Source organism: Amblyomma mixtum, chromosome 5, assembly GCF_055824585.1.
Source record: "Amblyomma mixtum isolate Tamu chromosome 5, ASM5582458v1, whole genome shotgun sequence".
NCBI lineage: Eukaryota > Metazoa > Arthropoda > Arachnida > Ixodida > Ixodidae > Amblyomma > Amblyomma mixtum.
Genome location: NC_143016.1, coordinates 185,727,058 through 185,799,146, shown reverse-complemented (window position 1 = coordinate 185,799,146; position 72,089 = coordinate 185,727,058). Strand labels below are relative to the sequence as shown.

The 72,089-nt window shown below is 47.8% G+C and overlaps 1 protein-coding gene and 1 pseudogene across 1 annotated transcript; one reads left to right on the top strand and one right to left on the bottom strand.

Moving 5' to 3' along the window:
- Positions 1–39,687: 39,687 nt before the first annotated feature.
- Positions 39,688–40,187, bottom strand: LOC149345120 (sorting nexin-24-like; annotated as a pseudogene).
- Positions 40,188–50,497: 10,310 nt separating this feature from the next.
- LOC149345119 (small ubiquitin-related modifier-like) lies at positions 50,498–71,394 on the top strand. The gene is made up of 5 exons (XM_089546441.1): positions 50,498–50,749; positions 50,815–50,874; positions 57,356–57,433; positions 64,347–64,418; positions 71,220–71,394. Exons 1-5 carry the CDS (start codon positions 50,732–50,734, stop codon positions 71,316–71,318), a joined length of 327 nt encoding a protein of 108 aa, XP_089402567.1. The 5' UTR covers positions 50,498–50,731; the 3' UTR covers positions 71,319–71,394.
- Positions 71,395–72,089: the final 695 nt, after the last annotated feature.

Here is a 72,089-nt window from a genome sequence, read left to right as displayed (position 1 = left end):
TCTAAGGGAACAAAGGAACGACACACTGGCTGGCACAATCAAGCCATTTATTGCTAGACCAACAATAACGCCAGGTAGACAAAACACGCTAAGGAATCGAGGGCATCCGACTCACCAGCAAGGTTACGAGCGAATGCTCGCCCATGTTAGGGCAAAGGGGAAACTTCGAGGCCGGACGGGACGAGCTGACGGGAACATGTTACCACCACGAGGTCGCCCGCCGGCGGAGAGCTGAGCCTTGCGCGTGAACGTCAGCGCGCTTCCCCGGTGCCGAACAGAAGAGGACCGTCTCTCCCCCGCATGAGCCCAGCAAACACGCCATTCGTGGCGCTCGTGGCGCTGCGACGCGAGCGCCCTCCCCGGTTAGTTAACACAACTAAAGAGGGTGTATTGAGGGGAAGCGAACCACTGGGGACGAGTTGAGGGTGCACTGCGGGGAAGCGAACCACAGGGGACTAGTCGCGTCCCCACATCCCCCAAACTTAAATAGACCCACGCGCCTACAAGTACATGCTATGAAGGAATCTCCTTGTCTTCATGCACTTGAGGCAGGTCTTGCAGCGGAGGTCACGCCGACAGCATGCACGCAGTCTTCCGCGGTATTCCGAAGGCGGCGTGAAGGCCTCCGCTGGGACGACTCGCATGGGCCGTGTACTACATGTCCGTTGGCCCGCGAAGTGAGTGGGTTGACAACTGCAAGCCAGGATTCTGCACTAGTCGCCAGGCTAACAGCAGGCGGAAGTGCCTGCTGACCGGTCTCGCCACGGCTGCCCCGGATGGATGCGCCAAACAGGATACAGGCAGCTCCGTCGCAGCAGGCGGCACCGAGAACATGTGCACAGGAAAGCAAGCCTGGGTGGCTCCACTGGATCTGCAAGATTTCCGAACACACTCTGCATGCCTTTAAAGGGATACTAAAGCAAAATCTTAAAGTTGAACAAAAACGATGAAAATAGATTCTCAGAATGTGATTACACCGAAATCTAGTCGTCACTGCGCATATTTTTCAGCGGATGATTTTATTTTCGATGTTTCATGAGCGCGCGCCAAGCCCTCCCGGCCGGCGCGAGGTGAAGAGCGTGACGTCATGGCGCCCTCCCGCGGCGACAGATATGGCGGCATCCTTCGATGCACGAAGCCTCGCTTCGGACTGGTTTCATCGTTGTTACTGCCTTCTTCAGCGCGTTCAGTGGCCATAAATGGGCCACCGGTCTTTCGCTTCGTCTCCTGTCGCCCATAAGAAAACGTACGAGTAATAAATTTGCTTTATTTTTTTTATCCAGCTACGCTTCACGCCATTGAGCCCGAGTCCTTTTTGGCACAGTGCAAATTTTGTGGCCAGAAGGCAAACTTATATCATATGGTATGGGCTTGTCAGAAAAATGACAGCCTTGACATCATAAACCAGCCAACGTCGGAGGGATGGGAGGCGGCCCTGTCCAGCTCGGACATTTCATTTCATTTCATTTTATTACCTTAAAGGCCCCTTAAAAGGGGTGTTACATAAGGGGTGGCAAGAGTAAAAGCACAAATTCACAATGACAGGAAAGTTTCTACGTTATCAGTGAAAAGACTTGGGCAAGTGATGATGGCAACGTAGTTCGGAAGGCCGTTCCAGTCTGCGGCTGCACGAGGAAAGAAGGAATTAGAAAAAGTGACGGTGCGGGATCGTGGACGGGCAACTTGTAGGCGATGGCTGGTGAGGTGAGATATGCGTGCGGGTGGAAGAATATGTGCATAGGGCTGTGGAAGAATTTGTGAAATAAGGACATGCTGGCAATGCGACGGCGGAGCGATAGGGGTGATAATCCGGATGCTATTTTTAAGGACGAAACACTGATGTCATAAGAGTAGGATGAATGAATGAAACGAGCAGCGCGATTCTGAACAGATTCGAGGGCATTGATGAGATATGCTTGATGAGGATTCCAGATGGGCGACGCAAATTCTAGTTTAGACCTGACTAATGACTTGTAAGCTAATAACTTGACATGATGGGGAGCATGATGAAGATGGCGCTTTAGGAAACCTAATGTCTTGTTTGCTGACGATATTATATTAGTAACATGCAGGCTCCAAGAAAGATCGCTAGAAATAGTTATGCCTAGATACTTGTATGATTGAACTAGTTGTACGGGAACTTCAGATATTACGTAAGAGAAGGTTAAAGGATTACGGCGACGGCTAATGGACAAAAGATTACACTTACGTGGGTTAAGTTCCATTAGCCATTTATTACACCACTCCTGAACGGCATTAAGATCATTTTGAAGAGAAGATTGGTCAGTGGTGGTAAGAATAGCACGATAAAGTACACAGTCGTCAGCGAACATGCGTATGTTAGATGTTACATTTGAAGGCAGATCATTAATGTATATAAGAAACAGTAGTGGGCCAAGCACAGATCCCTGTGGGACGCCCGACATTAGTGAGAGTGAGTTAGAGTTCTTGTTCTTAATGGAGACAAACTGCGAACGATTAGTCAAAAATTCTTCGATCCACTTCAAAATATGGGGGTGCAAATTTAATCGAGAAAGTTTTATCAGCAGGCGTTTATGGGGTACTTTATCAAATGCTTTGGCAAAATCTAGAAACATGATATCAGTCTGTAGATTAGAATCAAGGTTAGCATGCAGATCATGAATGAATGTGGCAAGTTGGGTCTCGCAGGAGTAACCCCGGCGAAATCCGTGCTGAGCAGAATGGAAGAAGTTATTCGAATCAAGGAATGCCATGATGTGGGTATAGATGACGTGTTCCATGATTTTGCAGGGAATACTAGTTAGAGAGATGGGGCGGTAATTAAGCGGCGAGTTCTTGTTACCTGATTTGTAGACTGGAACGACCTTCCCATTTTTCCAGTCTATGGGCAGTTGACCTGTGAAGAGTGACTGAGCGAATAACAAGCACAACAGAGATGAACATATATCTTTGGTATTAATCAGTATTTTAGCGTTGATATTGTCAATTCCAGCAGAGGATGATATTTTAATGTTTTCTATTAGTGACAAAATTCCTGCAGAAGAAAATATAAGAGGAGGCATAGTATCTTGAATAGTTGGGGGGTTTGGAGGAAATGTCGGCTCTGTTTCATTAGTAAACACGGATGAAAAGGCTGTGTTGAACATGTTGGCGCATTGAGTTTAAGAGACATTTGCTCCTGAAGCATCAGTGAGGGAAACAGTGCATGTGTGCTGGGGGTTAATGACTTGCCAGAACCTACGGGGGTTAGTTGACAACATTTTAGGTAGATCGGAGTTAAAAAAAGTGCGTTTCGAGGAACAACGAGCCATCGTCGCCAGAGCACGGGCAGCGGCTTCTACCAACGGCGTCCCGGACTAGGGACCCGATCAGCCTTCCCTTCAACTAAGGCATTGTGGCTTTAAATAAACGTTTTCATCATTAGCATCATTTAGAGTGACGATTCTGCCCCCTTTAGGCTAAGAGGGGCGTCGGTTTGTTGATAACAATGGTTCCCCTCTTAACCACCAGATGGCGCCACTAGTCCAAACATCGTCGGGCTTCTGTTTTATTTATTTATTTATTTATTTATTTATTTATTTATTTATTTATTACAATACCCTCAGGGCCCGCAGGTCGTTATAGAGGGGGGGGGGGGTGAAAAAAGGAAAAAATACATAGTAAAAAATACAGGCAAAAGGCAAAAAGTCATGATGCAGACGCTTGTTTGATGATATGCTTGGTGATATGGTGATAAGTGCCTTGAAAGATGACGCGTCTTCAATGCAGGCGATATGGGGCGGAAGGTTGTTCCACTCAGTGCTGGTCTTTGGTAAGAAAGAATTAAAAAGCACATTCGCTTTACAAGTTGGGATGGAAACTTTATGCGATCATCAACAGGTGATGACACGTATGATGGTAGAGAAGAAAAAAATCCTGTTTTAGTGTCTCGTTATGAAAGAAAATGCTGTGGAAAAGACTGAGGCGTGAAATATTTCTGCGAACTGCGAGGTTAGTCAGACCAAGATTAATTTTCATTAAAGAAACACTAGCCGTGCGAGAATAGTTGGAAAGCATGAAGCGAGCTGACCGATTCTGAACAGATTCTATAGCATCGATTAAAGTGAGTTGTGCGGGGTCCCATATTGATTATGCGTATTCTAGCTTTGGCCGTATTAGTGTCTGATATATAAGTGTCTGAAAAGTGCCGTATTAGTGTCTGATATAAAAGTGAGAATGTTAGAAATGGCGTAACGTCCGGAAAAAATAGCTGCATTTAGCGTACGTAAGCGTGCATACGGTTAAGGTATGTAGACAGCATCGATTAACATCTTGACATATCTGTGTACACCGTGAGCAGACGACGAGAGACGACAGACAGACAGACAGACGACGAGTGGCCAACGCGATGTCAATCGTGCTTCTTTCGGGAACGGTGGGCGCGCGGGTGTAATGACATCTATAGTCGTATACATCTTAAGTCTGCAGTGAAGCTCCGCCCACATTCAGCCTCCGCGCACAAAATTCCTCCACGACAAAAAAGTAGTCTGCTGGTTTAACGTTTCTTGTTACGTAAACAAGAAGCTTATCACAAGAGAAAGAATTATGAGCTCTAGAATTTTGATACATGGATTGTTTGATATAGTCAAACATGAAAACGCTGATTTCATTTACAGTTACGATTCGCCAGCGGAGTAATACAGGACGCCGCGGACCGCGGCCCAGTGTAGGCAACTGCTGTTTTCTTAAGTTGTATCCTACTATAGGGGGCACTACATCGTTGCGGCCATGCGTTTACGCGTCTTTTTCGTCCAGGTTCTGACTCTGTCACTGCATCAGAGGATCCTGACCTACCGTGGAATGCCGCAAGGCATGAATCTACTGCTGTGTCATTCAACAAGGCGGACAGCAGTGCTCTGGAGCGACCGCATCGTGGCTTTGAAGCTCATCCGTGTATGCATCCAGGCTTGACTCCGACGCAACAGCTCATCTGGAAACACTCAAGGGGCGGTACTTCTGTGGCACTCAGTGCGAGGCTCCCGGGGCACGACGTTGCTGCGGCCATGCGTTTACGCGTCTTTTTCGCCCAGGTTAGTTATTTGTACCCTGCCTCTTGTTACCGGAGTTCGAATCGCTGTGTTATTGCGGTGTCGTGCCCCAGCGACCTGTTCCGCATCATGCGAGTGTGCCATGCCTTTATAGATTGTGTACTGTTCGGTTTAAGTCAGTTTTAGAGCGCAGCTCTTTGGCGTCCGTTCCTGGGTTTCGCATCGTCGTCGGCGTTGTCGTCGGCCTCGTAACCAGCTCCGCCCCCCTTTCATCCCCCCAGCGCTAGCAGCGACCGACTGATACCGCTGGATGCCGCTGACGCCGCTAGAGAGTCAAGATAACGTGACTGCATAGAACACCGTCGCCGCCATGCAGAAAGAGGAGGAAAGGGTCCCCCCCCCCCCCCCTGTTCTTGTGTGGCGGATAGGGTGCTCTTCAGTTGCCGACGCGCCGGTTATTTCACGTAGGCCCCGGCACGTCGACGAATACGTGACCACCTTCCCACGGCTAGACCTGGTTCTTAGCGCAGCGGAAGCGAGGGTATCATATTGTTTGTGTCGGCATCGGCGGCGTTGTCCCTGAAACCAACTCCGCAGCTGGGGTTGACTCACTATCGAAAAGGTGAAACAGCTTATTTGCTGCGCTCAAATTTCGCATTAGGAAGTAACGTAATCGTCGGTAATTTTTTTTACTGATGCTATCCGGGGACGTGGAAAGCAATCCTGGCCCTGATTCCGCAAACAGTACATCGAGTACACCGAGTGTAACCACCGATACTGCTACTATCGCTGGGATCTTTGAGGTTGTTAAGCGCTTAGAACTGGGCCAAACTTCAAGAACTACAGGCAATAAGAGAGAACCAAAATGCCATGAATACATCTCTGGATGGTCTTCTGGATAGAGTTGCAGCTCTCGAAAATGATATGGAAGTGATAAAACGTAATGAAGCTGCTTGTGTATCTGCTCAACCACAAGCCGTTGATGATCTAGCGCGGAATTTGGCCGAGCTTAAGACATCGCTTTATGACGCGAACAGATCGAGAAGTAATCACCTGGTTCTTCTGGGTTTGGCTGACTCGGCTACAGAGACATGGAGTGAATCTGAAGAGAAGGCTCGTGCATTCTGTCTAAACCAGTTGGGTGAGCCCGTTCATTCAGAAAGTATTGAACGTGCACATCGCATTGGCCAGTTCCAAGACGATAAAAACTGCCCGGTAGTCATTCGGTTCTGCAACTTACAGACAAGGAACGCATTTTGTCTTGCGGAAATAAATTGAAAGGCACAGACTTCGCGATCCGCGAAGATTTCACCCTGGCTGTGCGGGTAGCTCGAGCTAAGCTTGTAAGCTGTACTCGTGCCAAGAAAGTTACTTTAAAACTTCGTTATGACAAAATGCTTATCAACAAAAAGTGGTTCGTTTCAGTTTACTTATTTGGTGATTTTAACTTTCCGCTCATAAACTGGCGTAATCTATCATCATCTTGTCGAACATCTGTGGATTTTCTTAACTTAACTTTAGATCTTAACCTGTTCCAAGTCGTTAACAAACCAACCCGTGGTACTAACATTCTAGACCTTATACTCACCAACACCCCCGAAACCGTTGAATCCGTAGTTCATCTAAACGGCTTTAGTGATCACGATCTACTTCAGGTAACAATTAGTGTTCCACTACCCTTTTCAGGGATCTCTAAGAAAATAATACGTGATTATAACAAAGCAAACTACTCTAAAATAAACGATGAACTTGAAGTATTTTTCAACCGCACGCTACTTCCTTCTTTTTATAATCGCTCGGTGGAAGATAACTGGGTATGTTTCAAGAATAAAATGTCTGCTCTAATTAACAAATATATCCCGTTGATCTCGATAGCAAATGACAAAACAAATCCTTGGTTTACTAATGCCCCACTTAAGCTCAGGAATAAAAAGAAACGTCGGTACAATACCGCTAAACGCGTCAATAATGCTCCTTCGTGGGAAAGGTACAGCCTTTGCTTAAAAACGTACTATTCTGCCTTAGCTGCAGCCAAAAATAAATATTTCTCCACAGATTTACCTTCTCGCTTAAATTCGAATCCGAAAAAGTTTTGGCGAGTTATATCTAGAGATGTGAAGGCCTGAAAAAAACACTGCAATTTTGGAAAAAAACCGGTTTTTTTCGTTTTTTTTCAGACGAGGGAAAATGGAAAGAAACATCGAAAATTTCAATTTTCAATTTCAAAATGCAATTTGAAGATTGTAGGGTCTGCTCGCGGGCAGGTCAAATCTCGCGCCACTCACCGCGGGTAGCCTCGGACCCCTTCTTCCCGAGTGGTGGGGCGGGGGGAGCGAGGCTAGGAGAAAGCCTTTATAAAGCGAGACCGGGAAGGCTCGCGCTCTCTCGCTCTTGGACCAGCCCTGCCAAAGGACCACCTGACCCAGCTGCCGCGACGACGACCGGCCCCCCTGATGTGAGAATAAACCGTTTGTACAAAGTCCTGCCTCGAGTGACTGCCTGTGCGTCCCCGCGCAGAGGAATCGCCCACAAGGTTTTATGGCTGCTTGCTTTCAGTTTAGGTTTTTGTTTTTGCTTTGAAAACCATTACAGCATGCATCGTTAAAAGATTGGAGAGCAGTCGTCATTGCCGGTGCCAGGTAGTGCTTTTAAAACATTCGTGCTGCGATTACGCGGGTTGAAGGCCAGGTCACATATCAGCTCCAGGCTTGACTTAAAACACACTAATAGTTTGAACAAAATGGCTGCAAATTCTACAGCGCTACAAACACGGCATAAATAATATAGGCTGCTGTGCACGTAAGCGGTTTTAGCCAAATACAAGCCTAGCTTCTTGATTTCCAACGTAGCAGAGTACAGGACATCCGTAGGAATTTGGTCCAGGACAGGGGTCTTCAGCGAAGCACCTGGCCCCATTTACCTAGTGGCAAGACCTTTGCACCAACCAGCCGCTAACTCGTTTGGCTTGCTGGCTGCTGATACCTCCATCATCCGCCAGCTGCGAACTAAACTGGTCCCGTTTCGGAAACGTCCATACAAGGATTCGCAACAGGCTTTCAGGGGAACGCGTTCGAAAGCTTGTGTATGTGCAGTCGAACCTAGCTGTGGACACAGCTTCAATCCATGTTGCTGCGCGTAGTGCCGCATCCAGCGACAGTGACTCTGAGTCCGATATGGAGTGACTTATAGATCAGTTTCCATGTTCCCTTTCTCGGTGCAATAGAACAAGAAGTTCGTTCCACAGATATGATAATTATATCTCCATATTCGCCTGAAGTGCAAATCATTATTTATCTTCTCGGTGAAATAGAAAAAGAAGTTTGTTTCACAATATGACATCTATAACTACATATTCGACTGAACTTCGGAGCATTATTATTGATCGCCGTGCTGTTGCAAATAAATCTGTTTTTGTCATGTTTTGCAAAATTTCCAATTTTTCATGAAAAAAACCCTGAAAGAAACGGTTTTTTTCATGCCATTCAAAATTTCATGAAATTTTACATCTCTAGTTATATCACCTGACCGTGACTCTAACCAGATAGCCTTGCATAGCGATACAAATACTCCCCTCCCCGGCAATGAGTGCCCCTCTGCGTTTAATACGTTTTTTTCATCGATTTTCAGCCGCGAGGATCATACCAATGTACCTGATGTTGCTGATTATGACTGGCCATTCATGGAAAGTATTGAAATCTCGGTGGAGGGAATTGCATGTCTTAAGAATTTGAAGATTTCTACCTCATCTGGTATTGACAATATTAGTTCCAAGATATTAAAAAATACCATTTCTATATCCAGTAACATTCTGTACCATATATTCAAGCAGTCTTTGTCATCGGGACAGCTGCCTAATGACTGGGAAATGGCAAAAATCATACCCATATTTAAAACTGGGAATAAACACTCCCCGGAAAATTACCGTCCAATTTCATTGACCTGCATTTGCTGCAAGATGCTGGAACATATAATTGCTTCTCATATTTATAATCACCTAGAGTCCAATAATTTCTTTTTTCGCCAGCAACATGGTTTCAGGAAAGGATTATCATGTGAGACACAGTTACTCGAATTCACGACTGACCTGCACCTTAACATGAACAATAACCAGCAGACCGATTGCATTTTCCTTGACTTTTCCAAAGCCTTTGATCGTGTAGCTCATTGTCGCCTTATTGCTAAATTAACTGCACTTCGATTTGACTCCTTCACCCTAACATGGCTTCGAAATTTTCTTTCGAATCGTCAACAGTTCACAGTAGTTAATAATATTGCTTCGTCTCCTACTTACGTTACTTCTGGTGTGCCTCAGGGCAGCGTTTTGGGCCCTTTACTCTTCCTAATTTGCATAAATGATTTGCCACTTAATGTTTCTTCTCGCTTACGTATTTTCGCTGATGACTGCATTATTTACAGATCAATTAACAGTACTGACGACCACCTGGCCCTTCAAAATGACCTTAGCCTAATTCATAGTTGGTGTAACACCCGGTTAATGGCTTTAAATGTGTCAAAATGTCAGGTAATTTCTTTTAGTCGTAAGCGTGACAACTCACATTTTTTATACAACGTCAATAATAAAGAATTGTTACATACAGTATCGTATAAATATTTGGGTGTTCAACTAACCGAAAACCTCTCCTGGACAGACCATATTGCAGCCGTTTGCGCAAAAGCTTCAAGGACATTACGTTACCTACGTCGTAATCTGGGTAATTCACCTTCCAACATCCGAAAATTGGCCCATCAGACATTTGTTCGTCCACAGCTCGAGTATGCATCATCCATTTGGTCCCCACATCCTACATACTTAATCGACATGCTTGAATCAGTCCAGAACCGAGCTGCCCGTTTCATTTCACGTAATTATAGCCATCACTCCAGCGTAACGCAAATGAAACTCGATCATTCCATACAGCCTTTAGTTCTTCGCCGTAATATCGCTCTGTTATCCTTGTTTCACAAATATGTTTATAATGCCACACAATCCACACTTCATACCCAGACCGCCTCGAACACGTCTCGTCGATTAAACAACCACTTAAGTTTTGCGCGCATGTGCGGTACGACACATGCTTTTAACTTTTCCGCACTCCCTACAGCCATTCGCTTGTGGAACAATCTGCCTGATCACATTGCTTCCGAGTCAGATCAAGAAAAATTTCGTCATCTCCTACACGAGCATTTTTCACAATAGCGCTTACAAATCACTTTATCTTGTCTCTTACACTTGGCAATCTGCTTTGAACTTCTTGTGATTTCCTTTTTTCATATCTATCTCGCTCTTGTGAATTGCTATTTTATGCTGCGTCGTGTGTTCACTTGTATGCCCTGTATATATTATTGCTTTTTTGCGTCTTTTCCCCTGAATATCACTTCAAGAATTGTATTCCCTGATATGGTCATTTTTTGTGTTTTTTGTGTTTTTTGCGTTTTTTTACTTTCTAGTATTAATGCCTTACGTTAAGTTTTACTCATGTTATTTCCTTAAGTGTACCTTTGTGGCCTTTCATTACTACAGTTGTTCCTGTTTCATGTTTTAATCTTGGTACTAATGTTGGTGAGCCTTGTATTAAGGTGTATCTTTTGTTTACCAATTTAGAAGGCTGCTTACTCTGTAACCCCCCCTTACACAATGCCCCTATGGGGCCTGTAAGGTATTTTAAATAAATAAATAAATAAATAAATAAATAACCCACTTCAAGACCAGGTTATTGAGCATAAACCTTAACAAAAGGCCAGGCAGCTGCGTAATGGGTTCCAGCGCCTCATTCACTGCGGTCTTGCCAGCATTCAGTCCATATCTGATCTTACTATACTTGTGGTGAACTGCCGTAGCATAAAGAATAAAACTGATGATTTTGCCACGCTTATTTCCCCAGTCCAACCGCATGTAGTCATGGGTACTGAATCCTGGCTGGACGAATCTGTTCACAGCTCCGAAGTCTTTCCAGCAGATTTTGAAGCTTACCGTTGCGACAGACACTCACGTAGAGGTGGCGTTTTCCTGCTCATTCACTCGAGTCTTCGCAGTTCTGCTTTGCCGGAACTTAATGGCTGCGAAGAATCTGGCGGAATCTACATTTAGAGAACGGCCAGCTACTTACACTTGGCTGTTTCTATTGTTCTCCTATGCGGGCTAGTCCAGACATATTTGTATCCCTTTCTGAATTCATAAGTAAGATACACAACGATTACATCATTGGAGGTGATTTCACCTTGCCTGAAGCTACATGGGTTGACAATAAACCAATCCTTACTAACCTGTCAAAGCTGTACGTTGATTTCCGCGACCTCGTTATTGCAAACGACCTGTATCCGTTTTTTAAGGAGCCAACCAGGTCATGCCATGGTTCCTCGTCTGTTCTAGATTTGCTTTTTGCTTACCGAGATTCACTTGTGCGCGATAGTTATATTATCCCAGGTATCAGTGACCACGACTGTGTCGTTGCACACGTGCCAATGACCCAGCCTTCAGTGCCACACAGGCACCCCAGGAAAATTTTCTTCTATGATAGAGGCGATTACTCATCACTATCTAGCGAGCTTGCCAACTATTTACAAGACTTCATATTCATGAGCCAGCGTTTCGATGCTACTGTGCTGTGAGACATATTTAAGCAGAAGCTTGATGTGCTCATTGACAAATATGTTTTTTTTTTTTTCAAAAACATATCAGCTAAGCGGCGCAAGGACAAGCCGTGGGTAACTCGGGAAACTAAACTATTGATTAAGAAAAAGCGTCGCCTACTAAACACGTACAAAAAATACCGGGACGCGAAAGTACTTGAAAACGTACGTGCTCTTGGAACAGACATAAAAGTTAAAAATAAAGCTGCGAAAAAAAGGTACATGAATGAGTTAGGTGCTAAAATTCAGAGTAATCTAAAAGAACTGTGGAAATTTCTTAAAGTTAATGGCCGTGAATCAGTCGGTATTCGGGCACTGAATAACGGCGCTGAACCTATAACTGATGATTTTGATAAGGCATGCTGTTTCAATGATTATTTTAAGTCTTTTTTCGCAGCGAACTAGCATCATGAAATGCCAGTCATGGATGTCCATGTGCAAGAGACAATGCCTGAGCTAACAATTACATACAACGGTGTGTTAAACCTGCTGAATAACATAAAGGTGTCTTCGGCAAGCGGGCCCTAAGATGTTCCCGGTCATGTCTTTAAGGTCTGTGCTGAAATCATTGCTCATTACTTAGTTATTCTATACTCGAAATCGGTAGATACAGGAATAATACCCCAGCAATGGAAAAACGCTAACGTGGTGCCCATTCATAAGGGTGGTCCTAAAAACATAGTTGCTAATTACAGGCCGATTTCGCTTACAAGTATTAGCTGTAAAACGCTTGAGCACATAATATATAGCGCAATGATGAAGCATTTGGAACAAAATGAATTTTTCACTCAAGCTCAGCATGGTTTCAGATCAGGTTACTCGTGTACGACGCAGCTCTTAGAATTTAGCCATGATATTTTTTCATCATTTGACAAGGGTCTACAAACGGATTGCATTTTCTTAGATTTCAAGAAAGCGTTTGATTTGGTACCTCATGATTTGCTACTGTATAAATTATCTTTGAACAAGATTCCAACTTCCCTTGTAAACTGGCTTCAATGTTACCTGCAGAGACGTAAACAACGTGTATTGATTAATGGGTCCCAGTCTGATTATGTTCCTGTATTTTCGGGGGTACCGCAGGGGTCTGTTTTAGGACCTCTGCTGTTTCTAGTTTATATTAATGAGGTTTCTAAATATATGACTTGTAAAATGCGTTTATATGCTGACGATTGTGCTATCTACCATGTTATTGACAGTTCTTCAGATTCTTGTCATTTGCAGTGCAACTTGGACCGCATACAACAATGGTGTTTGAAGTGGCAGATGTTTCTGAACCCAGTAAAATGACAGTTTATTTCTTTCACACGCAAGCACCACCCTTTCCTGGCTGTATACAAACTAGATTCTACCCGACTTTCTAGAGTTTCTCACTATAAATAACTGGGCGTTTACTTTTCGTCCAATCTCACCTGGAACGAGCACGTCGAGCACGTTTCTGCTAAAGCTTATGGCATGCTAAATTGGCTAAGAAGAAATTTTAAAATGGCACCACTAAAAGTTAAAGAGATTCTATATTTCACCTATATTCGGCCAATATTGGAGTATGCTTGTGTTGTTTGGCACCCCCCAACTTTAAATTTTTCAGAAAGTGTTCAGAACTTCGCCGCTCGGTTTGTCTCAAGTAATTACGATTTTAACAGCAGTGTTACTAACATTAAACTAACGCTGGGATGGGAGCTGTTACGGAAACGCCGTACGAACTCCCGATTAGAAATTCTGTATAAAATCTTTCACCGAAAAATAAAAATAGATAAAGAAAATTATTTGCTTCACCGCATTTCAGGTCAAACAGACTTGACCATGGATGGAAGATTAGAGAAATTAAATGCAAAACTAACACTTATCAAGTGCATTTTTTCCATCTACCATTCATGACTGCATGGAATCGCCTGCCCCATGAAATTGTTGAGTGCCGTTCTGAACTTACGTTCCGAGCGTTGCTGTCGGATGTATGAGGGCGCAGTTGGCTTTTTTCTTTCTTTTTTTTCTTTTTCTTTTTTTGTCTTGCCTTGTTGTTCTTTCATATTTCAGATGCAGTGTATCTGTGTATGCTTGCCCAATTCTTTAATTACTAACAAAATTCATCTGTCCACAGATTAACGATGGTGACATGTCGCGCCTGTGTACGAAAACTGTGAATGATCTTGTGCTTTACTTAAGAAATTTCCGCTGTCCAGATAGCGACGACGGTAACATGTGCGCTTGTTTTTACGTTGTGCTTTGATAAGATTGTCAAGCCAGTGACTTAGTTCTATGGAAGATACCAAGAAAACATGTGTATTTCGCAGGCTGCCGGCACCGCAGACAAGCACAACAGTGCTTAAGCGGTGTGGAAAGTACGCTTTGTAAGCAGTTGGACGAAATAAACAAACCATTATTATTATTATTATTATTATTATTATTATTATTATTATTATTATTATTATTATTATTATTATTATTATTATTATTATTATTATTATTATTATTATTCATTTGGTACTTGCTGTGTCATGCCTTGTATTGCTTTTTTCTTTCTCTTTTTTTTCTGGCCTATTCTTCTGTTATGTATCCTCATCCCCCCTGCAATAATGCCTACGGGCGCTGCAGGTATTTCCAATAAATAAGTAAATAAATAATCGCAGCTTCCACAGGCGGGTCGATGCCCCAGAGATAGTTGATAGCAAACTGCTTCACATGTGGGAGGCAAAACATGGCATGGAGCGCAGACTAAAGAAGCAGAAATGGAACCGTAAGCTTAGAAAGAGGATCGCTAGACATAACAAGGAAATTGAAAATTATGTGATCAAATTATGCGAACAAAACTGGTGTAGCAGATGTGACGCGATGGAAGGGAGCATGAGCCTTTCCAAAACGTGGGGTCTGCTGAGACACCTGTTAGATCCGAATCAAAATTCAAAAACCCAATCGGGAATTACATTATCAAAAGCCAGGCACGCATTTGAGGGAACAGATGCGGAATTTGTGCACAAACTAACCAACATGCACATTGGTGATACCCATAGTACCACCCTCCCAGAATACGACGGCACTCCCAACGAGGAGCTCGACGCACCCATCACGGAGGCGGAGGTAAGGGCAGAAATATTGGGACTAAAAACGAAATCGGCCCCGGGCCCTGACGGGATAACTAACAAAATCTTAAGAAACCTAGATGACGACTCCATCAGCGCTCTGACGGAGTACATGCAAGAAATTTGGACTAAAGACCACCTGCCTCGACAGTGGAAGTCGGCGAATGTAATTCTAACCCCAAGGCCGGGTAAACCCCCGAAACTGGAAAATTTAAGACCTATTTCCCTAACCTAATGCATGGGGAAATTGATGGAGCGCGTAGTCCAGACCAGACTGACGCGTTTTATGGAGCAAAACGATCTGTGGCAGCACGAGATGGTCGGCTTCCGACCGGGCTTGTGCACGCAGTACGTTATGCTCCAACTGAAACATGACATAATCGATTCGTGTTCTAGAGACGCCGAAGTAATTCTCGGCCTAGACTTGACAAAGGCTTTTGATAATGTCAAACACGAAGCAATCCTCCGAGGTCTCCATGAAATTGGGGTAGGGGCGCGAACATACGATTACATCAAGGACTTTCTGTCAGGCAGAACTGCCTGCATGAAGTTCCAGGACATCGAGTCTCGCACACTAAAGTTAGAGAGCAGGGGCACGCCGCAGGGCTCGGTTCTCTCCCCGTTCCTCTTTAACGTGGCAATGAGGGCCCTCCCCGAAGCTCTGCGGAGCATAGAGGGGCTAAATATCAGTATGTAAGCGGATGACTTCAACCTCTGAATTAACCAGGGGAGCGATGCGAGTATCGAGGAGCGCCTGCAGGCTGCGGCGGACACTGTCGTCGACTATGCTGCCAGTAGGAGTGTCTCATGCTCTCCGCAAATATCAATAATTATTCGTCTATAACCCGAAGTCACTCCCATGCAAGCGCAACTGGAAATTTGACATTAAAGTAGAGGGGAAACCAGTTCCAAAGGTAGATCGAATCAGAATCTTAGGGCTATTTATTCAGGATAATGGGTATAATGATGTGACACTCAAAAGGCTCGAGGGATTTGCCACGCAAGCCCTTGGCATATTTAGAATGGTCGCGCTGAAAGGACGAGGCCTGAAGGAAAGAAGCTTGCTTAAACTAACCGAAGCATACGTAATAAGCCGCGTGAGTTATGCAACACCTTTCAGGATGCTTTCAGGGCCGTACCGGATGCCGAGAGAACTGCGTTCTCCGATTGGTTACATCGACCTCAAACCAGCGAGCCACTTCCGGCGCGAGCGCGAGCGAGGCGCGAATATCTGACATGGACAGATATATGCCGAGCGCCAGCGCCAGCTCGCTTCTGCGCCTCGCGCATGCGCAGACCGGCTCCGGCGTGCGCTGGTACGCGTGGGCACTGCGCTCGTGCGCCTCGGATGGGCCCATGGAGATGGGCCTTAAACGAGAAGCATGCTTTGTTCTTAACTGGCGCAAAAAAAAAGGTTGTGGGAAAGCATGAAAAAGAAGGGGGAAGGTGTCACGACGCAACTAGCGTACGTCGTGGTAAAGAGAGTGAGAAGTGCCGCCGAAGGGGAGAAGACAAAAGGGGAGAGACTCTGAAAACGGCGCCGCATGCGAGTGTCGTGCTTCTCGGCCTCAGCGAGTGACGAACGGTTTCTTCCCGGAAGTCGGTTCGAAACACGAGACGACGACAGGACGGCTCGGGTGGATTGGCGCTGTGCTTGTTTTCGCTCTTGCTAGCTAGCCAGAGCGGCTAACAGTGGCGCGTGTGTTTTAAATTATTTGTTTCTTCTCGTTGTAGTATCCTCTAGTTGACCATGGCGGCTTACAGCGAGGCATGTGTTTTATATTGTGTACTTATCTTTTGCGTTGTGACGTCTTACGTCTAAACGATGGCGGGAAAGGCACCTATTGGCCAAAGAGTAAGTTTTGGCGGGAGGACTGTCTATTGGCTGAGGATGGAGTTTTTGGCGGGAATGTAACGAGATGGGTGCGCGCGAAGCAGAGCGCCGGAGGTTGGGTGTGTGGCAGCCGGACAGATCGGTCGTGTGCGGCCGGTCGTGGTCTCGGGGCTGAGAGCGTGGCGTTGGAGACGCGAGTTACTTGAGCGGCGGCCGGACGGGTTGGCCGTGTGGTGGCCCGCGGTGGTCCGGAGTCGTGGAAGTTTGAGGTTTTATTTTTAGTTAAAGCGGAGAGGCCGAAATCTTTCGGCATAAGTAAACCAGTTGTGTAAATATTGTAATAAATAACTTCTTAAAAGAGCATTTCAAGTGATTCGCCGTCAGAAGACCTGCACACCTGTCTGAACTCACCTGTCGCGAAGTACGTCCCCAGGGTGACTCACGAGACCCGCCCTCTACCACTCCACATCAACATCAGGAGAACAACAACATCAACGAGAGAGAAGGAAAAAGAATTGGCGCTCCGCTTTTTAGAGCACGCTCGATTTTCTCCATGTTAAACTTCCTGGTGTCAGCTACCTTGTGCGTATTTATTAACTTCGACAGCTCTACTAATTCTATTTTGTCTGTGGAGTTAGACGTCCTCAATCTTTGGCGTTTCTTAGTAAGATCTTTAGTCTCTTGAGATAGCTTCCCGGTATCCTGCCGAACCATCCTACCGCCTACTTCTATCGCCGCGCAGTAAGTTGCGCCGACATGGCAGCGCCGTTCCTCGAGTTAACGATAGCGTTGCTGGATACAGGTGCAAGCGTCTGTCTGTTCGGTCACGAGGTGTTAAACCACCTGCGTGGCAATAATATAAGGTTGAGAAAGGGTGATACCACTTTTCGCCTTGCGAGCGGCACAGCACACTCATGCGGTGCCGCCAGGCTATAGTCTCTCGTTCGGAAAAACGAATGAGGCGACAACGTCTCGTTGATCTCCCCAGTTTATCTGTGCCTGTAATTCTTGGGCGAGACTTTCTGGCCAAGACTGGTATTGTGATAGACATAAGCAGCGGCGGCTACCGAGAACGCGCCACTGGTGCCTTTCGCAAAAGCGCCCGCGACAACGCAGTCACTGGCGGCTCCCAACGCGGCTCGAGTTACCGCCGACGGTTGACGCTCACTTGCGCCGGTACGAAGGCCACATTGCGCTCTGAGCGGGCGGACAACCGCCGCTGAAAGAGGAGCTATAGAGAAAGGGCCCGCGGTAGAACATATATCCGTGCTGCAAGGAAGGGCATGCATCCGTTGTCGTCAGAAGTGAGCAGCGTGTCGGAAAGTCAGAAGGCCCGTCTGTCGTCGCTGTGGTACGAATACGACGCGATGTTCACGGACCGTCCTGACTGCGCTGACGTCAGGGGTCCTGTTAGCTTGGAGGTCGAAGATGGGACGACGGCTTTATGTGCAAATTTGAATGCAGCGCATGGAATGGTTCAATTTTGTAATGACTGAAAGAGAGACAGAAAAAAATAAAAATAAATCATAAATGAACTGCTTTATAATCAGAAAAATGAAAACAAATAGAAAAATAAATAAATAAAATTAATATTAGCATGGGAGTCGCTGTGTTTCTAGAAGAAATTTTTGAACTGCACAGTGCGCACTCCTGTTGCTTCGTCCAAGCGAAGTAGCGCCAATGGAAAGAACAACCTCAGTGGACACAGGCCGACCCAGCTGGCGAAACGGAATTTCTAATAGGCGCCTCCTCAAAGAAGAGAATCGGCGGCAGAACAGCAGGTAGTGATCCACTGTCTCAGGATCGGCACAAAATGGGCACAGTGGAGAAACCGCCAGACCAGATCTGTGAAGGTAGAAATTTAGCAGAGGAACTCGGCATCGCAAACGCGTGAAAGAGACCTCCAGTCTGCGCGAGCTATAGTCTTTGCTACTCCAAGGGTGCAGAAGGTGCTAATATTCGGGAGATGAAGTAAGCGCCGAGGCTTAAAATTCCTGAAATATTGTGCAACTGCGAAACCTCACCGCAGCTATATATGCGCAGGTTGGCAGGACAGCAATTATTGGGCCACAGAGAGAGGCCCTTGCTAATGAATCAGCAACCTCATTTAACTGAATGCCCATGTGACCCGGTACCCAAAGCAACCTCACTGAATTTAGATGGAGCGGGATCAGCTGCTTAAAGAGGCGCAATACCCGAGACTCAGAGGGTGATGATAATGAAGAGCAAATAGATAGAGAGTCCGTCATAACCATGACTTGGGAAACGGCAGGATCTAATTTACGTAAGGCTAGAATTACAGCTAATAATTCGGCCAGAAAAATTGGAGTGAAGTCAGGGAGACGGAGAGAAAAGGACCATCCCAATGCAGGTGAAAAAATGCCCACACCTGCCTTTTCACGATCCTGCGAGGCATCGGTAGCAATGAGAATATGAAAAGGAAAGGACCTTAGGTGGTCCTGCAGCAAACCGTGAAGGAGAGGAAAGCTGGAGCTTGACATTCGATGGGAAAATGTCATCAAATGCAATCTCGACTGAAGGTGAGATGTTATACAGTGGATGGATATCTGTGAGCTTAATGTTTAAGGGATCGAGGAGAGACTGCACGAAACATATCTGCGGAGTATGCAAACGAGACCAGGTGTCATTTAAAAAGACTGCGGGTTGACTAAGAAATATTACATTGGATGTGTGGAGAGGAGAGTCGCACAAATTTAAAAAGGTTTGGACTGTTAAAAGGCGAAATCTGGCTAATAAAGATGGAATTCGCGCCTCAAGGTGCAGGACAACATTAGTTACATACTTTGGAAGTCCCAAACAGAGGCGCAACGCCTCACGCTCCAAGAGCACAAGCGGGCGAAGTTTATAGGCAGGAGCTCCTAAGAAAAAAACACATCCGAACTTCAAAATTGGGCGGACATACATTTTATAGATCAGCAGAAGTGTGTGCCTTCTCATCCCTGACCTAGCGCTGCAAAGCCGACGCAGGATGCCAATGCCCGAACTCCTTTTACAGAAACTTACTCAATGTGAGCCCGCCAGGAAAGAGTAGAGTCGTATGTCACTCCAAGATACTTCACTGTTTGAACCTGAGGAATTATATGATTTCTATATGCAACGCAGATATTTACAGGATGAGAAGCCAGGAAGACCAACAAGGCGCATTTGTTCACATTGAGGGACAGATGAATACTTCCTAACCAGTTGTCAAGAATATTGAGGTAATCCTGCAAGATCTGATACAGAGAGTGAATATCTTTTGCAGAAGCAAAAAAATGCGATGTCGTCAGCGTACACGTAAGTTGTCACATTATGGATGCATGGAATGGAGCTTAGAAAGATGTTAAAAAAAAAACAGGGGAAAGAACTGAGCCTTGCGGTACACCTCTTGTCTGTCAAAATTTCCTAGAAGAAACACCATTTCGGCAGCAATAAAATTCTCCGTTTTCCAGGAAAGCAAAGGTCCAGGCTACGAAATAGTTTGGGAAATTAAGGACCTGCAATCTGTGTAACAGCATCGAGTACTCGACGCTGTCGTAGGCTTTACTGATATCCAGAGTGACAAGCGCGGCAAACTGTTTAGTGCTGCGAGCTAATTTAATACGGCTCTCAAGGTCAGTATGAGCACACCAAATCGAACAGCCCGGCCTGAAACCAATTTGACAAGGATTCAAGATATCATTTGCAGAAATGAAATACATGATATGACGAAGCAGGACCCGTTCCACCAATTTCACTAAATTCGATGTTACTGAAATCGGGCGTATGTTGTCAGAAGTGAAACCCTCCCCTTGTTTTTTAAGTATTGGAACTATTTCCGCAAGACGCCACTCATGGGGTATCCATGGACCTTTAAGGGAATGGTTAACCAGAGCCAATAGGTCTTCAGGAGGTTCGGTAAACAAAATTTTTATCATAGATGTAGTGACCTTATCGGGGCCAGAAGCCGCTGGTGATAGGCGCAGAGCAATTTGCGAAAGTTCAGGCATAGTGACCTCAATGAAATCACTTGAGATGCATGTGAATGTAGGTGGAGAATGAAGTGCAGATGTGAATAGACGTTCTAGGCCAACCGCAATTCCCTCTAAGGCCTTAGCGATGTCAGCAGGGGATTGAACGAGGGATTCAATACTGACAGCTGGTGGAATCACTTTCCTTCTCCTCATAAAATTAAACAAGGCCCGTTTATTTCCTGACTGAGAAAGAAAATCATAATGACTTGTAATATGCATGGAATGCATATTACAAGTCATCCCCCTTCGCGCGGGAGATAGTGCGCTTAAATGTTGCTGCGACATACTTATAATACAACCAATTTTTTGGGCATTGATTTAGGAGGAGTTTCTTCCAGGCTGCTTTCCGCCGTCTATAGGCACGCGTGCACTCTGCATTTCATCAGATTGCATCCTTGTATCCAGTGACAATCAATTGAGACTTTTTCCTTGCGCGTTCTAACATTGTGCATATACGTGTAGCTTTGCATTCGGAACTTGTAATGGTGTTTCGGTCCGAATCGATTGTGACAGCTGATTTGAGAGTGTCTTTAAAGCACCATAATTCATGAAGGTGCGCTGTTGTCGTTCGGGAAGAGTTAATTTACACGCAACCTTGAAACTAACCGGTAGATGATCACTGTTTGTTGCGCTGTCAACAGGGGCACAAGTCGTGACAGAGACTCCTGGGGAGGAAAAAGTTAAGTCTAACACAGAGCAGCATAGACCACGTACAAATGTAGGGATTCCTGAATTGTTGCAGACTATGTTGTTGTCGCAAACCCAATCAAATAGTCTAGAGCCGAAACAATCTGTTTTAAACCCCCACGTCACGTGGTGCGAATTAAAATTCCCAACTAATAAAACCTGAGATCTGCTGCTAGACATCAGTGAGTCAAGGGAAATATGCGTTAGCTACAGTAAAGGGCTGTTGACCTGGGATATTGAGATCAACCGCAAGTATTTCGCACTGATTGTCCGCATACTGAAAAGAAATGAAGGCCCTGTGACAAAACTTTGAAGAAATCAGCAATAACAACCCTTCCCCTCGTGAAGACCTGTCTAGCTGAAACGAACGGTAATGTTTGAGACGATAATTAAGATCTGTATTAATCCATGTTTCCTGTAACTCAATTGCATCCGGTTGAAGTTGATTGCATAGGCATATTAAATCTGTTGAAGCTGAGAATATAGATCGGCAATTCCACTGGAGAACACTTAACGACCCTTTCTTGGCGGGAGTGCTGCAGCGGCAACTGCCGCTTCAGGAATCCTGGTCTTAGGATTTTGATTTCCATGACTTTTCTTGGACTTGGACTGGTGACAAGATGGATCCGGGATACTCAAAGGAGACCCACTTCGTTTTTGGGCGCGGGTATCAAATTCCATCTCAACACATTCATCAGAGGATGCATCCATAACGCTGTTCGGGAGAGATTTTTCAGGTGTCGTTTGTCGCTCATGTTGACTTTGGCCCTGTGGAGCGCTATTGATGTCCACAGATGGTGGAGGAGCAGGCGAAACCACAGAGGACAAGAGCGGAGCGGCGTGCGCTTGCAGCAGATTAGTCATCTGGGTAGCTACTACCTGTGAAATGCACGTTGATACAGTTTCCATAATACGTTCCATTGCATTCGCCACTGCTTTTTCAACCGCAACGGTAATTGCTTGTGTCCAAGAGGCGTCCATTGCAGGTGGACATTTGGCAGCCGCACTAGAATAACATGAGACTCTTTCTTTGACTGCGGCAAAGGCCTCTCGTCGCGTGCATCGACGTTTATCTATTATCTCTAGAATTTGCACTTCTTGAGCTCGTGCACGACAGTCAGGACAGTTGGCAGAGTGGGCACCACCACACAGGCAACATTTTTCTTGCTGTTCAGGGCATTCTTCTCTAGCATGGCTTTCGCCGCATGCACAGCACCGTGAGCCCGATTTGCAGGCTTTGGCGCTGTGGCCAAATCTCCAACAGTTCTGACACTGAATGGGACGAGAGTTAAATGCGTCAACTCGAAACACTAGTGGCCACACTTTGATCTCTGAAGGGCACACTACTCCTGCGAATGTGACTATGACGGACTCTGTAGGTATTTTCACCCCCTCTACCATTCTGCTGCAACGATGGACCGCAATGATGCCCGCAGACGAGAGGTTCTCCAGCGTTTCCGAAGGGCTCAATCGAGAGTCAGCACCTCGGACTAAGCCCTTGGAACATGCTAGATGAGGCGGAATAAATGCGCTCACCAGGTGGTTGGCGAAGGAGGTACACTTCAAAAGGTCGGCGACACAATCCTTGTCCGGTGACCTGCACAATATCCCACCCCTGCCGAACTGCCGCACGTCTGTGATTCGCATGTAGTGAGGCGATGTAGTCTGAAGGGCCACCTGCACTGCTTCCGGGTTGTTCAAACGAATCGCGCCTCCATCAGCAGGAACTAAAGCCACAGGAATGCTGGTTACTCCACTGCGAAAAAAGACATCGATTGGGAGCTGGTCCTGTGGAAGAGAGGCCGACCAAGGGGAAAACCCTTGGCCGGGAGAAGAGGTAGACATTAAGCCGTCGTCCCGCGCCAAATCACCCTATAACAGGAGCAGGCGCAGAAAACAAGAAGGAGAAATTGGGCAAGCTAGCACAACACCGCCAGGTACTCAGCCGCTACCCCGCAGCGGGTCAAAGGCGCGGCTCCTCCTCGTTGCTGTTGTACTTCTTCTCACCTCAGTTGACTGCCCAGCGTCAAAACAACGTTGTCTTCGCCTTGCGACTATTCACCTTAACACTACGCCCCCTCCCCCCTCCTGCGCCGCGCGGAAGGAAACACAGTCCCTGGGCGCCTTAAGGTGGTGGGTTTGAATTAATTGTAGGGCTTAAGGTGGAATAATGGTGTGTGAATTGTAGGCGATGGTGCTGAAGGTAAACTGACGTTCCAGTCACGATGGTGGTCCGAAACTGTCACAAAATTCAGCGCATTTTTGAAAAAGGAAACAAAAACAGCGCCGCGCTGACGCATCTCGCCAGCGCGGGTCGTAAAACCGGAGAGAAGAAAACCCGGGAGAGCAACTAGCCTTGGGTGTGTGGCTGTCGCTCCACCACCGCTCGCCGACGCTACGAGCGGGGAGGAGGATTGCGTCAGACATGACGTCCACCCTTCTAGAATGTCCGAGATGTGTCTACTCGAAACCAATGGAGAGGGCGTAGCCTTGCGTGTGCTAAGAGAGCCCCCCCCCCCCCCCCCCCCCCCCCTCTTCACTGGCGCGTCAGCGGCGGCGACAGGCCGGAAAGTTCTAAATGCTCCTCGAAACCCCTCCCGGCGTTTTGACCAATGGGCCGCGCGCGCCCGGCGCGAGAAGAAGGAGACTGCACAGCCGATACTGTGTGTATGTGCGCCTCTGCCTTGGCGCGAAGAACAGACAGACGTGAGCAAGGGTATATAAGCAGGTCGTTGACCGCTGTCGGTTAGTCCGAGCCGCCATTTAAGCTTCAGCGAAGCGCGTCCGCTCGACTCCCGGGGCATCATCACTCGCCCAGCCGCGGTTCAACGAGGGAGCGCTCGCCAGTCTGCGGGACGGCATCGTCGTGAACCTCTGGTGGTCGGACTGCCGCAGTGCCCGGTGAACAAACTGTTTTGTTTGTTTGCCTCTCTCTTGCCTTAGTGCACTTAGGTGCAATATACCTTTTGTATTGTAGTCTCTCTCGAGTTTAGCTTTGCACGAGTTGCATTGTTTTGTTAATCGCTTTGTATTTGCTTGTACTGGTGATTGTGAAAACTTCTGTTCGTCTCATTGCTGTATAAAGTTTGTTTTGTTTGTGAATCTTTGGCTCCGACCCATTCGCTGGCTTGCGACTGGCGAAAGCTGGGCACCAAATGACCAAAAACCTCTTGTCACTTGGTAGCAGCTCTCCGCCGAGCTTGCCACGCTGAGTCGAGAGCATCTCCTCTGAGTCCGACACCGGTACCCCCACACTACATAAGGGTGTCTGGGAACTCACGCTAAAGTGCGCGAAGTCTTGCTCGAATTCTTTGCCTCGATCTATCGAAAAGCTGCAACAGCTGATGAGCTGCGCTCAAATTTCGCATTAGGAAGTAACGTAATCGTCGGCAATTTTTTTTTCGATCCCCAGCGGTATCCTCCACTCGTGCTTGTGACTGCGACCTGCCTTGATAAGTTCTAATTATCGTCGTCCACTCTGCTGGGTTGTAGTCATCTTCACGGAGGGTAGTTCCATCGACTTGTACTCCGCCCATCATCGTGGGCTCTCGCTGTTTCACCGAGTTAGGCCTCGAGCTAGCGCGGCCTGTACGGCGGGTTGGTATTCTCAAGCTAATAAGTCGGGTTCGCTCTGCGCTAGGGTCACAAAACTTGGTGTGCGGCCTGCACTCACCTTCCAGTAGCTGTATTCCAAGATTGGTAGCGCTAGGTGATTAATTCCGAAAGGAGCAGCATCGAGTAAGACAGCGTTGTACCGCCCGCGTATGAAAATGGAAACGCGGAAGACATTCCTCAGGAGTACCCATTCCCAACAGGAGAAGCACTTTTCTAGCTGTTTTCCAGTTGGATTGACATTTCCATTAGAGATTCCGAATGGAACTAGCAGCTATAAAATTTCCAGCTCGAGCTAACATGAAATGCAAATCTTCCAGCTCGAGGTTAAAGCCGTTCCAGCTCGACTTGATTTTTGGTTCGGTAATTTAACTGGAAATGGAATATTCTAGCTGGGAATGAACGGCTTCCAGCTGGAAGGGCAAGTCTTCCGGTTTAATAATCAAGCTGGAAATGGGGACTCCCTGCGGCTCATGATTTATGTTGTAAATATGTCAAGAAGGGTACAAGAAAATGTTTATATAATGCCCCACATAAAGTAAGCTGAATTTCTATGGAGCCGCGGCACTCGGCTTTAAAGGGTCCGTGAAAAGAGTGTTTGAGGTTGGCTTTAATACGCGTGCATTATGTCGAGTGTACGCCGCTGAGCATTCGTTCCGCGTAAGAGACCACAAAAGCGAGCCGATCATTTACAATATATTGTCACCAACAAACGGTTGAAGACCGCAGCCCAGGTTTAATGAGACGAGGTCTGCGTTCCAGACAGCAGGGAGCTCGAGCGAGGAAGAAGAAGACAATGTTCGAGCACCTCGAATGCCCAAGGCATAGCAAGTTGCAGCTAAAACAATTCGGCCGCGGTACGGCGCTACTGATTGGTTCGTACGGTGGCATTGCTCCCCCTTTCTTAAGGGCACCGACACGGTTCCGCGGAAATGAGAAGCACAAAGAGAAGGGGCGCCACAAGTGTCCGGCGGCTGGTGTAGACACGCCTGAAGCGCTAACGACGCCTGAAGCGCTAACGGACGTGGTACGGCTTCATCCGTGCGACATGGACGACTTCGGAGGTCGGCCGTCTAGAGGAGCGAACTGTTCCTTGGGGAAGAACTTCGCAGTTCACCTCACTGACTTGGCGGAGTACCTCGTAGGGGCCGAAATATCGGCGCAGGAGCTTTTCGGAGCGCCCACGCATGCGGATTGGGCTCCAAACCCAGACTTGTTCGCCGGGCTGGTAACTAATAGATCTGTGGCGGAGGTTATAGCGGCGAGCGTCGTGGGCTTGCTGGTGCCGGATGCGCTGTCGTGCGAGTTGGTGGGCGCCCTCGGCGTGACGAACGAAGTGAGCAGCACCCATAACAGATGAGAGAGTACTAGTGGGAAGCAACATTGCGTCCAGCATGGTTGTGGCTTCGCGACCATGCACTAAATGAAATGGAGTGAAGCGCGTCGTTTCTTGTAGAGCAGTATAGGCGAATGTTACATAAGGAAGTATGGCGTCCCGGTTCCGGTGGTCTGCGTCAACATACATGGAAATCATGTCGGCGATCGCCTTGTTGAGCCGTTCTGTGAGTCCGTTCGTTGGAGGGTGGTAAGCGGTTGTTTTGCGATGACTTGTGCCGCTAAGGCGCATAACCTCCTGCGTAAGGGCACAGGTGAACGCCGTTCCCCTGTCAGTTACAACGATGATCGGTGCACCGTGACGAAGCACAATGTTTTGAACGAAAAAGTTCGCAATTTCGTCAGCGGTACCACGAGGGAGAGCTTTAGTTTCACAGTACCGGCTGAGATCGGTGGCGACCACAATGTAGCGGTTACCCAGCGAGGACTCTGGAAATGGGCCGAGTAAGTCTATGCCGACTTAGTGGAAGGGGACGTAGCGGATCAATAGGCTGCAGTAGTTCGGCTGGCTGATTCGGTGGCGTCTTGCGGCGTTGGCACTCGCGGCAAGTTCTGACGTAACGCTGTACAACTGCAGCAACCCTGGGCCAGTAGTACTTTTGGCGTATCCGCGCCAAAGTGCGGGAAAAACCCAGGTAACCAGAAGATGGGTTATCATGGCACGCCTGCAGGACTTCGTCGCGCAAGGCAGTAGGTACGACGAGCAGATAGACAGCTTCCGTCGGGCGGTAGTTTTTCTTGTACAGAACGTAATCGCGCAAGCAGAACGACGACAGTCCACGTGAGAAGATTCACGGTGGTGACTCAGCGTTTCCTTCAAGATACTCAATGAGAGGCCGTAGTTCACTGTCGTCTCTTTGGTGTTGAGTGAGGACGGACGTGGAGATGGCGCCGAGAAAAACAATATCGGTGTCGAGACCAGCTCGGTTGCCCTCAACAGGAGCACGAGACAGACAGTCGGCATCACTGTGCTTCTTACAGAACTTATAAACGATGGTGACGTCGAACTCTTGACGGCGAAGGCTCCAGCGTGCAATCCGTACCGAGGGATCTTTGAGGTTCGCGAGCCAGCACAGCGAATGGTGATCGCTGACGACTCTAAAAGGGCGGCCGTATAATTACGGGCGAAATTTGGTCACTGTCCATACAATTGCCAGGCATTCCTTTTCAGTGGTGGAATAGTTCACCTCCGAACGTGACAAGGTGCGGCTTGCGTATGCGATCACGCGTTCGAGACCATTCTAACACTGCACAAGGACCGCACCGAGGCCGATGTTGCTGGTGTCTGTGTGCAGTTCAGTGTCGGCTGACTCGTCGAAGTGGCCAAGGATGGGCGTACTTTGGAGACGAGTGCGGAGGTCCTAGCAGGCCTGTTGTTGCTCCTGGCCCCAGAAGAACGTTTCGGCATCTTTCGTGAGGCGGATGAGGGGCTCAGCGATCTGGGAGAAGTTACGCGCTGTGAGGACGCACTCGTTCGTCCCCTTTGGTTCGCTTTCCCGCAATGCACCCCAACTGTGGGTAGCTTCCCCGCAAGGCACTCTTCTCAGTTATGTTACTTTAACTAACAGGGGAGGGCGCTCGCGTCGCAGTGACAACAGCGCCACGAATGGCGTTTTGCTGCGCGCGCGCGGGGGAGGGACGGTTCTCTTTTTGCTCGGGACAGGGAAAGCACGCGGACGTGTCGCGGGCCGCTCCGCTCTTCGCCGGCGGGCGACGTCGTGTGGAAACATGTTCCCCTCAGCTCGTCCCGTCTGGTCTCGGAGCTTCCCTTTGCCCTAGCGTGGGCGAACGTTCGCTCGTAACCGTGCTGGTGAGTCGGACATCCTCGATTCCTTAGCGTATTTTGTTGCTAGCTGGCGTTATTGTTGTTATAGCAATAAATGCCTTGTTTGTGTCAGCCAGTGTGTCGTTCCTTTGTTCCCGTAGAGCAAGGCCCGCCGTGGTGGGCGTGCGCTCGGTAGCGCTCGCGGCCACGGGGTGGGGTCCGCGCGGTTTTGAACTGTGTCAGCCGCGGTTAAACGGGGGGAATACGTATTTATCTCCCCGATTTAAACCCCATACCTGGCGCCGAACGTGGGGCCTGCTCTTGGCACACTGGACAACTCAACTGTCTGTTCGGTTCGTGGACGCTCTTTGTCCGGACTTGACAAGTACTAGGCCTAGTGTGAATTTTGATCGCTAGGTCCTGCGGCATACTTTCCTGAGTGCGAGGGGCATTGCGCTGCAGCATGTTTGAACTTTTCGACATGCTCAGCATGTTTTTTCGTCAAGGTTTTCTTTTCTGGAGTACCTTCAGCCCGAGAACCACTTGGTCCGCATCGAGGGAGAGCGGGCGGAGTTGCCGAGCCCCAAGCGAGTGAGCACGGAAGCCGCGTGGGTGGTTCGAGTTTGCTGTATATATTTTCTCGCTGTCTCTTTTTCGACTCTGGTAGTCGCGGCTCCAGGAGCCGGGTGGCCTGGGGCCACGGGTGCCGCTACGAGCTCGCTGGTATCGCAGCGGGCGCTCCGACACCGTCCGATACGGTGGGCGCCGGCCGCTCAGAAGCTGTTTCGTGCAGTGAGCGGAGTAAGACCACCCCACAAAGCTGATGTCTCCTCGCGGCTGTGCGCACGAAACCCATTTCGGGTCTTTCTTTTGCTGGCGGTCGTCGTCACAATGGCAATGAGGCCTAAGGCTTTTCAGAGCTGCCTTCACCATGTCGGAAGAGATGCGACCACCGGACCGTGGTGTTGAGAGGGGGCGCACTTTGCTGCCCACCCGTTTTGTAACCTCGCATGAACTGAGCATTCTCATTCAACTCAAGAAAGGGCTTGGTTCACTCGAACTTTGCGTTGCACAGCCGCCCGACACGTTTTGCTAGCGAGTTGAGCATTGAGCCACGAGGCCTTTGCGGACGCCGTTTCCCCTCCCGTGACCTACGTTAAAGGCATGCGAAGTGTGTTTCGGAAATTTTGCAGATCCAGTGGAGCCACTCCGGCTTGCTGTAATGTGCACATCGTCTCGCTGCCGCCTGCTGCGACGGAGTGGCCTGTGGCCTGTTCGCCGCATCCATCCGGGGCAGCCGTGGCGAGACCAGACAGCAGGCACCTCCGCCTGCTGTTACCCTGGCGACTACTGCATAATCCTGGCCTGCAGTGGTCAACCGGCCCTCCTCTTCGTGGGCCTGCGGATACGTAGTCCGCGGGCCATGCGAGACGTCCCAGCGGAGACCTTCACGCCGCCTTCGGAATACCGCGGAAGACTGCGTGCACGCTCTCGGCGTGACCTCCGCTGCTAGACTTGCCTCAGGTGCATGAAGACGAGGAGGCTCCTCCATAGCATGTAACTTGCAGGCGCGTGGGTCCATTTAAGGTTGGGGGGATGTGGGGACGCACTCGTTCGTCCCCTGTGGTTCGCTTTCCCGCAATGCACCCCAACTGTGGTTAGCTTCCCCGCAAGGCACTCTTCTCAGATGTGTTACTTTAACTAACAGGGGAGGGCGCTCGCGTCGCAGCGACACCAGCGCCGCGGATGCCGTTTTGCTGCGCGTGCACGGGGGAGGGACGGTTCTCTTTTTGCTCGGGACAGGGAAACAGTGATGCCAACCCTAGGGATTTATCCCTAGATCTAGGGTTTTTTTTTCTTTGCTTCAGGGATCTAGCGTCTTTTTTGTGAAATCTAGGGATTTTGAGAGGCCGTAGAATTGCTACTCTAAGCGGCTCAAGGGCAGGTGTATCTGGTTATTTTGCGCTTGGAACAGAAAAAACTATGAAAAATGCTAATTACTACTCCTTTATTTTTAGTATTCTGCCCAGCCGAGAGAGGGCGAAAGCAGTTCTGCAACGCGAAATTATCGTGTGCTGCACAGGGAGGAAAAACGAAACCATGTGAATTTCAAACTGTTTAACGTGCGTGCCATCTCTGGCGCTTCGAGTGACTGCTCCTCTACAAAAGACGAAGTTGAATTTTGACTTGTAGTGCCTGGATCAACGCGCTACGTTTACGCTCACCGCTTACCTTGCCACAAATGTTCGCATTCTCCACGTATGCTAGACCACTTGATTTAAACGTGCTGTTCAACCAAAAAACACATTCAAAGTTGTAAGGAATCACTTTCTGATTTTGTAATTACCAATCTTACGTTTGTATCATTGCTGTGTAACTATAACAAGATTACATTTTTGATTATAACAGTTTCACGGGTTGTCAATCCTTAGTAGCTCCAAAGCTATTTGACGGTCTTTGATTGCGACTATGATTAATAAATAACTGTGCGGTGAGATACGCCATTTCACCGCTTCTGAATGTTCTCTATGAGGCGAGAAGGAGTCTTTCATTAATTCAAACATTTTCGTCTTTCTGCGTGCCTCTTAAAACAATCCTTAAAACAACCCTTAATGGTGTCTGAATAAAATACTTTCATGTGTTGACGGGGCTTAGCAGAAAATGCCAGCTCTTTCACCTTGGTATCAACTGCATTTATTTTTCAAAGGGCTGCATAGGTTCTTTGCGCGTAAAGATAAGCCAGCTGAAGGAGCAGCTCAAAATCCGATGCGGTGAAACGGGAGTCGACTGCTCGTGAGCGTCGTTGCTCACTATCTTTCTCACCAGTGACCACACGTCTCTGTAAAATCTGGCGCCATGTGTGGGCCCTCTATCTAAGGTAAATCTAGAAAGAAAACAAAAAAGGTGCAATTGTGGCTAACACGCTTTTATTAATGTCTGACAAAAGGTATAACCAATGGACGAAACAGTGAACTGCGCTGAGACTTTGCTAAAGCTCAAATGGTCGCATTAACAATTAAACAATTATAGGCTAGGGATTTTTCTTCAATCTAGGGGTTTTGGGGTGCTCAATCTAGGGAGAAAACGTTGACCTGAGTTGGCATCAATGAGGGAAAGCACGCGGACGTGTCGCGGGCCGCTCCGCTCTTCGCCGGCGGGCGACCTCGTGTGGAAACATGTTCCCCTCAGCTCGTCCCGTCCGGTCTCGGAGCTTCCCTTTGCCCTAGCGTGGGCGAACGTTCGCTCGTAACCGTGCTGGTGAGTCGGACATCCTCGATTCCTCAGGGTATTTTGTTGCTAGCTGGCGTTGTTGTTGTTATAGCAATCAATGCCTTGTTTGTGTCAGCCAGTGTGTCGTTCGTTTTTTCCCGTAGAGAAAGGCCCGCCGTGGTCGGCGTGCGCTCGGTAGCGCTCGAGACCACGGGGTGGGGTCCGCGCGGTTTTGAACTTTAAACCCCAGCACAAAACGCCGATAATAGGCGCAGAGACCCAGAAAGCGGCGCACACTTCGCTTATTTTATTTATTTATTCAATACTGCAGGCCTTTACGGCCCAAGCAGGAGGGGCATACAAATGACATCAGTGTACAGAATGAAGATAGCAAATAATAATTTCAAAACACTTGTTCTTTGGGCAGTAGAATATGATCAAAACACGAACTACACGAAATGCAAACCGAGCTCTTCATTTGGGAAAGTCAAACATAAACAAGCAGAAGTAAGCCAATTAATGAAGTATCCAAAGATGAAATGTCAAACTTGCAGCAAGGCAAAAACACGATCAGTTTGGGCAACCAAAAAGCAGACAAGAAAAACATTTAAGAGCAATTCAAGGTTTCAATTGAATCAATGCTGGTTAGAAGAGGCAGAGGTAAGTTGTTCCAATCTGTTATCGTGCGAGGAAAAAAAGAATATTTAAAAACATTAGTTCTGGTGCTGTATGGCGTTAGAGAGTCATCATGTCGATGTCGTGTTCGGCGTGCCGTAAGTAGTGTTATGTACGGATCAGGAGTTAGAGCAAGAAGGTTATTTTTAAGAAGGAACATAAATTTTAAGCGCTGAATTTTTCTTCTCAGTTCCAGTGTAGGTATTCTATGTTGTTTCATTAGTGCTGTCGGGGAATCAGTTGTACGGTACTTAGAAAAAATAAACCTGACTGCCTTACGCTGGATTCTTTCGAGAGCGTCAATGTTATTTTTGGTATAAGGGTCCCATACTACGCATGCATATTCAAGTTTTGGTCTTATTAATGATGTATAAGCTAAAAGTTTAGTTTCGGCGGGGGCGTGCTTCAATTTATGACGGAGAAGGCAAAGTTTCCGAAAGGCTTAGTCACATACATTAGTTATATGAGTGTTCCAGTTTAGGCTGTTTGTTAGTGTGACGCCAAGATATTTGTTCGCTTCGGTTAATCGTTCTGTCCCGAGGGAGTAGGGAAAAGAAAGGTTATTAAGTTTCTTGGTTATTTTCATATACACTGTTTTGTCAGCGTTCAATTGCATATCACAACAATGACACCAGGAAGGAATATTTTGAAGATTATTATTTAGAGTTATTTGGTCATCCTCGCTTGACACTTCCCTGAACAGCACACAGTCGTCTGCAAACAATCGTATTTGGACGGGTTCGGTAATAACGCTAACAATGTCATTAATATATATTAAAAACAACAATGGTCCTAGCACACTGCCCTGAGGGACGCCGGAAGTAACTGGAAGTTCATGGGAGTAGTAAGTATCAATATTAACAAACTGTCTACGATCAGAGACGTACGCAGCAACCCAGTTAATAATGAAAGGAGGAAGGTTAATCATTTTAAGTTTTTCAATAAGCTTAGAGTGTGAAACAAGGTCAAAGGCTTTCCTGAAGTCTAAAAAAATAACGTCCACCTGGCCGGATTTGTCTAAAATTCAAGCAAGGGAATGGATTACCGTCGTTAATTGTGTCACCGTGGAAAATCCTTTACGAAAGCCATGCTGCGCAGGTGAAAGTATATTGTTATCCTCCAGAAAATCTCTGATAAAGTTGGCTATGACGTGTTCAAGCATCTTACAACAAGATGATGTTAGTGAAATTGGTCGGTAGTTAGTAATCATTGTGGGGTCTCCCTTCTTAGGCACTGGCACTACACGTGCCGTTCGCCAGTCAGGGGGAAGGGCTGCAGTGGACAGTGACGCACAGAAAATTATTACCAGAAAGTGTGACAGCATTTCTGCGTATCGGCGCAGAAAAACATTCGGTGTGTTATCCGGTCCTGGGGTAGGTTTTGTTTTTAGATTAAGGATCATAGAAAGCACACCTTGGGCGGAAACAAATTCAGGAGATACATTTGATAAAGGTGAAAAGGGAAGTGCAAGCTCTTCTGAGTTAATAAACACACTGTGGAAGAATGCATTACAGTGTTCAGCGATACTTTGCTTTTCGACAACGAGAATGTCATCTTTTATTATTTGATCCACTGCCTTGTTCTTTTTACTCAGAAATTTCCAGAATTTTTCTGGAGCCGTACGAATAAAGTGCGGCAAAGTGTTATTAAAATAATGCCGTTTGGCATGCCCAATTGACGAGCTCAGCGTAGCTTGCAGGTTCTGTACTGTAGTTCGTGAGGCATTCCGTCGTCTTAAGCGTTTTATTTTTCTTTTCAAGTGAATGACTTCACGCGTTATCCAAGGGTTTTCATTTCCTGTTTTCTTTGTTTTCGTTGGAACAAAATTTTCAATGCAATGAGTGCAGATGTTTTTGAACTTGTCCCAAAGTTCTACTACATTGCTTCCGTGAAAGTTGCTTAGGTGTAAATCGAGGTAATCTAACACGCTTTCGTCTCTGGCACGTGTAAAGTCCTTCACTTGTACAATCTTTGCCTTCTTAGCGGTACATTTTTTTAAATGACACGAATAGTACACCATCCTATGATCAGACATTCCAGGTTCAATTGATACTGAAAAATGATCGATTGTTTTGCTCACGAAGACAAGATCAAGCATTGATGATGAAGAACCACGCACTCGCGTTGGTAAGTTGACAACTTGCTGCAAATTGTGGCATAAGATTATTTCACGCATATAATTAACATGAGTGCTAAATTCAACACTAGAAGAACAATGTTCCCAGTTAACTCCTGTTCCCAGTTAACTTTCTACTAAAAAAAAATTTTTATGTACGAATGAACTGACATGCTCACGCAAATCACATAGGAATTGGGGTGGTGAGCCAGGCGCTCGATGAACGGCAAATAGCAAGAATGAATGTCCATAGCAAGAAATCTTTAGGCTAATAGTTTCTATGCTATCAGCTCAAGAAGAACTCTAGTTTGGGCTAGTTGGTTCATGATTCAACAGGAAAATGGCGCAAAAGACGTGGACAAAAGAGACAAACACGACAGGACCAGCGCCAACTTACAACTTTATGTAGGCCAACACGCCCTAACATCCGTGTAATCACGCACAGGCAGTAGAAAAGATCACTGTAAGATATCTAACACATGAAGCGCGATAGCAACCATGTAACATACTATCATGGCTAAAAAACCCACAAAAGTATAGCAAACAACACTAAAACGATCATGGCCAAGCAACTCTTAAACACCAAAAACGATACACACTCATGAGTGATACGAGATGACCAACAAGAAACGTGGAAAAAAGGTGAAGAATGAAGCGTTAATACCAAAGCAGTGTCAAAGGTAAAAAAAAAAAAAGGTTGAAAAGGATGAAGAGTGCAAACCTTAAAATTAGAAACGAAAAACCAGCAGCCACATGAATGATAACCGATGACCAACCAGAAAAAAGATGGACGCGAAGCTGAGACCAAAGTCGGCGTCAAAGGTATAAAAACGAGAAAAAATTGGGAACGAACAACCAGCAGCCATATGAATGATAACCGATGACCAACAAGAAACATGAAAAAGGATGAATGCGGAGCTCAGACCAAGGTCAGCGTCAAAGGTGTAAAAAACGAGAACAAAAACCGCGTAAAAACCGCACATCGACAAAAAATCGTCAAAAATTTCAATCAATGCCAAAGGAAAGAGCGTGCACAACAAAACAAAACGAAGAGACTACAGAAAACTTTCTAGAAAAGTGTACTCCTCGTTGCTAAGCGTAATGGATGGCTTGCTAACGCATCTGTTCCCTTCTTTCCTGATGTAAAACGCTTCGACCACCTCTCTCTCAAATCTGTCCTTCCCACTCCTCAGAAAAATAGTTTTCTCGAACTCCGGACGGCAACCCCTGCAGGCTTTGCAGTGATCCACTAGGAAGCTTCCTTCGTTATTCCGCAGATTCCGGCAGGCCTCGCTGGCGCGCTCATTAAAACATCGACCAGTTTGGCCAATGTAGCTGAGCGCGCAGCTTAAGGGAATCTGGTAAACAACCCGCGTCCTGCACCGTGTGAACTTCTTTTGATGTTTCACAGTACAAGCCGGTTGTTTTTTCCTGTTAGTCATGGCGCAAAGCTTAGAAAGTTTGCAGGGGGCTGAGAATGCGACCTGAACATTATGTCTGCCTGCTACTTTTTTAAGGTTGTGTGAAACCTTGTGGATATACGGTATTACTGCCACACGGTTGCGTGAAACCGGATCTTTGCTTTTAGGACCTTGCTTCAGCTTCTGCAGTATGGCTTCACACACGGAAGTAACCATTTTTACCTTTGACACTGCTTTGGTATTAACGCTTCATTCTTCACCTTTTTTTCCACGTTTCTTGTTGGTCATCTCGTATCATGAGTGTGTATCGTTTTTGGTGTTTAAGAGTTGCTTGGCCATGATCGTTTTAGTGTTGTTTAATTTTTGCAGTTGCTAGCAAGCGTGTTTTCCATTTTGCAAATTTGACGGCACGGACATCATTCGTGTGGCAAGATATGTAAAGCATTTTCGCTCTGTAATGCTTTCTTCAGGCAAGAACACGTCGGAGTCCCTGCCATCAAATGCCTGTTTCAACAACTATACTTTTGTTGGGTTTTTTAGCCATGATAGTATGTTACGTGGTTGCTATCGCGCTTCATGTGTTAGATATCTTACAGTGATCTTTTCTACTGCCTGTGCGTGATTACACGGATGTTAGGGCGTGTTGGCCTACATAAAGGCGGGTTTGGTGCGAAATAAAATTCAGTTGTAAGTTGGCGCTGGTCCTGTCGTGTTTGTCTCTTTTGTCCACGTCTTTTGCGCCATTTTCCTGTTGAATGCTATCAGCCTGACACAAGAGAGTTGCTGACAAGTTTTTCTTTACCAGCACAGCCACCCCGCCTCCCCTCGTTGATCTGTCACGACGGAAAATACTGTAAGATGGTGGAAAAACGTCTTCATCATCCATGCCGCTGTGTAGCCAAGTTTCGGTCAAAACAACGATGTGCGGGTTGCAACCTAAGATAATAGCCTCTAACTGATCATTTTTGTTAACAATGCTGCGTGCATTTATATTTAATATGCGCATATCTTTCGTATCAGGCCGGAGAAGTCAGTCTTGTTTAGCAGTGTTATATTTACCAATTTTTTTCCTAGAGTTTTTAGCGTCATCCCAAATGAAAAGGTCGTTGTTGACTCGAAGTTTCTCGTTGATTAGCTGAACTTTTCTTTTGTGCTCCCTTTCCTCTGAAGTACTGTCCCACAAAAGTTTACGCTTCCTGAGCGTGTTTCGTGAGTAATCGTTTTGAACAGAAGTATTAGGACCTTTGAGTTTGAAAGCATTTTGCATGGTACTTTTTTTTCCTTCATAATCTTGAAAATATAAAATTACTGGCCGCGTTTTACCGCTCTTGCCGATCCGATGTATTCGGGCTACTGACTTGCACGTGATTTGTAACTTGGTAGAAAATATATCATATATCACTGCGCATGGGAAAAGCAGCGACGGCGGCTGTCTTATCGGGGGCAGGGCTAACTTCCTTAGCGCTGACGATGTGTCCAAGAAGCTTCAACTCCTGGAAAGCGAAGTGACACTTTTCGGGCTTGAGGGAAAGACCGGCCGAAAGAATTGCAGCGAACACGGCGCGCAGGCGCCTCAGGTGCTCTTCGAACGTGGCGGCGAAGATGACAACGTCATCCGGGTACACGAGGCAGGACTGCCATTTTGGGTCGGCAAGCACGGTGTCCATCATCCGCTGGAAGGTGGCAGGAGCCGAGCACAGTCCGAAAGGGACCACCCGGAATTCGTACAGACCATCCGGTGTAATAAAGGCGGTCTTTTCCCGGTCGCGTTCGTCCACCTCGTTTGCCAATAGCCACTGCGTAAATCCAGCGACGAGAATTACGTGGCGTGGCGTAGCCGGTCCAGGGAGTCATCAATCCGTGGCAGAGGATAAACGTCTTTTTTGGTGACTTTGTTTGGACGCCTGTAATCAACAGAGAACCATAGGGTTCCATCCTTCTTCGCTACAAAAACAACAGGCAATGCCCACGGGCTCGTCGACGGCTGTATCACGTCATCATGGAGCCTTTCTTGAACTTGTCGGCGAATGGCATCACGTTCCTTCGAAGAGATTCGATAAGGCGGCTGGAGTAACGGTCTTTGCGTCAACTATAATGCGGTACTTTGTGAACGGAGTCTGCCTAACCTTGGAGGTCGAGGCAATACAGTCGCGGAGAGATTCGATAATGTTCTCCAGGCAGCGTTTCTAATTAGACGGGAGGTTCCGGTTCACGTCGGTCTTGATGGGAGTGGTCGGCGCCTCCACTGATGCCGGGATTTCGGACAACGCGTGCTGTCCCGCGAATTCACAAAGTTCTTCGAAATACGCAATAGCTGTTTTGTTAGGCAAACACTGAGGTTCAGAACTGAAATTGGTCACCAAAAGTTCGGTTCGCCCACTGTTCAATTCAATAATTCCGCGAGCTACACACACTTGCCGACCCAGGAGCAGCGAGGTGTTGAGTGCTGGGGCTGTTATGGCACTCTACGGTAACAAACATGCTGGCTCTTGACGGGATCAACACCTGGTCGTCACAGACGCACAACTTAGCCCTGCGTGGCACGGTATTGTCGTCGACAGGGCCTTGGGTGGAAAATGACACGATTAGCTCCTGAAGGTTGATGACGGCACCGTGACCCCTGAAGGAAATCCAAACCGAGTATGAGGTCCTTGGAGCACTCGGGTAATACAGCAAAGCAAGTATGGAAAGTAACACCGCGGACCTTGATTCGCGAAGTGCAGACACCAATCGGAGTTAACATGGCCACCAGCTGTCCAGATCTGCGGCCCAGACCAAGGGGTTAGAACCTTCCTCACGGCCGTGGCTAACGGACTGCTCATTACAGAACAATCGGCGCCGGTATCCACGAGTGCGGTAACGTCATGGTTGTCGGCGGATACCGGAATTTCGGCGGAAACCAGTCGGTCGCAGCGCGTTGTTGAGGTCGTCGGGTCAGGTCGTCGTCGGTCGGAGCGTCGCAACGAATCTTCGGGTGGAGACTCTTGACACGTTACAGTAGCGGCGGCCCTACCCCCGGAGGACGCCGTCTTCAGTTTTCCCTGTGTGGGGACGCACCTCTGAACTGGCCAGAGGATGACGGGCGGCCGGGCGAAGAGAACCGCCTTGGGGATGGCGATCGGGACTGGCGTCGCTGCGAGGTCGAGGACTGCACATTATCAGCCAGGTACAGCTCGATATCCCGTGGTCTTTCACCGTAGCGCGGTCGAGGTGCGTCAGGTGAAAAACCCCTTAAACCCACTGTGCGGTAGGTGCAGTGACAGAGGATATGGCCGGGCTCTCCGCAGTGGTAGCAGAGCGGCCGATTATTTGGCGTACGCCACACGTGCGCTTTGCTCATGGAGGGCCTGGACTCCTGCGGCATGGAGGGTACTGCTGCGGTTGGGTACTGCAAAGATGGCACTGGCACAGGAGCGACGGGGGAAAAGGCTTGCGTCGCTGGGCCAGGACTCCGTAGTGCGTCGCTGTACGTCATAACGGAGGGCGCCGGGTGCGCAGCTGGGGGCGGCTGCACAGCTCGTCGGATTTCGTCACGGACCAAGTCCTTTACGGCAGCGACAGTGGCCTGTGGAGCTTCAAAGCGAAGTTTCGCCAGTTCCTCGCGCACAAGGCTTCTTACCAGCTCCCGAAGCTCCTCGGCGGGCAGCGACGTAGGCGTGTACTGTGAAGCGGCTGCTACAGTAGCCTCACGTCCGTAGTGCGCGCCCCGTTCCTGCAGAGAGCGCTCGATACCCGTGGCCTCGCTTGTGAAGTTGGCCACTGTTCTTGGCGGGTCACGGACCAGTCCTGCAAACAGCTGCTCCTTTACGCCGCGCATTAAGTGGCGTACTTTCTTGGCCTCGGGCGTAGCACGGTCGGCCCGATTGAACAGTCGCGTCATGGCCTCGATGAACATCGCGACGCTCTCGTTTGACTGCTGTGATCTTGACTGCAGGGCGACCTCAGCCCTCTCTTTTCTTTCACTGGTGGTAAATGTCGCTAGCAGCTCTCGAAGAAAAACCTCAGGTGGTAAAGGAATCTTCGTGATTCTCGAACCATGTTTTGGCCGAGTCCTGCAGCGCAAAGTAGACGTTGCGCAATTTGCGCTCGCTGTCCCACTCATTTAACCCCGACATTCCGGTTTTTCCGGCTGTCTGACCTGCGAGAAAAAAAAAACACTAGTAAAGCTAGTAAGACTAGCTGCACATCACACACGCTTATGTAACGTATCGAAAATAACTAACCGAAATTAGTGTACCTGCCGTTAGTCGTCATAGTCATAACCAGCAAAGAGGCCATTCATGACACCTTGCATGACGATGAAGGGAAGCGAGTCGCTGCCGGAAGCATCCAAACACGGGTCCTTTGGGAAACCCGGAATGGGCTAGTGCAGGGGTTTGAACTCCTGATCATCGATGTCGACGGACCCATTGCTGGCGGCAGGCGACAGCGGGGCAGGCACTTCGAGGAAAGAGAGCGGATGCGACGACAGGGCCGGAATCCGCGCGAGGCCCTGGAGGCAGCGTTCAAGCCCCGCGCGCCGCTGTTCCAGCAGTTTCGGGTTCAGGCCGCAGAGACGCTTCGGCGGGAACCCTGAAGGCGCTTGGCTCACAACAAGCGCTTTACCATCTTGTGAAGAGCGTGGAATGTGCTGTACCTGCGCTCCAGCCGCTGACAGACGCCCGAAACGGTCACTTCGACGCAGTACACGATATACCGCCCCCCATTCGGAATGTCCACTTGACGGTACGCGGGCCCGAATATTTATTTATTTATTTATTACCTCAAAGGCCCCGGTTGTGGGGCATTACATGAGGGATGGGCGGATTACATGCAGATTATATAAAGATTACAGAGTACATAAAGATCAGGATACATAAAGATTACAAGATACATAAAGATTACTGATTACATAAGGATGGCCTCAATCTTTTTCTTGAAGTTGATGCAGTTGACGATGAGTACGGCTTCCGGCGGCAGATCGTTCCAGTCCCGAGATGATATGACAAAAAAAGAACGGAAATGAGATGTAGTTCTTGCAGCGGGTGGGTATACGGTCTTGATGTGGTTGTTGCGGCTAGAAGGACGATGAGCTGTTGATATGATAGATGATCCTAAAGGTGAATGATAGAACTTGTGGAATAGGCATGGTCGAGATATTTTTCTTCTAGTTTCAACGTTAGGCAAGGATGCTCTGGATTTTAAAGAGGACACGCTAGTATAGTAAGAGTAGTCACAATAAATAAAACGGATAGCGCGGTTTTGAACTTTTTCAAGGATTATAGAAAGGTTAGATTGATGAGGATCCTATACTGCTGATGCGAATTCTAGTTTAGGTCGGACGAATGTTTTATAAGCTAATAATTTGATAGAAGGGGTAGTAAAACGAAGATTGCGACGTAGGAAGCGATCATTGCGCTTCGCGAACCACACGCTCTGTTACCACCGTCACAGCGGTGACTGACCCTCCCGAGAAGACTTGGGTGCCATTCACAGCATGTTGTCCATCGTGAAAGGAGAAGTTGACGGTGAGCGGTTTCCCTACCACGCGTGGCCTTGCACCTAGCCTTGGGAACAAGTGCTCCCACCTGCAGACACCGTGGGAACGCAAGTCATACGTGCGACCACCTGGAGACTTCGTGCATCCACCTAGAGACCCGGGGAACGCAAGTCCCATGTGCCCTCATCATGCAAGTGCGTGGTGAGTTCCCAGATGAACGATTCAGGACACGCCTTCTTCTGCAGGCCCGGCCTCCATCCAGGGATTTTAGGGGATGAAGAGCATCTAAAACTCGGCAGCGAGTGCGGCCGAGAGACCCCCGTTTTAGAAGAAGTTCGCTCTTCACCGAGATTCCCGTCTCCTCAGACGTTCTCTATAACTGAGAGGCACTAGCAGTTGCTCCTGCTTGTACATAATGTAAAAATACTTGCATAAATCTTCTCCTTGCCGTCCTCGTAACCCCGTCTCCGATCTTCCTCGTCCCTTTTCCGGCCCGACCACGCTACCCGATCCCAACAGGGGTCAAACACTATACATCTGGTAAAAGGGAAACTAAAAACCATACAAAACATCAGACACAAACTTTAAACACGCCTGTACCGTAAAGGTGAATATGTACACACTGAACAACCCATAACCGGAGAGCGAAGGAAGAAGAAAGGGAAACAACCCACAAACGCTACGACATTGCACTTGGTTTGGTTTGGTTTGTGGGGTTTAAGAAGTACTTTGATTTGGGCTAGTTGGTTCATATCTTGAAAGAAGTTCGGACGGCGCGAAAACAACAAAGACAAAGGAGACACGAACACAACAGGACGGGCGCCAACTTGCAACTGAAGTTTATTGCACCAGACCCCTACATTTTATGCATCACCCCAGCCATATCTCGCAAGCCTACCACACATCAAAACGAAATTGTCATCAAAAGTCCTAACACCGGAAGTAGGCGCAACTATTACAGACAGATATGCATTCTGCACTATACACATGATAACATTTTCCTTATTTTATAAGTCTCAAGATTAGAAGAGCGCGCAACCCACATGAAAGCAATTCATTCTGAAAAGAAATACAACCGCTTGAACAAGGCACAAGGCGAAATTGCGCTCTGGTTGCCTTGTTCAAGCGTTTGTATTTCTTTTCAGAATGAATTGCTTTCATGTGGGTTGCGCGCTCTTCTAACTTGAGACTTATAAAATAAGGAAAATGTTATCATGTGTATAGTGCAGAACGCATATCTGTCTGTAATAGTTGCGCCTACTTCCGGTGTTAGGACTTTTGATGACAATTTCGTTTTGATGTGTGGTAGGCTTGCGAGATATGGCTGGGGTGATGCATAAAATGTAGGGGTCTGGTGCAATAAACTTCAGTTGCAAGTTGGCGCCCGTCCTGTTGTGTTCGTGTCTCCTTTGTCTTTGTTGTTTTCGCGCCGTCCGAACTTCTTTCAAGTTGTGGGGTTTAACGTCCCAAAGCGACTGAGGCTATGAGAGACGCCGCAGTGAAGGGCTCCGGAAATTTCGACCACCTGGGGTTCTTTAACGTGCACTGACATCGCACAGTGCACTTGCACAGGTTACCACTGCAAACACCGGATAGTAACACTGTACATTGGGCATCACCCTCCGGAAGTTTACAAAGGAGTCATGCAATTTACAAACGACTTATGCAATGCAGCTTGGTGGAGATCTGCACGTCTTCAGTTCCTTTACCGTGGTCCGTGCTAAGGGTAGGCAGTTGTTCTTCCGAGTCATCTTCTTCGATTACGAAAAAGGATGATGGCTACACGGTCTCGTGGGACGCATGCTTTTCGTACAGTTTGACCATACTGATGTGGAATAGCTTCTTAGTGTGGCCCAAGTTGATCCAATAATCCACGTCGTTATTTTTGCCAGCGACCATGAAGGGACCTTTCGGCGGCATCAGGAGTGTATAGTGGCTATTCGGCAAAAAAATGAGGGCACGATCTCCAATCCATAAATTACAATCCTTAATCCTTCTTGCTGTTCCTGTCATAGTACCTCTTCTGAGACTTTTGGGCACGCAACAAATTTTGATGTGCCACTCTCACAGTTCGCTCGAGGCGTTCTCGTAGATTGAGAACGTAACCATATATCGTCTTCGTGTTTTCTCCCAGCTGTTGCCTTCTCCAGAGCTCTCTGAGAACTGCGAGCGGTCCTCGCACATGTCGTCCGAATATCAATTCAAACGGAGAAAACCCCAGACTCGCCTGCGACACCTCTCTGTATGCGAACAGAAGCGGAGCGATATAATGATCCCATGTTTTGGGCTGCTCCTTACTCAGCTTCCGCAGCATCTGCTTGAGTGTGCCGTGAAATTTCTCCGCCATCCCATTGCACATTGGATGGTAAGGGGTCGTGCTGAGATGTTTCACCGTCAAGAAATCATTGAGCTCTCTCATCATTTCGGAAGTGAAATAGGAGCCCTGGTCACCATGGATCTCTCTCGGAAAACCTATTCTGGAAAAAATCTCCACCAAACCTTCTGCCACGGTTGCTGAATCTATCTTTGGGAGAGCCATGGCGTCGGGATACCCCGTGGCGAAATCGACGAGCATGAGAATATACCTATTCCCTTTCACCGATGTGGGCGAAAGCGGACCGATAATATCGACAGCGACCCTATCAAAAGGAGTGTAGATAAGAGGCATGCGTCCCAACGGGGCCTTCCCTACTTTTCCCTTCGGGAACGTCCTTTGACAGGTGTCGCACGACCTGACATACCTTTTAATGTCCTCCTGCACTCCCGACCAGTAGAATTCTTCCAGAACTCGGTCTATAGTCTTCTTAATGCCCTGATGCCCCGCCAGCGGGCTATCGTGGGCAAGCCTTAACACTTGCGATCTGCAAGACTTTGGGAGTACTACCTGTCGAACCTCTCTGCCAGAAGCGAGATGATAGAGGTGGTACAGCAAACCCTTTTCGACAGAATACGAGTGCGAACTGCCGTGTTTACCATGGAACACTTTTCCTATTTTCAGCCAACACGCCTTCAATGAACAATCCTCTCTTTGCTCTTTTTCTAACTCCACCTTGGTGAACTTCATGGGACCGACGCTGAGAGCAGTATTTTTCCTACTTTGTCCAGCAACTTCCTTTCCAGCCAATACCACTTTTGGGCCCTCGCCATTTTCGCAGGTAACCTCGTCATTGAGTATGCTAGCAACGGGCTTTGATTTCGTCCAATTAATATCTGGATTTGACGGCTCACGGGCCTTTGATATATTTCCAATTATGACATCGTACAATGGTGTCTCCATGCACTTCACCAGGGCCGTCCCAGTGAAATAAGGGGAAGCGATATAGACTTCTGCCTCGGGAACTTCCAAACTACTACCATCAATGAGGAACATAGATCTCGAGCCGGTGAGAGCTGAGTCAGGAACTAGGGCTCTTCGCACAACCACCGTATTGCTCCCCGTGTCCCGCAAAACACGTACGGGTAGGCCACGGAGCTCTCCCTCTAGGACAGGCATGTGTTGCGCGTCTGCAGGATTTTCCCGGACAAGTCCGACCACCACCTTATCCTCAGCTGGCTCAAGCATACCTGCTGTTGTGTACATCGCTTCAGGCGCAACACACTCTGGCTGAACACAACAGGACGACTGCTTTTGATTTTCTTGCGTTCTTGAGCGAGAACTTACTTCATGCCTGTTTTCCGGCAATAAACGCAATTAAGCTGTGTTGGCTTTGAGCGACAGTCGGCAACATTATGCCCTATAGACGATTACAAATGAGGCACCTTACCGACTGTCTATTTGATGGAGCATATCCTTCTGTTTCGGAATGCCAATCTCGAACGGTTCTTTGAACACAGACAAGTTTCTTTGCCGCTGGGCCTCTAGAAAGTTGTCTGGTGCCTCAGCCATTTTTTTCAGCGTCTTGCATTCTCTTTCCCGATGGAAAATCGCCAGACGACTATGGCAGTTTTCATTTATTTACCTTAAAGGCCCCTTGCGGGGTATTACATAAGGGGTGGGGTAATCAAACATTTTGTTACATTTTTTTCACGATGGCATATAGAGTTCAATATTGGCGTTTAAGGAAGATGGACCGGTGATAGCAGCGACGGAGTGGGAGAGGCCGTTCCAGTCTGACGCTGTTCGTGGAAAGTAGGAGGTGGAAATGGTTACTATACGGGCGCGTGGACGAGTAACTTGAAGGGGGTGACCAGTGCGTTGTGATATGTGCGGAGGAGGTGCGCAGATGTATGGTTCTTGGCCGAGTGAGCTGTAATAAAATTTATGAAAAGAGATAGGGTTGCGATGCGACGACGGAAAGAAAGACTACGTAAGTTGGACAGTGATTTCAAAGATGATACACTGACTTCGTATGAATATTACGAGTGAATGAAACGGGCGGCGAGATTTCCTCATGAACTGTTCGGCCACCACCAAGTCACGCAAGTCATTGTACGTTGTGGCCGTTTCCGACATCTCGACCCATCGATCGAAAAGACGGAGCAAGCGCGCTGCGTATTGCTTGCCTGTTTCTTATCAAGCGGCTTACTTTCACGAAACCTTTCGCAATAACCCTCTGCTGTGAAATGAAAATGTTGAAGCAGGGCCAGATTTGTCTTATCGTAATCCATTGACAATCGACCGAACACAGGGAGAGCCTCCCCAGCCAAAGACATACTGAGTGCTGTAGCCCATTTTTCCTTAGGCCAGCTGTGCCCTTCTGCGATACGCTCAAAACGTTTGAGGTAGGCATCTAAGTCATCCCTGCGATCGTCGAAAGGCGGGATCAACTTGTGTGGGCTAACCGCTGCTGAGGGTCCCGGTGCAGGTTCTCGATTACCCCCACCAGCTTCTGCGAGCCTTCATTGGAGCTGCAATCTCCGGTCTTCAGCCTCTGCTAGCGACTTTGCGTGCTCGCGTTCTGCATCACGTGCAGCGCGTTGTACTTCTGCTTGGACCTTTTCGTGCTCGCGTTCTGCTGCACGTGCAGCGCGTTGGACTTCTGCTTGGGCCTTTGCGTGCTCGCGTTCTGCTGCACGTGCAGCGCGTTGGACTTCTGCTTGGGCCTTTGCGTGCTCGCGTTCTGCTTCACGTGCAGCGCGTTGGACTTCTGCTTGGGCCTTTTCGTGCTCGCGTTCTGCTGCACGTGCAGCGCGTTGGACTTCTGCTTGGGCCTTTGCGTGCTCGCGTTCGGCTTCACGTGCAGCGCGTTGGACTTCTGCTTGGGCCTTTTCGTGCTCGCGTTCTGCTGCACGTGCAGCGCGTTGGACTTCTGCTTGGGTCTTTGCGTGCTCGCGTTCTGCTTCACGTGCAGCGCGTTGGACTTCTGCTTGGGCCTTTTCGTGCTCGCGTTCTGCTGCACGTGCAGCGCGTTGGACTTCTGCTTGGGCCTTTTCGTGCTCGCGTTCTGCTGCACGTGCAGCGCGTTGGACTTCTGCTTGGGCCTTTTCGTGCTCGCGTTCTGCTTCACATGCAGCGCGTTGGACTTCTGCTTGGGCCTTTTCGTGCTCGCGTTCTGCTTCACGTGCAGCGCGTTGGACTTCTGCTTGGGCCTTTTCGTGCTCGCGTTCTGCTGCACGTGCAGCGCGTTGGACTTCTGCTTGGGCCTTTTCGTGCTCGCGTTCTGCTGCACGTGCAGCGCGTTAGACTTCTGCTTGGGCCTTTCCGTGCTCGCGTTCTGCTGCACGTGCAGCGCGTTGGACTTCTGCTTGGGCCTTTTCGTGCTTGCGTTCTGCTGCACGTGCAGCGCGTTGGACTTCTGCTTGGGCCTTTTCGTGCTCGCGTTCTGCTTCACGTGCAGCGCGTTGGACTTCTGCTTGGGCCTTTTCGTGGTCGCGTTCTGCTGCACGTGCAGCGCGTTCGGCCTCACATGCAGCGTGTTCCTTCTCCTGCTCAGCGGAAACCCACGAACGCAGCTTGGCATCTCTCAACCCCAACTCCTTGCCTAGGTCAATCAAATCCCTTAGCGTTGGCATCGTTTCTTTTTTATAGTCAAGAAAGTAAAAAAAAAAACGCGGCTTCGTCCTGTCGCGCGGACGCCTTTTTTGTTGCGAATCGGGGTGACGCGTCCCCAACTGCTGGAGGGGAACGCTTTCGCGTGCAGGTTCGAAGAAGAAAACAAACGAATCAAACAAAACAAAACGAAGCCGTGTTTATACTTTATACGAAAGGAGCCAATAAAAGAAACGAAAACACCAAGGAAAACACACACTAGACAGGCGTACAACACTACGGATAAAAAGGAGAGAGTTCACCGGATACAAAGAGTCCCAGGTCAACACCCTCTAGAATACTGATCTAGGTAATACTAAAAAAATTCAGGGGGCACTTTGGCTCTCTAGTGCTGCAAGGCGAAAGCGTTTCCTGACCGCTGTTTGTTTTAAGGCGAAAGCCTTTAATGCCTCATACTGTCGTTAGCAGACGCGTCGGCAGGAGTGTCGACACGCGTCGGCAGCCGTGTCGGCAGACGCGTCGGCAGAAGTGTCGACAGACGCGTCGGCAGCCGTGTCGACAGACGCGTCGGCAGATTCGTCCGCCTTTCGGCGTCACTGCTTAAAAGGCTCAAGGTTCCAGCATGAATAAAGGCGCATCTAGTGAATGCATGGGCTTCATAAATAAAATAAAAGGGGTAAAGTCAAGAAAGAAAAATAAAATTAAGACAATAAACGAAAATAAAAGCAAAATAAAAATAAGATGTGGAAATAAAAATAAAAAACAATAAAATTAAGAAAATGAGCAAAAAATAAATAAACAAAATACGAAAAATAAAAAGTAACTAAAAACAAACAGTGGCCAGGAAACGCTTTCGCCTTGGAGCACTTTAGAGAGCCAAAGTGCCCCCTGAATATTTTATTTACTTTTTTATTTTTCATATTTTGTTTTTTTTTATTATTTATTTGTTGCTCCTTTTCTTAATTTTATTGGTTTTTATTTTTATTTCCACATCTTATTTTTATTTTGTTTTATTTTTGTTTATTTTCTTATTCTTATTTTTTATTTTCCTTTTCTTGACTTTACTCCTTTTATTTTATGAAGCCCATGCATTCGCTAGATGCTCCTTTATTCATGCTGGAACCTTGAGCCTTTTAAGCAGTGACGCCGAAAGGCGGACGAATCTGCCGACGCGTCTGTCGACACTTCTGCCGACGCGTCTGTCGACACGGCTGCCGACGCGTCTGTCGACACTCCTGCCGACGCGTCTGCTAACGACAGTATGAGGCATTAAAGGCTTAATACTGGGTTGGCGACTTGCGATGCGTCGCTGGCGTTGCGTCCAGGGAGGCGGTGGTAGAGAGCCAGGAGTTGAGGAACGGAGATGGACACGGGAGACGCTGACGAACTCCTGTCAGCCGCCCCAAAAAACTGGGCAGCTGTAGCAGGAAAAACGTAGCCAGGTCCTGTCGACGGCGTTCCAAAACACCGTAGGCTTGTGCAGCCTATCCTAGGAAGCCTTGGCAGCAAGGACCCTCAATCCATCTGCTGCCTCTTCTGACCTCGAAAGGGACGCAGTAGGCCTGCGTCGTTGGTTCAAGGGAAGTCCACGGCAGCACGACCCGAAGTCTGACGGCTGCCACCTCCACACTTGAATGGGGCTCAATCGTCTTGCGTCGATGATTCAAGGGAAGTCTCTGGCAGCACCGACCTAACGTCCGACAGTCGCCACTTCCACGCATGAACGGGGCTCATTTTCTTGCGTCGATGATTCAAGGGAAGTCATCGGCAGCACGGACCCAACGTCCGACAGCTGCCACTTCCACGCTTGAATGACCAGACTTGTGGTGCGGTGTCTTCCTCTACACCTTGGTTTGCTGACACGTCAGCTCTCCGCTCCTCGTGCCTGCCTCGCGCACACCATTCGCACGCGCACACGCGCAACGCGGGGCTGGCACGCACGGCGCTCCGCTACAGTGGCTGTAGCTCCGCTGTCCGATGCACCACTGTTGACACGCCGCGTTCCAAAAATCCCTCGACAGTTTGGTGTGCACATACATACACCTTCCCTGAAGCGTTGCCCACGAAAAAATCACAGTAAGGTATTACAACCTATTATTATAGTGTACTATACACTATACTCTTATTACACGTACTGGTGTATATATCGACTTCTTTTTTCCCGGTGCAGTAGAAATTTGAAACCAACTACCAAGCGACGTTGTGGCCCAAGCATATGTAGAAAAATTGGAGATAGGTGTGAACATGTTCCTGGAGGATTGCTGTGCAAATCTGTAATTCTGTGTTATTGAGTGTACTTTAGCGAAGAAAATTGCAATTGTATTTGTATGTTTCCCCCTGTAACGACCCTGATACAGAGAGTGAACAGTATGAATAAATAAATAAAAAATAGCGTCAACTACCTACGAAGTTGTTCCAGATGGAACTGTGGTGGTGGTGGAAAACATTTATGTACGGGTATAATACAGGAGGTTATGCATGAGCTGACCCAGAGGGGGCCAGCCCTTACAATACTAGGTGGCGGTCCCTAGTTCGGGACCCCAGTGGCATCGGCCGCCGCCCAGGCTCACGCGACCAAGGCCCGTTGGACCTGCAGGTCAGAGCAGCCGAGCAGGGTCGCCTCCCAGTCTTCCCGGGTTGGGTTGGGGTGAGGGGGGATAGCAGGGTTGGAGGGGCAGGCCCACACCATGTGGTAGATGTCCGAAGACTTCTCCGAACTGTCACCGTTGCCCACAGCGGCATCTGCCTCAAATCGTGCATGTGGTGCACGTAAAGCTGCATGTGAGTGTGCATTGCACTCACGTTATCTTCCTCGCCCGTATCCCCTTCTCGCAAGTGCAAAGTTGACTTCCCCCAGTGGAGTAAAAGGCGCAAAAGCTTACCTATAAGGAGAAAAAAAAATTAATTTCACAAGACATCTGCCGTCGTTTCTTTTTTTTTTTTTGGGGGGGGGGGGGGGGATGCCACTGTCGAAAAAAGCTACGCAGAATGTGTACTATAGCATCGTGGTGGAGCAGCGCAAAGGACGGGACACAAGAAACAAGGAAGGACGTGCAGTACACAGTTTCTTGTGCCCCGTCCTTTGCGCTGCTCCACCACGATATCGTGGTGTACAGTGCAACTAGCCCAGCAACTTGCTCTTGTGTACTATAGGTATATTCAGATCAGTGCGAAAGCACGGATTCGTGCTACGTAGAACACGGTCATGAGCGAGCAGTGGCGCGGGACGGAACGCTCGCGCTAGGCCAGCTGCGGACACGCAAGAGACGATTTTGCTCGTGTCAGAAGGAACGAAATAGTGCCACGTAGAAGATGAAGAGCGGGCAGTGCCGCGGGACGGAGCGCTCGTGCCAGGCAACGGACGAATCTGCTCGGGAGTTGGTACCCATCGGATTTGCGCTTACGCACTAAAACGCTGTGGTACGGCTGCGTTGATGGCTCGTAACGATCACTAGCATTCAAACTGCGCACGCTAAAAACGAAACCAGAAGTAGCTTCTGTATTTTTGTGCACATGTTGATGAATGGTTGGTCGACCAACGGCAATGATGCGACAATTGATGTCGTTGGCAATAGGTTTCGGCACGCGTTTCAGCCCTTCTAGCGTCGCGTGCAATCGACGCGATGGTGGCGCTGCCTTGTGGCACCTTGTGGTGCTTCGCTTGAGTGTCAGTTGAGTCAACTTACTTCACTGGCAGCAATTCTGTCTGCCGAGCGTTCAGTCATCAGTTGCTGCGGGAGCTTCGGCTCTCGACCAAAGCAGCAGTTGAGCTTTTTGTCGTGGAGTTTGCGACCGCAGCGTGCTATCTGCCATTCGCGCACGCCATTTACCGTCACCCGGTGTTCTTGGACCTCCTGAATCAGATCGCGGGCCCGCAACATGGCCGGCTCAGGCCAGGTGAGATATTTGCGGCTGTCCGTGCCTTGTTCGTGCGTTATACCTACCGTCCTTCTGCTCGCCAGGATCCGAAGCCGGAAGGATCGGACTCCTCCGATTACATCAAGCTGAAGGTGGTCGGCCAGGTGAGCATCGTCGGAGCCGTACGCTTTGGAAACCGCGTTCTCTTGCGCCCTGTAGGCTTAGCCTCGCGCCCCTTCGTCGAACGCCGCAGCGAGTGCGGGTGCGCGCGCGCGCGCGCGCGCTGCCTCTGGCTTGAACGCGGCGCATTTTAACGCTGGCGTTCGTTATGTTGTTTGGCCGCGTTTGATAGTTTGATTTTACTGCAAGGCGGCCTTTTTATTTTACGCACGTAGACACCAGGCTGTGCGGCTTTATCACTTGTCAAAACAGCTGTAGTTCACGGCCTGGCATCTCAGGCATACGTTGCCACGCGCATACACGCACGCAAAAGCAAAAGAAAAACATTAGGTGCTGAATCCTTTAAGTTCACTAGCACCTATACTTTCCGTGCCGGTCACCCACGTTGCGACAGTCCATTTGGGCTATGCAGCTTGAACGATGGGACACGACGTAGACAGGATACGAGGTCTGTTAGAAAAGTATCCTACCTTTGGCCGAAGAAAAAAACTGGCATAACTGGAGCGTTGGAAGCCTAATCACCCTCAAAGTAGTCCCCTTGGGACTCCACACACTTTTCCCAGCGGTGCTGCCATTGTTGGAAGCATTCCGAAAACGCCTTTTTCGGAATGAAGTTTAGCTCTGCTGTCATTGCAGCCATAATGTCCTCTCTGTCTGAAATCGCGCTCCTTTCAACGGCCTCTTGATTTTGGGAAACAGCCAGAAGTCGCAGGGGGCCATATCAGGAGAGTAAGCCTGTTGAACTACAGGAGTCTGGTTTTTCCAAAAAAAAGTGAATCAAGTGTGAGGAATGTGCAGGAGCATTGTGGTGATGGATGCGCCAATTTCCTGTTGACCTCAACTCCGGCCTTCTGCGCCGCACAGCATCACGTAGGCGAAGGAGGACATCCCTGTGGTACTCTTTGGTCATTGTTTGCCCCTGTGGTGCGTACTCGTGGTTTACCACTCAGCGGGAGTCAAAGAAAGCAGTCAGCATCACTTTGACGTTGCCACGCACTTGGCAGGCCTTCTTTGGTCTTGGTGACGTGGAATGCTTCCACTGTGACGACTGGGACTGGAATTTGGTTTTCAGGTCGCACCTGTACACTCAACACTTGCACCAGTGATTATGGTGTTCTTGAAGTCGGGATCACTTTTAGTGGAATCCAGCATGTCCTGTGAGACTTCAACACGAACTGCTTTCGCTCCATCGTGAGCAGTTTCGACATGAATTTTGCCGCAACTCTTCATGGACAATCTTCGGTGATAATGGAATTAATGTGCAGAAAAAGTGCTGATGCCCCACCTCTTTTGCAATTTCTCGGATAGTCACACGACGATCCCGTATCACCACAGCATTCACTTCAGCAATGACCTGGTCATTTCGGCATGTTGATGGCTGACCGGAGCATGGCTCACTCTCCACCGATGTGCGGCCGACTTTAAACCAGTTGTACCACTGCTTATTCTGTGTGCTGCTCATAGCATCGTCACTGAAAGCCGTCTGAATATTCCGAATAGTGTCCACTTCGCTGTCGCCCAGTTTATGGCAAAATTTGATGCAGTAGCGCTGCTCCAGTCGCTCCACCATTTTTCTTGCAATAAAAAACCTGCGTGAGCACTGCGCACTACCTCACTCAAACGCTGCGTCCCAGGGACTGACACTATCAGCAGGCGGAAAAATATTCGCGCTTGTGCACGAAGGTTCAAGGTCGACTGATGCAAGCACGCTTGTTTCATATCCTGCAAAAAAAATTAAGGTCGGATACTTTTCTAACAGACCTCGTATGTGGCAGGACACATGTCCTGTCTACTTCTCTGCTTCGTCCGTATTCACACCATCGTTACGTTGGCCTACCTGAGTGGAATCGCACCTGCTAGCCTGACAGCATGCCATTCTACCTGGTGAGTCACTCACGGAAAGTAACTCAAAATTTTCACCCGAACGTGGTACCTGAATGAACATGGCACTTTGCTAATATTCTAGACATTGTCATAACAAAATCATTTTGTGGATAACGGTCGTTCGCGCATAAACCACCACGCTGGGTAGCATGTCAGTCAAGAGTATTAGTAAATGTTCTCTGTTGCATTAGTAAGTAATAAATCTCGTGACTTCATAGAATGTTTGGGTGGTGAACAGCGCGAAAAACACTTTAGTATGCGTGGGGTACATAGTGTCTGAAGCCTTTAGGACTTTAGTAAACATAGATTGCATGAAATTTGCCTGTGTTTGTTGTCCCGTATAGTTTGTTTTGGTTTCAGCAATCGTGACTTTGCAAGTAGGGCTAAGGTCACATGAGGCACACAAAAATTGCAGTATAGGGAGCTTGCATGAACACTGGCGACGCTATGAATTCTGGGTAGTCCGCCATCTTGCCGGCCCAGGCAGCAGTCGACACAGCCACCACGTGTGCAACACGGCTAAGTTTACACAGTCGCATAATTCATGCATACGGTGCTGGCGTGATGGTATACTGTTGTGTCAGGGGCTTTAACAGCCGAACCCGAAGCAAAGCGCAGAAACTAAAGAGAGGACAGGCCAGCTGCGGCTTCTTCAGAACACCGAAGATATGCCTGCACGAGTGTGAGAAGGCAGATGAGCTCTCTGGTGACGCCTACGCAAATGACTAGCATGAATTGACTGATGCGGGATCGATGCCAGTCTGGACAAGTACAAAGTCTGTTCATGCCACTTCCTGTCAGGTGCGTAAACGATCTGCGATGTGTGGTGAGTTTGTTAGTTGATTTATTTACTGCAGCGCCTGCGTTCTCTGCTTCAGTGCAGCTGCCTGGTGCCGCGTTTGCATAGTTCTTTTGCCACTTGCACCTTGAATATACTTAAAAGTTGAGAATTGCTGCCAACACTGACTATCCTTTGTTATGCACATATAAATTCCAGGGCAGCCGTGGAAACTTTTTGACGATTGCAACCTCAGCTGGGCAACATCGCTGCGCCTGCACTATGCCTTCACATCTCCAAATCAGTCGCGCTGTCATCGTTGCAAAGCATGATTGCATCGGTGGCCGGCAGTCAGGTGCTAGAGCTGAGCTGTCAGTGAACGACTGTTTTTGGCGTGCGCGCATATTATACTGTACGCAAAGCAGCGAAATGACAGAAGGCTTCGCTGTGACCGGCCTTGCAGTGCAGCATGCTGAGGGAATGTCGCTCTTTGCGAGAACCCATACATCCACGGGTTGCTTGTTCAGACTTCGCGAATGGTTCGGGGCATAAACCACAACGGTGAAAACAAGAAGTCTCAGTATTAGTATCCTTGCCTGTGTTTTGAGGATCACTGTGTTGGCTGTGACCGTTTTCTCGCATGGCTTGCGTACGCATCCACTTGTGATAATGCTGTGGCCTTCCAAAGCTTCCCTAGCCTTCATTTGCTGCTGAGTGACAAAACTAGTTCTCCGGGTTAGACATTAACCCTTTTGCTGCCAGGTTTTTTTCTCACATCTGCACACACCCTGCCGGGTTTTTTTTTGCATTTTTGTTTCCTGGAAATTTTTTTCTAGTAATGCCCTAAAATGCTCTACAGGACATGTAGACATGTTTATTCAGGATAATCTTATAGATATTAGTTGTAATGAATGAAATCTTCCAGCACCAATCTGGCCTGTCGGATTTCCTCTTCTTACGCGGATTTTTCGGTGGCAGGGGGACTTCATCGCTGTCATCACTCGACAAGGCACTTAGGCGGGCTCCTTCCTCGTTCTCATTATCATTGGACTCCGAATTCACAAGCAATTTTGAATTTCTTCGTCCGTCAAAGCGCGGACGAGTGTGCCACATAGCCTCAGGGCTGAGGTGCGCAGACCAGAGCGAAGTGACCCGGATGTGGAATCATGCGCGCCATCTGTTGTTTATAATTTATCCTTCAAGATCTATGAATTTACGGAGTCTCTCCATAGATGGCGCTACATGTTGGCATAGTTTTTTTTACAGGAGTATTATCGGGAGCGGCGGGGGGGTGAGTTAAAAAGCCAAAACGAGTTAACTCGGGAGAGGCAGGGGGTGTGCATATGTGCTAGCCCGAGTTATCTCGGGTGTGGCAGATTAAGGGTTAATGAAAGCTGACGTTGACGGCCGGCCACATGTCAAAATCCATAGCGTAGTTGTCCGTCGGTAGCGTGAATGGGTCCACATCGCACTGCTTAGCCTTTTCCACACAGCGCGCCAGATCTTTCGGGCAGAGCGTCGATGCGTACGTTCCTGAAGAAACTGCTGACATCTTCGACAATGGGGGGGGGGGGGGGTGGCGGACAAGCAACCCTTGTTTTCTTGGTGGACAGTTGAAGACGATGCGGCACTGCATCAGTTCTCTGAAGCCTGGCTGCTCCGCGTCGGCTGCCGCTTAGGACAGCAAGATAGCGGACTACCCAGAATGTGTAGCGCCGCTGGCGTTCGTGCAAGCTCCCTATAATAGCCTCACTAGATCTTGTGCCTACTTGTGATGTCACAAACATCCTTTGGCTTCTAAAGGAGATTCGATTGAAAATTATTTGCAGTGTGCTGCCAAATCTCATATGGTTTAGGTTTATTTGAGTTTAATGTCCCAAAGCGACTCAGGCTATGAGGGACGCCGTAGTGGAGGGCTCCGGAAATTTCGACCACCTGGGATTCTTTAACGTGCACTGACATCGCACAGCACACGGGCCTCTAGCATTTCACCGTTATCAAAATTCAACCGCCGCAAGTACAACATTTTAACTAGAAATGCAGCTACCGGAGACCCAACAGGCGTCAAGTGTTTAGAGACCTATGGCAGACAGCCAGCTTTTGTTATGTGATGTTGGTGTGGCAGTGCCTGCGTAAACTCCAGTGTTTTTAGCACATGAAAGTTTGCTGCCTCCTGGCACATGGAAATGCACGCCTGGGCTAGCTTATTCCTTGCAAGAACTGAATGCATTTGATTCCTAAAGTAAGACGCATGCCGGGCCACAACGGTGCATACTTTCCTTCTGTTTCTGTATGCAAACACCTGCACAGACACCTGGGAGGAGATTAGTTGGGACTGGAGGGTGCATTGCTATGGAGACAAGGCACTGGGTCGCAAGAAGGAACAGTGGAAAGGAGGTTTAGAGCTGTAGAAGCCTTGTTTTTGCCTGTGGGGGTGTGCCCTCGTCCTTTGGCTTATGGCTCTCTGTTGTTGATCGTGTGCTGTTATGATCATTTGAAATCAGCTAGACAGCTGTGAGATGCAAGATTCGGTCAGTTGTGAGCAAGAAGCCAGTTGGTGGCTCTTTACACCCCCTCTCCTCAGGTATGAGGTCACTTTGAAACTGTAGTTTTGAAAAAAATATTCTATATTTTAAAATTTCGTTTCATCAAAGTACGCATTGATTTCTGAAGGAACTGCAACAAAATTTGTTTCTAATTTGTTTCTAATCAACATCGCTCGATACATAAGGCTCAAGTTGTAACCCGCTGCACATCTCGCAGAACAGACACTAAAGGTTTTGTGTAAAAATAATTAGCTAATTTTTGTATCATTGCATATTTTTACGTCTCATTTTTCAGTTCACACTAAAATTGATGCTTCTTATCATATATGTTTGTTTTTGTTTGTGTTTATAACTTAAAGTGACTGCAACGAATTAAGTCACCTGTAAATGTTTTCAACACTTAGAAGCGATGCTAAGAAGCATTCACGCCTAGTATGAGTCTTTGGAGCTGAGCCGGCAATTCATGAGATTTTAAAAACTGTGTTTTTTAAAATGCGCGGGCCGATTGGTGTCTTCGTAGTGACCTATTTTGAAACTAAAATGATGAAAATAGACGTCACTAGTCTCGTAACGTTGGCAGGCCACCACACGCTGTCATTCGCTGGAGCCGTGGCAGCCACGACATCACGGCACACTTCCGGTAGCCGTGAAAATCGTCTGCTCGTGCCGCCACTCGAGCCAGGGCACTGCCTTTGCACATACGGTTTCAATTTACCTCTGCCGCCTCTTTCTGTCGGGAGTTCGGGAGCGAGACGCCAGAGATGCTGCGGCTGGGTGCAACAACTGGAAGTCTTAGACTGAATGTTAGTGAATGACGTAATCATGAGTGGGGCCCAGTCCCAGAGCTGTTTTCTGTATTTTCTTGCAGAATGTGTTCTGTTCAGTGTTTGTTTGCAGTAATTGGGTGAGGCACCATCTATGCCACGTGCACTCATTGGTTCTCTTGGCCCCGCCGCGGTGGCTCACTGGTTACGGCGCTCTGCTGCTGACCCGAAAGACGCGGGTTCGATCCCGGCCGCGGCGGCCGAGTTTCGATGAAGGCGAAATTTTAGAGGCCCGTGTACTGTGCGATGTCAGTGCACGCTAAAGAACCCCAGGTGGTCGAAATTTCCGGAGCCCTCCACTACGGCGTCTCTCATAGCCTGAGTTGCTTTGGGACGTTAAACCCTGATAAACCAAACCAAACCTAATTGGTTCTCGCCTGTGTTTGCACACGAGTGGTGCAGTCTGGAGCTTTTCCGTTTTTGATACATGCAGGATGGAAACGAGATCCACTTCAAAGTGAAGATGACTACGCAAATGGGCAAGCTAAAGAAGTCGTACAGTGAAAGAGTGGTGAGTTTGGTTGCCAGGACTCGGGCACTAGTGCACTGCTGTTGTGAACAGAAGGTTTAAATAGGAAACTGTTTATTGAGGTAAAAGCCAGTCTCTACATCCCAAGCATGTAATTGAGTTTCACTTGATTTCTACCCAAGCACTGGCTTTCTCTGAAAACATTTTCCTATGCAAATGAGTGAACTAGTACACCATGGAAACAGGCAGCTGCTGTGAAATGTAAATTAAAGGGATACTGGACCAAACTTTTGGAGCTGCTCTTTAACATGTAAGCAAGAGCTTGACTGCTAAAATTGATAAATCCGCAAGCATTTTAGCGAAAAAGGCGGGTAACACATCTTTTTTTCGCGATTTATTGCCGTATCGTTGCACCTGCGGCCGCCTGTGGAAGCTGCAACTAGACGTCATTACACACATGTGCCCACCGTTCCCGCAAAAGCACGATTGCCATCGCTACTCACGGCTTTTCCAGTTTTTAGTTTTGCATCAGCTGCTCGTTGTCTGTCTCACGGCGTACACAGATATGTCGAGACGTTAATCGATGCTGCCTACATGCCATAACCGTATGCATGCTTACATACTTTAAATGCAGCTATTTTTTCCGGACCTTACTCCATTTCTAACATTCTCACTTTTAAGACAGGTGCGATGGTGTTTAGACTAGTGGCGCCATCTGGTGGTTAGGAGGGGAACCTTGTTGTCAACAAACCGACGCCCCTCTTAGCCTAAAGGGGGCAGAATGTCACACTAAATAAAAAGTAAAGCAAATTTATTACTCATACATTTTCTTATGGGTGACAGGAGACGAAGTGAAAGACTAGTGGCCCATTTGTGGCCACTGAACGCACACACTGAAGAAGGCAGTTACAAGGACGAATCTAGTCTGAAGCGAGGCTTCATGCATTGAAGGGCGCCGTCATACTTGTAACCGCGGGAATGCAGTGGGGGTGACATGACGTCGCTCTTCGCCTCGCGCCGGCCAGGAGGGCTTGGTGCACACTCGAGAAAAATCGAAAATAAAACCATCCACTGAAAAATATGTGTAGTGACGACTAGATTTGGTGTAATCACATTCTGAGAATCAATTTTCAGTGTTTTTGCTCAATTTTAAGATTTTGCTTTAAACAAGGGCCTCATGGTTGATTCTTAAGGACCTAAGTGTTATCGCCCTCTAGCTTGGTTTTTTAGCATTCACTGTTGGACACTGTCAGACAGTGCCTCTTCAAGCTCCATCAACAGCATCAATATCTAATACTACAGCAACACTGGCATTTTCAATTCCCATTGAGTCGTGGGCATCAAACTCAGTTGGGATCGGCCAGTGTCGCACAGCGGCTTTCAGTGACCATTGAGCTTGGGCATGGACTCAATGGAGGTTCATGAATGGCCATCAGCATCTCAAGGGCAATTGAGAACAACTCACTGTACATTGAAAAAACAACGTATATTAACTCGAAATGAACAAAAATATTTTTTTATTCGGTAGTTGTAATGACAGCTCCGCAGAACGTCCAGCGGTCAGATTTAAACAAGTTGTGGCATTCTCAGAAGAGGTAGGATCAAATGAATGGTTGTAATCAATAGAGGATACAAAGTGATTGCAATCAATAACCAGTCAATGACGATTGATAGCAATTAATGACAAATAGCTAATTAATGTGTGTTAATGAAGGCAAACGCGAGGCTAGTTAAGAGCAAAGGGTATTGAAGAGAAGCAAAGAGAGATGACGAGTGCTGCGGAGGCGTCAATGCTTTCACATTCTCCTAATGCGGGTTGTGGCAGTGATCTCTAACGTTTTTCGCCTTTCGGCATACTTTCTGACAACCGAGACCAAGAAGTGCCCCACAATTGCTGCAAATGAACACTACGAAGACGGTCACTGATCTGTGGCAGCTTTGCCGGCGAAAAGTAAATGCTTCTGAAACAAAGTGCGCATCGCTGCCCATTGTCACCCCGCTATCGCTGTCTCTAGATTGTGCCAAATTGTGAAGTATTTGAGCAGCTTGTTCAGAAAAAAAATTTGTCAAAATAGCACTTACCTCAACATTCGGCTATTTTACTCAACTTCATTTCGATTTTTTTTTTTTTTTCAGTGCTGCTACCCCTAGCGCCATCTGTCAGATCACGTGCTCACTCCTCACTGAACGATCATTTAAATTTGTCATGTGGCAGCGGTGCATCTGGATGGCCCTCAAACCGATGGCCATTGAGATTACCTGTGTGGCAGGATATGAGTAGTTTTCTTTGCAGGAGCAGCCAGAAAATCCAAATCATGAAACAGTTTTACAAAATATGTGATATTTTTCCTTGCAAAAAGATAATGCATCTCACCACGTAGTGCAACTAGCATCACAGGAACATGCTACTTTTTTTATCTTGGCAGTGAAAGCGCTCAAAAGGACAAGGACGACAGAAAAGGAAAGACATACAAAGCGCTTAACTGATTTTATTTCATGCGAAAAACAACTTTATACTCGTAGTAATCACCTGCGCATGCTTACAAGAACATTACCAACGAGTGATATGTAGCTGGCACGTTCTTTGTTCTTTCAGATAACCCGCATGCCCGATGTAAGATAGGACATCTCTTTATCCGACAACAAAATTGACGGAGCGCTTACGCAATCATCGCCCGCTCGTGCTATCTCAAGAGCCTCCACAATCTTTTTTTAACTGTAGAGAGGTCGTGTCAAAAACAAATCATAGAATTTTTCTTTCAATGTAAACCTGGCAAAATTAATAACTGCTCATGCCTGGAATGAGCACCATTGAGCTGCAATTCATTGATCTGTACTGTATGCTGCTGTTTTTTTTTTGTTTTTTTTTTTTCTTAAGATGGAGTGACCTAAAAGTGGTCGTGCTGCTGTGAAGTATTGAGTGTTAAAACTGTGTTATGTTGCGCTGGTATTTGGAATGGCAAAGATGGGCTGGTGTCCCCGAATTCAGTTTGCTTTTACACGGGCCGACCCCATGTGTTGTGTGGCCGTGCTCTGTGCACACTGTTTCTGGCTGGTGGTAGGGGACATCACCGGATAGTTTGGACTGTTCGCTGGCTAGGTTCTGCCTACATACCCATGTATGTGGAATTATTCGTTTTATGACTTTGCATTGATGGATCGCTGGGAGTCCTAGTACCGCTCTTGTTGAAGCGGTTCTGCATTATGTGATGCACCACTGTACCGTCAGGAACACTGTCATATAAATATGGGGCCAGCTGTGGAGCTTGTATTTCTGTGAAAAGCTTCTACACAGAGTGAGGATTGCAGGGTGGGAGAGTTTGCTAGACAGCATTGTATATGAAACTTGGGAAAAACCCACCTAGGTGCAAATAATTTCACAAGGACACAAAAAGAGACGAGGAGACAACGGACAGGTGCCACGGACAGGTGTCCTTGTGAAATTATTTGCACCTAGGTGGGTTTTTCCCAAGTTTCATGATGCAAAACCAAATAGCCCGTCAACATGCCTTACTAAGCATTGTATAAGTGAACAGTGCAAAGTAGACTGAGCACAAAGAGGACATGAACACAAGTGCTGTGTTTGTGCTCTGCGTACTTTATGCTGTTCGCTTGTACAGTGCTTTCCGCAAAGATCTAAACGTGCTGAAAGAAAGCGGGAATAACTTTTGGCTTTGAATCTGCACGAGTGTTTCAAAACACATTGAACATCAATAGTACTCTCTGGCTTGACAAATACGAAGGTGCAAAATGTGACTGGCAGAGGTGCACAGGACATGAGTGTGGAAACACAAGGAATGTATGTGTGGTACAGTCAAACCCAGTTATGATGAACGGCATGATTCAACGCAGTTCGTTTGTTATATGAAATAATTCGATATACCCGAACCCGCTTAAACAAACTTTAGTACACAATTTGTTGTGTACGAGGTTGCAAACAGTGGACCGAAAACGCGCTGACGGAAGAAGAACCATTTCACTCATCCTGAATTCTCCTCCAAAAGTAATTTATTGGCGAGAAATGTAGGTAGGTAGTAATTTTAGTAATCTTCAGTAGGTAGTAATTTTTTTTCATGAACACTGCGTTCAGTTCCATCAATGAGAATCGCATATTCGACACGTGACGTCATGTCAGCGAACTCCTGTTCATTTCCCTGTGTTCTCTGACAGTATTGTCACAGCACATCGCTAGCAGAAACGGCATTGCAAAGCGTCGGATGAGGGCGATCGTCTTCGGAGCAGTCCGGAGGCGGCTCCTCAGGGGTGGCCAGACACCAGCACACTGAAAACAATTTCAGAGTTCAACACGTTCACTATCACAGCTATGTGGCAGTCAGCCGTCAAGAAAATCCTCGGAAGGCAACTTTTGTTTGCACAGCTTTTGGACCACCGACGAGTTCTTCCCTTAGCGTGGCGATGCCTATGTCATCTTGCGCTGTGCGCTGCACTCACAGCTTCCGGGCCCTCATGACACAGTCCAGCATGATGGAAGCAGTCCTCTCGAGCCAATGGTTCCGAGCATATCGAGTCACGTTTTGCCGGTGCAACTGATCGCAGTCAGCGAGTAATCAGCTCATCATTATCTTTTATCTAAGGCGCTCTTTGGCCTTAGATGCCCTTGCACCAAAAAGCCTGGCATCATCATCATTATTGATGATAAAAAGTATATTTCGCTATCGAGCAGTCAGCTGCGGTGTGGGCCGAAATTGCTCTATGGGCCACATTGCAGTGCCGCAAAAAAGTCTGAATTTTCAGTCGTCGACTGTACAGCACACTTTAGATACAGTCAAGCCCATCTATAATGAACCTGACAGTCATGTGAATCGCGTTCATTGTATGCAAGGCTTGTAGTAAGTGGACTTCCCATGTTACTGCAAAAAATACCAAGTCAGTCCTTTATGCACGTCTGGTTATTCAAATGAGACCCTGTAACGGTGTTGTCCAAGCTTTCCAGCACAGTCGCATGCTTCTTGTGATACCCTTGCTACCAACAAGCTGCTTCAAGGACGCAATATAACTAATCGCTCTGAAAGCGCTCACAGTATCAAGTGGTAGGTTGGCCTCCTCCTCGTCAGATTCCTGGAAGTGCGAGAGGGCTCATTCTTTGCGCACTATTATTTTTGTTAGTGTGCAGCCTTCAGATGTCAGCATCATTCGCACCAGTGAAGTCATCCCAGGCGACGCCAGGTCGGGCCAGCTGCGCGTTAGTGACGTTCCCACAGGTCCACTTGCGTCCGATAGCGTGGGGATTCGACGCCGTCCTTTTTGGTTTTCATAAATGCTGCCTTACGGAAGCAGTTCTTGATGTACTTCGCAGTCAGCTGATGCGACGTTGTCATCCTGCGGAGGGAGCAGAGAAATTCAAACTAGGACATTGCAGCACGTGTTTGTTCTGTTGCTATCAGTATATGCGCTGGTGACGCGCCGCCGACAGGACCCCTTGAGCACATGCCCAGTGGCTGGTCTCGCTCTTCGCATTCTGTGGCAGAAGAGCGTGCCCACCGCAGTGGGGGAAGCCAGCACGGTTGTCGAACACGAGAAGGGCCCGCCCAGTTTCCTTTTCGCCATGTCATTGTTGAACTCAATTAGCCGCTCGGCGAACCAGTCGCCTGTACCCCCTCATACCCCCGCTGAACTTATGATTAGTGGCACACTCTTGAAATTAAGAAAAAAAGTTGCACATCATCCAGGCCTTTGTGTCACGCCTGCAGAATATGAGAAAGTAGTTAGCGAAAGCTCTGTGCCTGGAGAGTCTTCCCAGTGACAAACTGTGATCGCCGGTCCCTGCCTTTCGTGCCCGTGCACTGAAAGCTGGTAGCATTAAGCTTACTGCGCTTTCCACCAGCGCTGGGAGCATCTTTTCAAGGCATGCATTTTTGATGGCTGCATCTGGAAAAAAGTTCCGTTGGCATTGCGTACATCTCATAATTCTCATTTGTTATTTTTGTTTTGGTTGCTTTTTTTGGGGTGGCCGCATTATTTCTGTAGAGAAAGGGGAGGAGGTGACAAGGAGGCCAGAAGGCTCTTGGCGCTCTCTGCTCCTGCAAGAAGCGACAGTTCACAACTCTGGATCCATGCTTGCAGCGCCTCCTCGTTTGCTGTAACCGAGCTGTGCAGCCACAGTTCGTTGTATTTGGGACGCAGTGTAATTACCCTAATAAATATTTTGATAGTAGCATTGGCCTCATTCATGATGAGCGGTCATTCGTTACAAGTATGGCCACTATATGTGAGCTCGACTGTAGGTTACAAAATTGTAGGATGAATGTTTATTTGATGGATTATTCAGGTACTACAATACAACATTTTGGGCGAGTTGGTTACCTACATTCATTATTACAGCGCAACGCTGGCACAAAACAAGGGGGAGACACAACAGCGCTATTCAGGTGGCAACTGTGCAGAATTTGAAGATATGTTGATTTGTTTGTGGCTTGAAAATCCCAACGTGCAACATAACATACATACATCTACTACTGCTGTGTGATTGCTTGTCGTCATGTGAAGAACTGGCTTGAGTGGCAGTCATGAAGCGAGCTGCAGGTTAGTAATTCGAAGCAGCTACGAGACATGGGGTGTGGGGATGTAGCACAGGCGCATGGGAAAGAGACTCTGGTGGGTGCAGGCAACAGGGCACTGCCAAGGTGCGGTGTATTATGGTGGTGTTGCGTTCCTCCAGAGGACAGTTACTCTGGACTGCAACCAGACACTGCAATGATGTGGTCCCACCTTGCATGAGTAGGACACCCTTTGTTCTCTGCCCTGCACATGCCCTGGCTTCTGTAAGTACTTGCTGGCATGGCTGCAAGTGCAACAGATGAATGGCTTGCACATTGTTTCCTCCAAAAAACACGGTGAATTCTCACTTGTCTGGATTTTGCAGCTTGTGCAATATGTGTTGGTCCTGAGATCTGTGGGCGCACTGACCTTGACATTGTCGTCCTTCCCTGTGCAGGCGATGTCCGTATCGTCCTTGCGTTTCCTTTTTGATGGAAAGCGCATCAGTGATGACGAGACGCCAAAGCAGGTGAGTGGAGCTGCAGGGAATGTCTTCATGCGTGTCACTTTTCGGTCATGTGGGGTAATTCTGTGTGTGTTAGTTGCATGTGGCTGAATGACAGCAGTGCACATCACTACGCATAGTGAGAACTGTTCTGTCAAAGTTGGCCATTGAATGGCTTTGTGGGCAAAAATTGTATGAAGTTTCTTTTGAGTGTTTCCCAAGTTTGCAGAAAGCAATATTTAATAGCAACGTAGGGAAGGCTGAAGAAAAATTGCTACCACTTTGGTGGGTGAATGAAGACCTCAGTTTAGGAAGGCCATTGTTGCACCATCGTTCGTTCATGGACAGTCTTCCTGTAGTGCATTAGGCCTTTGGTTACTATTTCTGAAATTACCGTGTTTACACGATAGTAAGTCGACCCCCCCCAAATCTCATCTAAGGGGCAAAAGAAGAAGAAAAGCGTCATGGGCACATTCCACTACAAAAATGAATTGCGCCATTGTCCGCATTAGTGCTGCAGTCATCATCACTGCTGCAGTCGTACAGCTCATTGTTAGTGATAGTCTAGAGAAATCCCGCACTTCACTAAACAACCGCAGCACATCAGCGTCCTGGGAAATCCCGCACTTTGCAAAGAACCCCACCACAACATCACGTGGATAAGCTGAAAAGTTTGCTTAGCTGTAGCCATTCAAAAACGGCGGACTTGCGGCCTGGCGCGCAGATCGTTTCTTCGGCGCAAAGAATGACAGCCATCTAGAATGTAGCCATGAACGAGCACCAAATGCTTACTGGACCTGGAGCACTAAAGACGATTGACGAAGCACTGCAGTAAAAACTGGTCAGACCTGGCCGACAGTCTTGTCGAATGCGTCAAATAGAGCCAAAGAGAAACTACGTGTGAGCGGCGTCGGCTCTTTCATCAGCTACAGATACTCCCTTTTAGCGCTGCCGTTCTGAGTGGGGGTGCCACCACGATTGAAACAGCGGCTGATTCCGTCAACTATCGACACTCCCATGATCACTGAGTGTGCAATTAAAAGTAAGAAATAACAAAGAAAAATCTTTCAAACAAGTGCGCAGAATAGCCACATGCTATTGGGTAGTGCCATAGAGCAAATATAAAATGCAGCCACTGTGTAGCATCCCTGATATCTCACTTTTGTAGCCTTTATTAATGGTGCCATGCTAAACAAGAGATAAACACATTTTCCCCGTTTAACCGCGGCTGACACAGTTCAAAACCGCCGGACCCCACCCAGTGATCGCGTACGCTACCGAGCGCACGCCGTCCACGATGGGCCTTGCTCTGGGGGAACAAAGGAACAACACACTGGCTGAGACAAACAAGGCATTTATTTCTACAACAACAGTAACGCCAGCTAGCAACAAAATACGCTCAGAAATCGAGGACGTCCGACTCACCAGCACGGTTACGAGCGAACTTTCACCCACGCTAGGGCAAAGGAAAACTCCGAGGCTGGACGACCCGGGCTGGTGGGAGCATGTTCTGACCAGGAGGCGCCCGCCGACGAAGAGCGGAGCCGCGCCCGACATGACCGCGCGCTTTGCCGGTGCCGAGCAGACAAGGCCAGTCTCTCCCCCGCGCGCGAGCGCCCTCCCCTGTTAGTTAAAGTAACATAACTAAGGAGGGTGCATTGCGGGGAAGCTAACCACAGAGAACAAGGTGAGGGTGCATTGCGGGAAAGCGAACCACAGGGGACGAGTGCGTCCCCACACCCCTCAACTGCGGTTTTTCAAATTTAAAAGGAAAAAAAAATAGGTCGACATACAATCATATAAACACGTTATTCCTTGCTGTTCAACATGTTATGAGCCAAAGATTCGTTAAAATTGTTTCCAGGTGTTTTGGTAACTTCTGCTAAGTTCATAACCTCATGCTGAAGCTTGATGCATCTGATGGCAATGGACATAATGCTGGACACGATGTGCTTCATTAAAATTTGTTACGAGGAATATCCATGAGAAACGCTTGTTGTGAGAGTTTCTTTGACATGGCATGAGCTCACATTTAGGACACATGCTTTGTTAAGTGAACTCATGTATATTTTGTGGGCACATATGTATGGGCCTATTTGCAAAATCCAGTTCCACTAGAGTAACTCGAGCACAAAGCAGCAGATGCCCCGCAAAAGAGGCCCTCCAGCCAACGGCGCGAATCTGTTTTCGTGAAGCTGCGGTTAATCCGATTAAAGGGACACTGAGGAGAGCTCTATTAATATTTTTTTTATAGCAGCATCCGATAGTTCGGCCTTTCATGGCTTTGTTGCCACTTGGCCGGCAGCGAAAGATGCATTTATTTTTAAGAAGTTTGGATTCGAAGTTGAAAAAGTTTTTCCCGCCGCTCTGATTCAAACTTGGGATTCTCCTATGACGACACAGGACTAAGTGACGTGAAACATGACGTGCACATGACGTAACGCAGACTCTGTGATTTCTGGCGGCCAGCAGTGCGGCCCAGCAGCAGCCGAAAAGAAAGCTACCGCCGGCCGCACGTTGAAGGCATCTATCGGCTATTGCGGCCGTCGCTTCGTTTACGTTTGCACCGGCGTTTTGCCAGCGTTACAATGGATCCCGTTCTCGAAGTCGTCAACGAAGTTCTCGCAAATAGACACCTTTAGCATACCGTGTACCTTGTTACCGTTAGCGGAATACCGGGAGCCCGCCTACCACTGCGAGCAGGCGCTGATTGGTCCCGATGCTGCAGGAGCGCGCGTAGCTGTCGGGTACATGGCGCCATGTGGCGACGTCAAGGAGATTTGCGCATGCATTTGCTGCGCCTCAGTGATTCGTAGCTTCTCGTGTCCTAGTGTTGCTAGAACTATTGATTCTAGCAACACTGTTTTGTTATATGACGTCATTACGCTTGTACTTGCGAGTTTGGCCTGTGGCGGCGATACCTGTATTTTGGTTCTTTCTCTTTTCTACGTTACAAGAGCTTTGTTGTCAGTATGAGTGGCGTTTTTGTAATCAGGAGCTGGTATTCTGTCGATGTAAGTCAACTTCAATTTCTCCTCAGTGTCCCTTTAAGGGAACTTGCTTCAGAACAAATTTTTTTGTTTGTATTTTACCCTTCTGAATTTTGGCAAATCATACATTGGAAATGTAAGGACATTTTTGTTCACCTATTTGTTGACGGTATAAACTTAAGAAAGCAGTGACAAATATGTCTTTTTGCTCACTAGGTTGCATTTTATGCAATTAAAGTGTGCCATATATTAAAGTTCCTGAAGTAAGAATTGACGTTTAAAAATTTCATATGCAAGCAACGTCTGCCTTCGGTGTGTCTGTTGCAAGCAGACAGTGCTGCAACTGGCTACCGCTTTGTGCACATATGCCTGCTCTGGCAACTTTCACCACTGCGATTCTGAATGGGATGCTGAACGGTCATTGAATCGACGCTTTCATGATATCACTAAGAAATTGGAGAGCTGCACGTGCACAAAGTGCATGGCATAAGGAGCGCTGTCTGCGCGGCTGTTCTGCTGACGTGATGCAGCCCTCAATTCTGATCTGCTCACAACGCAGACATGTCGACAACATTTTGAAAAAATCTTGTATGTGAGCAACGTCTGCCTTCGGCATGTGTCTGTTGCGAGCAGCCAGCTCTGAAACTGGCCACTGTTGTGCACGTGTGCACCTGCTGTGGCCACTTCTGCCACCGTGGCCATGAATGAAGTGCTACACTTTAGTGCTAATACTTAAAGGTGCAGTGAAGAGGAATCTGAACCCGTCTTTTTGCCATGGGAACTCAATCTACACGTTCCGAGCATTCTTAGAAACTTCGACTTATTGCCCTGTGTGGCCAATTTCCCTAATTGAATCGAATTAACGTCCGGCTCCCGCCTTTTTTTTTTTTTAATTCTCCCCGTACGGTGGGCGGAGTCGACCAACACATGGAGTGCCTTTCAGCCAGCTCCGTGGAGGCTTTGCTTTTGCTTTGTTTTGTTTTTTAGGTTTCCGTGAATAAATAGTACCATTTGCAGATAGCCTAGCCGCAAAACAAGCCCGCAAAAATAAAAATATGCGCAGATGGTTTCGCGTATTACTACGTATTACTACGCCGATGGCAGAGCGGCAAGCCTCCACGGAGCTGGCTGAAAGGCACTCCACGCATTGGTCGACTCCGCATCCGCTCTGTCGCCTGCAATGACGGAAGTAACCAAAATCTCTTCCTTGTAATTTTTGGATGCTTCTCCCCATAGCACTCTAGTATTGTGGGGAAGCCACCGCGGCGGCTGGTTGTTTCGGTGTTTTTGCTTTATAAGCTGCATTTCCCAGACCCTGAAAAAACTCTCCTTGCCCTTATGCACCGTGAAGAAACTTAAGCGTTTCTCCTCTTCACATCGCATCCCTGCAAAAACGGCCGTTACGAATGCTAGCGCGCCATTTTTATTTTCTTGTTTTGGTGGTGCTTCGCCTCGGTGCACGTAGTCATCGCAGGGAAGCCACCACCGCGGGAGACTGCAGCAAAAATGTCGCGTGCCCTCTTGTTCGGCCCACTTGTATGTCTGCACATGTGCGGTTGATCAGTAAACATTTTATACGACCGCAAATTTTTGAAATTTTAAACACAGTAGCCGGAAAATCATGTTTCTGGGAGCGTAATGTCCGCAGCCGTAGCCTCGTGGTAGAGCACCCGCTTCGGCTTCGGGAGGTGGTGGGTTCGACTCCCGCCACCGGCCGGGTACCCACCGGTTTTCTCAAAATGGGTACAAGCTATGACCCGGCCTGGTGCTCGGCTTACTAGGGCTGCATTGCTTGGGAAAGGAGCCTGCGCCTTGAAATCCCGTCACTGTGGGCAAGGAGTCGTGCTGACATAGTTGACAAGATCAAAGCAAACGAATAGTCGTGTGGACAAAGCGAAAAAGGGCCACAAATTGGGCTTATGCCACACGAGGTGGACTTATGGTAGCTTGGCGGGGGAACTTATCACTCATCCGTCAAGGCAACTGTTGGTCTAAGACCCTTTTCCCAAGCATTTCACCCTAGAAGAGCCGAGCACCAGGCTGTACCCATCAAAGAAACCGGTGGGTACCCGGCGGCACTGGGGGTCGAACCCAGCACCTCCCGAATGCGAGGCGGATGCTCTACCACAAGGCCACAGGGACGTATCAGCAAGGTTTCACTGTGTTTGTCTGCATTGCTGCAACAGTGCAAGACACTGCAATCGTAAAAGTAGCTGACTTGTGTTCAGCATCACAGTTTTTATTTATTTTGAGCCTGTGTTCACCGATGATGTTAGGCAAGAGGGAGAAAGGCTTGTAGATCTTGAAACAAGCAAGAACAAAGAAGCGCAATGTTTATGAATGAAAATCGCCTCCTTTGCCCTTGCGTGTCCCCGTAAGCAGTCGTTAATCTGTTTTATCTGCCACCCCCCTGCGATGTTAGGCTAGCAAGTCCACGGGGATTGACCACATCATGAGAATGTCTGCACCATTGGCTGGGGGGCCTCCTTTGATGGGCATTTTGCACTTTGTTCTTGAGTTGTATCCAATTATGGGAGCCAGTGTGTCACTATGCTTGCCTGTTGTGCTGGGGCTCTGGACTCTGGGACCAAATGTAGGGAGTTGGGATTTGCAATATTAATTTGTGACGGAACAGCACAAAACACCGGGACAAGAGACAAGCGCTGCTGTTCCATCACGAATGAGTAACCAACATGCCCTAGCTGCTGTCCTAGCAATATTAAGTAGTACATCTGTGTAAAAAAAGAAATCAAAGCAGTCAAAAGAAAACCACCAGCCAACCATTGTTCATACAGGCCACTTTACTGTCCACACACCACCATTCTAAATCTGCCATCGATTGAGGTGCTGTTTGTCAAGGGGACCTCGAGGGCAGCTGCATCCAAACTCTGTCCTGGCTGTTGGAGAAAATTGCGTTTAAAGTACTTTTTTTTCCCCTATTCAGTTGAGACTCATGACATCCAGAGCGAAAGGGACCCCATGATCACACGAGAAATTGCCTAGCCTTGGGGATCCACGTAAAAAAAAAGCCATCTTATGTCACTGCAATGTGTGTGCCAAATTGGCCATATCATCAAAGAAGCAGATACATGCGTTAGTGCCTCAGTAGTGTGCCTGGTCAACAAGGAAATAAGATTAACCCTCTAAGAAGCTTTGTACACAATTTGAACATTGCCACCTTGCAGATTTTTTTTTTTTTCTTCAGGATGTGCCCTAGCAATTGCTAGTTTCTTTGATTCAGGTGAATTTAGCATCCTTCACTTTGCAAATAATACTTTTTTTGATAATTAGCAAACACTGCAACAAATATTTTGCAAAACAGTGAGCTTGGTAGCACATCTTTCAAAATTTTCTTGCCTACAGGTTTTTCCTGTGCATCTTTAAAACGCTAAATGTTTCATGGTCCCTAGGTTGATTTCATGAATCCTGGCATTCTAATGTTGTAGCTTTCCAATTACATGACCAATTTATATTGAATTTTGTGCTCGTGTAAAAAAATTGCCCATTGGCACTTTTCAGTTGAAAACTAGTGAGTTGGCTTTCCTGAGGACTAAATATACTACTTGAAGCCATAAAATGTTTTGGATAAAAGTCTGAAAGGGTGAAACTCTTGTGAAGCGCAGATATACCTATATATATTGAAAGCATGGTGTGCTGGCACCTTTTGTTTATTCTATGCAAAATGTCGTGGGTGCATGTCTTGTTTCATTGCTGGTGGGTATATAGTATGTGGTCTTCACTGAAACGCGGTCAGCCATTCCAGTTTGTGTTGTTTCTACTGACTTTATTCTTGTAAAGTGTACTCACCTCAACACTCTGTTGCAATGCTTTGCAGCTGGAAATGGTGAACGATGACGTCATTGAGGTGTACCAGGAGCAGACGGGGGGCTTGCGAGTAGCGGCTGCAGTCTCTGGCATCAGGCCGGCTTCCTAGGTTGCGAACGCAGCCATAAAAAAAAACATCTTCACATTTTACCTTTCATCAAATAAAGCTTTCATTCATTCTTTCACATCACCCTTTTTGTCTACAGCTGGTTGTGCGAGTGGAGACATCGGCTCCCTGTGCATCTGCATTTGATGGACTTGGAAACATCGTCAGCACCTCTTGGATGTGGCGTCTGTACTAGAGTGTAGTGTGTGCATTCATCATCATCATCAGCCTGACTACACCCACTGCAGGGCAAAGGCCTCTGGTAGAAATTTGGGGTCAGGGACATGCATACTTAAACTTAGTGGGCACTGATCATAACATACCATAATTTCGGGCCCCGTATGTCTGTTTTAATCATTTCATGTTCGCCATAGAAAGTAGCCAGGAGTGCGTGTAGATTCCCTGGCAGTGGTTGAAGCAGCAGCACACCTAATTTTAGTTGCATTTTCCTCTTTCAATTGCTGCGTTCAACATGAAATGCATGGATCACTGTAATGTGATCCACGCGCCTACAAGCGAGTCTTCCACAGAAATTAGCGCCTCTGGATCCGAGACAGTATTAGGGTGGAAGCAGGGCACGAGCTGTCTCCAACCTCTTCCGCAAACATGCCGTGCAGCATGCGTCTCGGACTCTGCGCTCAGGGGCTGCAATAAAAAATTAGCAGTGGCTTAGCTCTAACCTGGAGTGGTGCGATAGCTACAGCTGGCCGGGTGGAACTCGCCGATTCGAATCGCGAAGTCGTGGAGAGCGTTGCGGGAGAGGCTTTCGCCTCA

Coding starts and splice junctions, on each gene's coding strand:
- LOC149345119 (XM_089546441.1), top strand. Junction 57,434..64,346: donor AGTCGTACAGTGAAAGAGTG/GTGAGTTTGGTT, acceptor TTCCCTGTGCAG/GCGATGTCCGTATCGTCCTT. Junction 64,419..71,219: donor ATGACGAGACGCCAAAGCAG/GTGAGTGGAGCT, acceptor AATGCTTTGCAG/CTGGAAATGGTGAACGATGA.